The 72,089-nt window shown below is 35.5% G+C and overlaps 6 protein-coding genes across 6 annotated transcripts; 2 read left to right on the forward strand and 4 right to left on the reverse strand.

Annotated features, from left to right (window-relative positions):
* Positions 1 to 20,300: 20,300 nt before the first annotated feature.
* Positions 20,301 to 21,233, reverse strand: LOC124088816 (olfactory receptor 10D3-like). The gene has a single exon (XM_046438594.1). The coding sequence runs from the start codon at positions 21,231 to 21,233 to the stop codon at positions 20,301 to 20,303; it is 933 nt and encodes a 310-aa protein (XP_046294550.1).
* Positions 21,234 to 28,643: 7,410 nt separating this feature from the next.
* LOC124088817 (olfactory receptor 10D3-like) lies at positions 28,644 to 29,576 on the reverse strand. Its single transcript, XM_046438595.1, has one exon. It carries the CDS (start codon positions 29,574 to 29,576, stop codon positions 28,644 to 28,646), a length of 933 nt encoding a protein of 310 aa, XP_046294551.1.
* A 10,462-nt stretch (positions 29,577 to 40,038) lies between these two features.
* Positions 40,039 to 40,974, forward strand: LOC124088928 (olfactory receptor 10G7). The gene has a single exon (XM_046438752.1). It carries the CDS (start codon positions 40,039 to 40,041, stop codon positions 40,972 to 40,974), a length of 936 nt encoding a protein of 311 aa, XP_046294708.1.
* A 7,946-nt stretch (positions 40,975 to 48,920) lies between these two features.
* On the reverse strand, positions 48,921 to 49,397 carry LOC124088818 (olfactory receptor 10G4-like). Its single transcript, XM_046438596.1, has one exon. It carries the CDS (start codon positions 49,395 to 49,397, stop codon positions 48,921 to 48,923), a length of 477 nt encoding a protein of 158 aa, XP_046294552.1.
* A 5,330-nt stretch (positions 49,398 to 54,727) lies between these two features.
* LOC124088907 (olfactory receptor 10G9) lies at positions 54,728 to 55,663 on the reverse strand. The gene has a single exon (XM_046438713.1). It carries the CDS (start codon positions 55,661 to 55,663, stop codon positions 54,728 to 54,730), a length of 936 nt encoding a protein of 311 aa, XP_046294669.1.
* Positions 55,664 to 68,479: 12,816 nt separating this feature from the next.
* On the forward strand, positions 68,480 to 69,445 carry LOC124088908 (olfactory receptor 10G6). Its single transcript, XM_046438714.1, has one exon. It carries the CDS (start codon positions 68,510 to 68,512, stop codon positions 69,443 to 69,445), a length of 936 nt encoding a protein of 311 aa, XP_046294670.1. The 5' UTR covers positions 68,480 to 68,509.
* Positions 69,446 to 72,089: the final 2,644 nt, after the last annotated feature.

Below are 72,089 nucleotides of genomic sequence, written 5' to 3' on the forward strand. Positions count from 1 at the left end.
AAAAAATTTACATCATGATCAAGCATGGTCGGTTTCCGGAATGTACATTTGTTTTAACATGTAGAGCTCACAAATATTAACAAATGAAAATAGGAAATCTATGTGATCATCTCCACAGATGCAGAAAATGGAGTTGACAGATTGTAAAGTTCATGCCTTTTAAAAAATATCATCTGACTAGGAGTAAAAAGGAGATTGTTCTCAATTTATTAAAGGGCAAAACACCCACCACTAACACCATATTTAATAGTAGCAACCTAGATATTTTCCCTCTAGGATCAAGAACCAGTGTCTTCTCTCACTGTTCCTGTTATACAACATTGAACAATATTGAACAACGGTTTCTGTGCAGGGCCATCAAGTGAGGAGAAGGAAAAGTAACAGGCAGCTAGGTTACGAAGGAGAAGTAAACTCTGTTTGCATCCAACATCTCTGTATAAAATATGATGGGATATCTAAAAAACCTATAAGAACTAATAAGTAATTTTATTATAATTACTTTTATTATAATTATTTTAAAATTAAAATTACAGTTAGAGGCTGTAAAGTTGACCTATGAAAATCAATTGTACTTCTATACTCTAACAAGAAATAATTGGAAGCTGAAATTTATAAACTTCTACTTAAGATGGAATAGAAACAGGAAATATTTAATGACAAATCTAATAAAATATGCCAGACCTGAACTCTGAAATTATACAACATTGCTGAGAGAAACAAAAAAGATATAAGGTACTCATGGGCCAGACATAACATTGTTGTCAATTCTCCCATAATCCATAGATTCAATGCAAATCTAATCAAATGGTAGAAGGCATCTTTTTCAGAAATTAACAAGTTGATTCTAACATTAACATGTAATGCAAAGGACTTTGAAGAACATAAATTATTATTTAAAACATGATGTAGGAAGAGCTCTTCACTGGCAGAGCAGGCCCAGTGGTAACCATAGTTTCTAAGTATAAGTGCATAGAGTTCCATCCTTCTCTAATCTTTGTTAGAGCATCAACAGGAATCACCAGGAGAGGTGCGGACCCAGCTGGGCCTTTTCCGTGTGCAGAGACAGCCTCAAATTTTTGCTGACAGTAGTTCTGACTTTTTCGTCACATTAAATAGCATTGGGTTTTAGGAAAATAAAACCAAATTAGATGGATCATTCCTTTCTTATTCCTGAAGAGGGTAAAACTCACCAAATGCCACTATTCACCTCCTCTTGTTGAAAAAAAGTACTGAACAAGTTGTGCAGCTCTCCTAGAGATCTAAATTATCCCTGAACAGCAAATAGATGGATGGCAATAGCATTTTTTGCCAATATGGCAAAAGAGGAAATAAAATTACTGGGTATTTACTTTTGGAAAATAAAAGACAAAATTAGAATATTATAAATACAATATACAATTTTATACTTAGATAGCCCAGGAGAATCAAATGGAAGTTAATAACTTTTATAGAGGTATGTGAAAGAGGTTTTAAATTACCACAAATTAATGGCATATATTTAATAAAGATATCTTGAAATATATTAGGCATAATATATTCATAAATAATTAGCTTAATTGCAAACAGTTATTTAAATCCTTTCAAGGTGGTATTTTGATTTGCACAGTCTAACTGAACACGGAAACTTCACCCCTTGGTGAGTACAAATCCAAAGAGCATGACTCAGAAATAAAAGAGTGAAGAAAGATTTATTATTTGCACCAAGTAAGGAAACCACAAGGGATGACTCCTGAAGTAGTGACTCTCTAGATAGGCAAGGAGATTTTATCGGAGATACTCTCACATACTTTCATTTGTGAGAGAAATAAGCTCTGGAGACCTAAATATACAACATGATGATTGTAATTAATGATAATGTATTATATATTCGACCTTGGATAAATGTGTAGACTCCAAGGAAGCAAAAAAGTTTCTTGAGGTGATTTACATCTTAATTAGCTTGATTATGATAATCATTTCAAAGTAAATATGTATATCAAACCAAGGATTTGTCAATCATATGTCAATAATGCTAGAAAAATAAATAAAATTATCATATAGATGGCCAGGATCACATTGAAATCATTTGTAAACAGAATGATTCTCACAAGCCAGCTATCTAGATGGGTGTCATAGGTTTGAATTTTAAAACATTTATTAACAATTTATTACAAATGCTGATGATTCAAGCCACTTGTTCAAGTCATTTTTACTTCTATTTAACTCATTTAATCCTCATAACAGTATTCTGAGAACATGGCTATATTCTCAGATCTTTTCCCAGAGAAATTTCACATTATTGCACAGGAAAACTTATCATTTTAAAATAATGACTGTGGTTAAAGGGAGAAGAAAATAAATTGGTCTAACATAAGGCACTCAGTATATTTATGCTTTCAGGAAATAAAAATGTATGTGTATTTGCCAAGAGCACAGCTGACCACTGGCATAGCTTCCCTCCAGCATCTTCATTGTGGTGATGAATCGGTCTGGTTGTGTCCCAATAGTACCATCTGCCGGCCAAAGTTGGGAACTTCACTTTGATGCGCAGTCCCAACACAGGATTACACAACCAATGCTTCAAGAAATAGAAATAATTGTCCCCATCAAAATCAGAAATCGCAAGACTCCTGGCAACATTTTTAAGCAATGATTATCTCCTTCTAAATAATTATTCCTACAATGGTACAGTTTTTAGATTGTAAATGATCCTTAAAAATCACAAAGTTCAACCTCTTCAGTTTATGAGTTAGAAACCAAGGTCTTTGAATGGCCTGTGCCCAGTCACACGTCGTATTTCAGGAGGACAACTTCCACTAAAGCCTGGGTGCTTTGCTGGTTGTTAGAAAAGTGCTTTGTACCTTATGTCTATGGGTAAAAGACGTTTCTGATCCTTCCAATTTCCTCATCAGAGGCCCTGGTGAAAGAACACTATTATTACTTTCCTCTACTTACACTATTTCAGAGTTACCAGAAAGATTCTGTCATGCTGGGGGCTCTACATATTTTTTCCTGAGGATTAAGTTTTCATTTCAAACTGTGAGTTTTTGTTATCAACAAAAGAATAAAAACTAACAGAAGTGAGGATGTGTATGTGTGCACATACACACATGTTCACAAGTACAAAAGATGCTCTGCTTGGAATCAGAAATTCTCTTGAAATGAGAATTAAATTTCTAAATTGAAACCCTACACAAATAGCATTATTATAAAATAGTCATTTTCTTTTCTTTTTTTATTCTAACAAGAGCATTCTAAAACCTTAAACAGAGATCTCAACAACTAAATTGAGTTTGAAAAAGACTCAATTTTAAAATAATTTGGAGAGAATTTTCTACATCCTCATCACAAAGAAATAAAATTGGAAATGATAGATATGCTAATTGCCCTAATTGTATAATTATACAATTTATACCTATTTAGATTATACTGTACTTCATAAACGTGTAATTATTATATATCAATTCAAAATGAAACAGAATAACTAAACTTTTGTATAATTAAGTAGATTCAGTTAGGGTTTTTTTGGTCTACAACACAAGTTCCCTGGTGTTTAAATATACATGTGTGTTCGTGAATATGTTAACTGTGGCACAAACTAAGTGAATGATCTGATTTCTGTTTCCTAGATTGAAGAGAAATACAAATAAAGATGAAGTACAGTGGCTTCTATCACTGGGGGAAACAAAGAGTGGATAAATTTTGATAATCTGTTACCTGGAAGTCTCTTCCTTCGATCTTTGAGCATAGCACATAATCCACTTGGGATGTATCTTAAGTTTATTAAGTGAGGGAGCAGAATTAAGTGGAGAGAAAAGGGTGCATAGGGGAAGATACAGCAGGTAGAATGAAATAATTCCAGAACATTTTTTATTCCCTGACATAGTTGATGTCATTTCTGCAAGGTTTTAATCAGGACAATTGTCTTTTTCTGTTATTCAAAGTCAGGCAGGTATATAATCCTGTCCCAATGCAGAATAGTGCTTTCTATGACCTAATGAAATTGATCTATTGCTCAGCTTTCCATTATTCCTACTAATCCTTCATTACGTAATTTCCTCATCTTTAAATAAGATATGTTTTCTTCACAAACTAATGACTCTCCAAATTTTGATTTTGTTCATCTGGGAAAGAATAAGTCCAAAAGTTAGACCCATACATGTGGTTCTTCATACCTCCTCCCTTTCAATCTCTGATACTCTCTCTCATTTCATGCTAACTGCTCACCTCTGTGTCCTCCATACTAGGGATCCATACCTCATTTCCCCCTGCCATCATCCTTGATCCTCATTTCCCTTATCTTCCGACAGAACATTGGATGACTCCATTGTACTCTCAAAGCAAGATGGACAATCTGACCTTTATCCTGTAGCCCCATCACCACTCTGGATGATGGAACCAGCATCAAGGAATAGGAGAAAAAAAGGCACTCCACAAAACTTCAGGTGGTATCTATGACACAAAGCTAAATGTGGAGGTGAGAACCACATATTTTTAGTTCTAGCACTAGAAATGCCACCCTGGAATGGGAGAATGTCATCAGACAAGGTTTTCGTTACTCTCACCATTGCACGTAAGATTTAAGACACCAATCTATTCACTGAAAGAAAGGTGTGAATGGGTATGTTGAGAAATTATACTTATTAAATAACTGAGTTTTTCATTTTTCTAGTTGTTTTAATTAGTTATACATGACATTAGAATGCATTTATGCACTTTGATATATCATGCATAGATGGGATATAATTTCTCATTTTTTCTGAATGTACATGTTGTAGAATCATATTGGTCATGCAGTTACATATATACATAAAGTAATAATGTCTGTTTCATTCTACTATCTTTTCCATCCCCACATCCCCTCCCTTTCCCTCCCTTCATTTCCTCTACCTAATCTAAGGTAATGCTGTTCTTTTCTAGTGCTCCCCACCTTATTGTGAATTAGCAACTTCATATTAGAGAAAAGTTTGGACTTTGATTTTTGAGGATTGGCTTATTTTGCTTAATATGATATTCTCCAACTCCATCTATTTACTGGCAAATGCCATAATTTCATTCTTCTTTAAAGCTGAATAATATTACATTTAATATATGTACCACATTTTCTTTATCCCTTCAACTATTAAAGGACACTTAGGTTGGTTCCATAGTTTAACTATTGTGAGTTGAGCTTCTATAAACATTGATGATGGCTGCCTTTCTGTAGTATACTGATTTTAAGTCCTTTGGATATAAACTGAAGAGTGGGATAACAGGGTCAAATGGTGGTTCCATTCCCAGTTTTCTGAGGAATCTCCTTGCTGCTTTCCATAGTGGTTGCGCCAATTTGCATTCCCTCCAGCAATGTATGAATGTACCTTTTTCCCCACATTCTTACCAACATTTATTGTTACCTGTATTCTTGATGATTGCCATTCTGACAGGAATGAGATGAAATCTTAGTGTAGTTTTGATTTGCATTTCTCTAATTGCTAGATATGTTGAACACTTTTTCATATATTTGTTGATCAATTGTATTTCTTCCTCTATGAAGTGTCTGTTCAGTTCCTTAGTCCATTTATTGATTGGGTTATTTGTTTATTTGGCAGTAAGGGTTTTTTTTGAGTTCTTTATATATCCTAGAGATTAATGTTTTATTGAAGTTGCATGTGGTAAAGATTTTCTCCCAATCTGTAGGCTCTCTTCTCACATTATTGTTTGTTTCCTTGGCTGAGAAGAAGCTTTTTAATTTGAGTCCAACCCATTTATTGATTCTTGATTGTACTTCTAGAACTTTAGGAGGATGGTTAAGGAAGCTAGATCCTAGGCTGATATGGTAAAGATTTGGGCCTACTTCTCTTTCTATTAGGTGCAGGATCTTTGTTCTAGTGCCTAAGTCTTTGATCCACTTTGAGTTCATTTTTTGTGCAGGGTGAGAGAGGTTTAATTTAATTTTGCTATATATGTATTTGCAGTTTTGCCAGCACCATTTGTTGAATAGGCTATCTTTTCTCCAGTGAATGTTTTTAGCACCTTTGTCTAGAATGAGATAACCGTATTTATGTGGGTTTGTCTCTGTGTTCTCTATTCTGTGCCATTGGTCTACAAGTTTATTTTGGTGCCAATTCCATGCTGATTTTGTTACTATACTTTTATAGTATAGTTGATGTTCTTGTATCGTAAGGCCTCCTGCTTCACTTTTCTTGCCAAGGATTGCTTTAGCTATTCTGGGTCTCTTTTTATCCAAATAAATTTTATGATTGCCTTTTCTATTTCTATGAAGAATGTCATTGGGATATTAACAGAAATTGCATTAAATCTGTATAATGGTTTTGGTAGTATAGCTATTTTGACAATATTAATTCTGCCTATCCAGGAACATGGGAGAAATTAGCATCTTCTGAGGTTTTCAATTTCTTTCTTTAGTGTTCTATAGTTTTCATAGTGGAAGTCTTTCACCTCTTTTGTTAGATTGGTTCCCAATTATTTTATTTATTTGTTTGTTTGCTTGTTTGTTTAGAGACTATTGTGTATAGGGTAGTTTTCCTAATTTCTCTTTCAGTGGATTCATCATTGATGTATAGGAATGCATTTGATTTATGAGTGTTAATTTTATATCCTGCTACTTTCCTGAATTCACTTATTCTAGAAGTTTTCTGGTAGAACTTTTTGGATCTTCTAGATATAGAATCATATCATCAGCAAATAGTGATAGTTTGAGTTCTCATTTACCTATTTTACCTTTAATTTTTTCTTTTGTCTAATTGCTCTGGATACAGTTTCAAGGATTATGTTGAATAGAAGTGGTGAAAGAAGATATCCTTGTCTTTTTCCAGTTTTTAGAGGGAATGTTTTCAATTTTTCTTCATTTAGAATGATGCCAGCCTTGGGTTTAGAATATATGGCTTTTACCATGTTGAGGTATGTTCCTACTATCCCTAGTTTTTCTAGTGTTTTGAACATGAAGGTGTGATTATTTTGTCAAATGCTTTTTCTGCATCTATTGAGATGATCATATGATTTTTATTTTTAAGTCTATTAATATGATGAATCACATTTATTGATTTCCATATGTTGAACCAACCCTGCATCCCTGGGATTAACTCCACTTGATCATGCTGCACAATCTTTTTAATATGTTTTTGTATGCAAATTACCAACTTTTATTGAGAATTTTTTATCTATGTTCATCAGGGATCAATATCTGTAGTTTTCTTTCCTTGATTTCCTTGTCTTTGTCTGGTTTTGGTATCAGGGTGATATTTGTCTCAGAGAATGAGTTTGGAAGGGTTCCCTCCTTTTCTATTTCATGAAATACTTTAAAAGTATTAATTAATTCTTCTTTGGAAGTCTTGTAGAACTCAGCTGAAAATCCATCTGGTTCTGGGCTTTTCTTGATTGGTAGGTTTTGATGGCATTTTGTGTTTCATTACTTGAAATTGGTCTATTTAAATCATGTATGACATCTTCATTCAATTCAGGTAGGTAAAATATCTCTAGAAATTTGTCAATGTCTTCAATATTTTCTATTTTATTGGAATATAAATTTTCAAAATATATTTTAATTACCTTCTTTATTCACACATGTCCATTGTGATATTTTCTTCTTCATTTTGAATTTTAGTAATTTGAGTTTTCTCTTTTTCTCTTTGTTAACATGGCCAGGGTGTTATCTATTTTATTTATTCTTTCAAAGAACCAAATTTTTGTTTTGTCAATTTTTTCAATTGTTTCTTTTGTTTTGATTTCATTGACTTCAGCTCTGATTTTAATTATTTCCTGTCTTCTACTGCTCTTGGTGTAAACTTGTTCTTGTTTTTCTAGGGCTTTGCAATGTATTGTTAGGTCATTTATTTGTTGACTTTTAATCTTTTAATGAATGGACTCAATACAAGAAACTTTCCTCTTAGTACTGCCTTCATAGAATCCCAGAGATTTTGACATATTGTATCAGTGTTCTTATTTATCTCTAAGAATTTTCTTATTTCATCCTTGATTCCTTCCACTATCCAGTCATCATTCAATAATGTATTATTTAGTCTCCATTTGTTACAATAGCTTGTATTTTTTATTTTATCCTTTATTTCTAATTTCATTCCATTGTGGTCTGATAAAATAGAATGTGGGGTATTATCTCTGTTTGTTTGTTTGTTTTTGTATTTACTAAGATTTGGTTTGTGGCATAAATATGGTCTAAAAGAAGGAGCCATGTCCTGCTGAGAAGAAAGTATATTTACTTGTTGATGAATTAAATATTCTATATATGTCTGATAAGTCTAAATCATTGACTAAATTATTTGGTTCTATAGTTTTCTTATTTAGTTTTTGTTTGGAAGATTTGTCCAGTAGTGAGAGAGAAAGTATGTTAAATTCACCCAGTATTATTGTATTATGATCTATTTGACTCTTGAAATTGAGAAGGGTTTGTTTGATGTACATAGATGTTCCATTGTTTGGGGCATAAATATTTATAACTGTTATGTCCTGCCTATATATACTTCCCTTAAGAAGTATGAAATGCCATTATTTGTCTTTTCTGATTAATTTTGGTTTAAAGTCTACTTTATCTGAGATGAGAATGGAAACCCCTGCTTGTTTACACAATCCATATGAGTAATAAGTTTTTTCCCATCCTTTCACCTTCAGCCTGTGGATGCCTTTGCCCATGAGGTGAGTCTCTTGAAGAAAGTATATTGTTAGGTCTTGCTTTTTAATCCAATCTGCTAATCTAGATCTTTTGATTGATAAGTTTATGCCATTAACTTTCAATGTTATTATTGAGATATGATTTGTATTTCCTGTCATTGTGATTTATTTCTGGGTTTTTATTTGTCTTAGTTTCTCTTTGATTGAATATTCATTTAGTGTAGATCCTCCCTTTGCTTGTTTTCACTTTTTTTTAACTTCATCCTCATGGAATATTTTGTTGAGAATGGTCTGTATTGTAGGCTTTCTAGTTGTGAATTCTTTTAATTTTTTGTTTCTCATGGAAGGTTTTAATTTCATATTCAAATCTGGAACTTAATTTTGCTGGATATAAAATTCTTAGTTGGCATTCATTTTCTTTCAGAGCTTGAAATATATTATTCCAGAAACTTCTAGTTTTGAGGGTCTGGATTGAGAAATTAGTTGAGATCTGAATTGGTTTCCCCCTATACATAATTTGATTTTTTTTCTCTCACAGCCTTTAAGATTTTATCTTTATTCTGTGTGTTAGTCATTCTCATTACAATGTGTTTTGATGTGGGTCTGCTATAATTTTGTGTATTTGGGGTCCTATAAGCCTCTTATATTTGATTTTCCATTCCATTCTTTAATTTTGGGAACTTTTCTGCAATTATATCATTAAAAAGATTGTGCATTCCTTTTGTTTGTATCTCTGCTTTTTCATCTATTCCAAAAGCTCTTAAATTTAGTCTGTTTATTTTATCCCATAATTCTTGGATGTTCTAATTATGGTTTCTTATCATCTTTTCCACATGATCAACTCTACTTTCAAAATTATATATTTTATCTTCATTGTCTGAGGTTCTGTCTTCGAAGTGGTCTAGTCCGTTGATGATGCTTTCTATTTAATTTATAACCGGGCTTAATGATTTCTTTATTTCAAGGATTTCTGCTTGTTTTTTTTTTTTTTCACAATCTCTAACTCTTTATTGATGTGATCTTTCACTTTCTGTATTTTTCTTTGATTATACTCCCTACCCTTTACTTACAGATCCATTGAATTATGTACATTCTGAAATCTTTCTTGGACATTTCTTCTATTGTGTTACTAGTGGCTTCTGTTGCTGAAGCATCTTAGTTTGTTTGAGGTGAATATTCATTTAGTGTAGATCCTCCCTTTGCTTGTTTTCACTTTTTTTTTTAACTTCATCCTCATGGAATATTTTGTTGAGAATGGTCTTTTATTCCCTTGTCTTTTCATGTTGTTCATGTGTTTTCCCATCTAGAAGTATGGATCTAGAAGTATGGATCTAAGGCAGCACAAATTCGACCCTGTAGGCCTATAGTGTCCCTGAAGGTTTACATTGCTTCACTTTTAATGGTGAGACCAATATCAACAGCACTTAGTGTAAACAAAATATAACCTTAAACCTAATAGCTCCCACTAAGGTATCTATTGCTTTCTTACATTAAACCAAAATGATGAGTTCAATAACTATATATAGTATAAAAAGAGAATTTGTTGAACCAGTTTACAATTTCAAATGGCAGACAAGAGAACAGAGGTAGCATAGCATGCAATGTTCACGAGGGAGGAAGAGAGAAGTTAGAAGCAATAATTCACAGGAAGAATGAAAGAGGAGCCAATAGAGATTGGCTGTTGGTTGGAGAAAAGTTGGAAAGAAAATCTAAGAAAACAGACAAGAGAGAGGAAGAATATGAACAAAGAGAAAAAAACTAAAGACATTTAATACAACAAATATTTAAAACACCATTCATATATCATTGTCCTCCATACACTGATGCATAAAAACATCCTGTTCCAAATATGGTGCAGATGTTAGTGAATCAAAAAATAAAGTGAATCTCGCTGGAAAGTCAAACAGCTTCCGTCAGTGTTCAAAAGTTTCTCAGTCTTGTCTATGAGGTCTCTTGGGATCACCAGACCCAATCAGCCCTCACCTAAGCTGTTAAATATTGTAGTAACACTAGATGATAAAGTAATGAACCAGAAAGAAGTTGTGAAGTAATTAAAACAATTTAATCATGCAGTTTAAACTGGTTTTAATATGTTGGTATATTGTAAGTCTGGTTTAGGTATTGGCAATATGTGGACAATGACACAAGTTGACCATATATTAAGACACAAGATTCCTAAATCAATTACAAATTGTACAATACATCATCCCATTTTCCAACAAGGAAAAAATGACTAATTTTTGGTCATTTTTCACTTACAAGGAAACAACCTTAAAATTAACTTCTCATGAGAAACAACAGAGACGGTAAGATGGAATAACTATCCAAGTAAGATAAATGTGAATATAATATTAATATCAATATTTTAATTTTAATATGATGATTATTAATATTATTAATAATTATAATATAATAAGTAAAATAATAAACAATAAATGTAAATGAATAATCAACCAAGACCTTAAATGCAACAAAGTTATTTTTAAAACATAAAGGTAAAAGACATTCTCAGATAAACAAAACAAACAAAAACAGGTAAAAATTGCTTCTAGCCAATCCACCTTACAAGAAAAAATAAATGAAGTTGTTTAAGGCTGAAAAAAAGTGATTATATACAATAATCTGAATTCACATTAAAAAGAAGCACAGAAAACAAATTATGTAATTATAAAAGACCATTTAAATGCATATTTTCTCACTTTTCTTAACCAATTTAAAAGCAATTGCCTCTATCTAGTACTAGGGAACATGAAACGTGAAGAAATGTAATATGTTTAACAATAAAAACTAAAAGGAGGCCTGTAAAAACAGAACAGTATTGGATGATAATTCAAATACACAGAGAGATAAAGAGAAATAGAAATGATAAGAAGTATTATAAAAAAGTATATTAATTTAAAAGACATAATATTGCATAAATTAATTATTATAGCAATGTATTTTTTATTTGTGACAGGCACACATATGTAAAAGGTAAAACAAAAATATTTCAAAAGTGAAAAAGAGCTACATAGCTGTGAAGAAGCTTTTGTAATTTGATGCTATTCCATTTATTGATTTTTGTTGTTGTTGTTCTATTTCTTTCTTTAGGAATCTTGTTAAGAAAGTTAGTTCCTGGCTGATATATTGGAATGTTGGGCCTACATTTTCTTCTAGCAGGTACAGGGTTTCTGGGCTAATTCCTAGGTCTTTGATCAACTTTGAATTGAGTTTTGTGCTTGGTGAGAGACAGGGGTTAAATTTTATTCTACTACATATGAATTTCCAAGTTTCTCAGCACCATTTGTTGAAAAGACCATTTTTTCTCCAATGTAAGGGAAACAAATCAAGAGTATAAAAAAGAGCCTACAGAATGGGTAAAAATCTTTGCCACCTGATCCTCAGATAGGTCATTCATTTCCAGGATATATAAAGTAATTAAAAAACTTATTACAAAAAAATCAATAAATGGGAAAAGCAACTGAACAGATACTTCTCAAAAGAAAGAATACAAATGGTCAACAAATGCAGAAAAAAAAATTCAACAGCTCTAGCAATTAGAGAAATGCAAACTAAAACTACACTGATATTCCATCTTGCTCTAGTCAATAAGTCAATTATCAAGAATACAAACAACAATAATTGTTGGCAAGGATATGGGGGGAAAGTACATTCATACATTGTTGGTGGGACTACAAAGTAGAGCAACCACTCTTGAGGGCAGTATAGAGACTCCTAAAACAACTAGAAATGGAACCACAATTTGACCCAGCTATTCCACTCTTCAGTACAAATCCAAAGAATTTAAAGTCAGCATACTGCAGTGATACAGCCACATTGTTTATAGCAGAACAATTCACAATAGCTAAGCTGTGGAGGCAACATAGGTGCCCTGTGGTGAGATAAAATCTCAGTGTTATTTTAATTTGCATTTCTCTAACTACTATAGATGTTGAACATTTTTTCATATATTTGTTGACCGATCATATTTCTTCTTCTGTGAAGTGCCTGTTCAGTCCCTTTGTCCATTTATTAACTGGGTTATTTGTGTTTTGTTGTTATTGTTGTTGTTTTGACAAAACCACAAATAACCCAATTAAATTTTGCTTTTGGTGTTAATTTTTTTTATTTCTTTATATATTCTGGAGATTAACACTCCCTCTGAGGAGCAGGTGGCAAAAATTTTCTACCATTCGGTCAGCTCACTCTTTACCTTCTTGATTGTTTTCTTTGCTGTGAAGAAGCTTTTGATTTTCCACTCATGGAGCTATCCCTTGCTTCAGATACCTGAGATTTCCCTGTGATCCTGTGCAGGGAGGTCTGAGTTTAAAGAAAGAGCTGGGGATTAGGAAAGAAACACACAAAGCACACCCCTGCCACTGTCTTCCACAGTTACTGCTACGATTCTCCATTAGGACTTGTACAACTGGTTATATTCAAATCTTTTCATTGCCTGAAAACTCTTCTTTTTATATTCCCTTAAGACTGCGATGGATGTTTATTTCAGTACATTTTCATTATTCTGATGGGTTCAATGTATAGTTCAAGGGGCTCTCTGCATAGAGAATAAAACACTGCACACAAAGGTGGATTAGCAGGTCTGTGAGCACACAACCACCATATAAGTACATAGACCTTATGAAAATGTTTTGTAGAAACTCCCTTGGAAATAATACAAAAGGCACAAAATGACAACTATAGCAAGATCTAGAAGTCCTAAAAATGTTATTATAACCGTTGTCTTTCATAAGGCCATAAGGAATACAAGAGAGATCTTCTCTATGGCTTTAAATTAATAATTACTGCATACTATAGACCTCTTCTCAAACCAAACTATTGAAGGCTCTTTTGTCCTTGTTAGATGTTACTTTTATTTTAAGTGGAAAAAAATGGAGCTTAGAAAGTTCAAATAATTGCCAAACTTACTCCAAAAACCAATCATAGAAATTAGATTTGAATTTCAGTCTCTCTGTACTTAAAAAACATGCTCAGTTCTAACTGAATGGAGTAAATATATATAATTTACATGCCATAAACCCATGCATTTTAAGTATACAACTCAAGGCAGAGTATATATTCACCGAGGTACAGATATCACCAAATACAATTTTAAAACATTTCCTTCCACTAAGAATTACTTCAAGTTCATTTATAATCCTGCTTATTTCTTACACCATATCTAGGTAATTGCTAGTCTATTTCCCATTCCTATATATTTACCTTTGTTTGGCATTTATTTTAAGTGGTTTGTAAAATATGTTTTCTTTTTATCTGGCTTTTTTCACTGAGCAAAATGATTTGTTGCATATATAGCACTAGAATTTTCCTTAATTGTTGTTGAATAGTTTTCCAGTATATGGATATTTCTATTTCCTGTACCATGAGCTAAGGCTATAGTTTCATTTCTGGTGTTTATAGTCCTCTAAAAATTTTTGTACAAATTTAGAAATGTTTTAAAGATTTCAAAATCATCACCATTATCAACTAATCAAAAGTAAATAAGTGTGGTTGTTGACACCTATTAAATGGCTCCATGTGTAAGTTGTGGAAAATAACATATTAATATGATTTTAATTATCTATTTCAGTTCAATTTCTCATTTTCTTTCTTGAGTCACTATGAAAAGCATTTCAGAGTTAAGGAAAATCAGGCCAACCCTAAATTTATGTATAATTAGTGATGTTCCTCAATCATCTCTTTTCAGTTGCCCTTGTTATAAATTGAGTGTTTTACTTTGTACGTATGTAATTCTGGAAATTAATTCTGTTAAGGGTTACTCATAATTACTATCCTTATAAATCATACACACACACACACACACACACACACACACACACACACTGTTAGGAAATGATACAAGCAACAGTAAGTCTGCATATGCCATCTTATTTCAATTTCCCTGAATTGCTGTTCTTAGCACAATCCCAAGACACACTAAAGTAAAAAGTAGTATAACTGTCCCAAATTGCACCATCATTAATTGTACAAATATCCATGACAGAAATATCATATTGGTCAGACAGAAAAATTCAATCCTTTTCCCAAGGCACTCACTCTCAAGACAGACATATATAGCTTTTATACAAGAATTGATAAGGGGGCTGAGGATATAGCTCAGTTGGTAGAGGGCTTGCCTTGCATGTACAAGGCCCTGGGTTCAATCCCCAATCCCCCCCTCCAAAAAAAAAAAAAAAGAATTGATGTATATGTCATTTGTGTAACACAAATATTGAAACTAATACATAAATTCACAAGAGGAATTGGAATACCATAGTCACTACTATTTTAATCAGCTTTTTCATCACTATGGCCAAAGAGCTTACAAGAACAACTTAAAAAAGGAGGAAAGGTTCATTTTGATTCAAGGATTCAGAGGTTCAGTCCATGTTCAGCCAACTCCTTTGCTGCATGCATATCAGTGATGAGACAGGACATTAGAGCAGAAGGACATGGCAGAGGAAAGCCACTCAAGATGTGGCAACAAGAAAGCAGAGAAAGAACTCCTCCACTCACCAGGGGCAAAATATGAACTCCAAAGGCTTGCCCCCAGTGACCTAGGTCCTCCATTCACACCTACCTGCCTTCAGTTACCACCCAGGTAGTCCATATCAGTGGATTAACCCACTGGTTAGGTTATATCTCTCATACTTTAATCATCTCACCCTGAACATTATTGTTTTGTCTCATGCCTGACTTTTCGGAAGACACTTCATATAAATCATAACAACTAGAATGCATGCATTAGTGAACCAGCTATACTTTCATAAATAGAAAAATTTTACCTTCAAAGCAACATACTTTCTTGGGAGGCTGATTAGTGAATGTAAAGCTAATGCAGAGTGAGCTGGATGATTGTAATCAAGAACTCTCCTTCTGCAATAATTTAGACTTTCTTTGCCATGTTAGTTTACCTGCCAATACCTTGAAATATCCTTGAAAATTGGTATTTTCTCTCCCCTGCACACACAAGATAAAATTCATTTTTACTTTTCAAGAGTTTTATCAAGATAAAATTCATAGACCATAAAATTCACTTGCTTTAAATATAAACTTAATCATTTAGTACATATTTAGAATTATGAAACATTCCCCAAATCCAAACCATTTCCATCGTCCTCCAAATTTCTTGTAGCCCACTTGTAATCAGTTCTCACTCCAACTCCCCAACAGAGCATTGATTGACTTTTGATCAGAATACACTTGTCTTTTCTATGCATTTTACTTAAATGGAATTGTATAATATATTGCCAGTTAAATCTGAATTTTTCAATTACCACAATTTTTCTGAGATTCTTCCATACCATGATATCTAAAAATAATTTGTCCTTTTATTGTAAATAATATTCCACTGTATGACAATACTGCATCTTGTTTATTTCTTCGTCAGATGACAGACATTTTGGGATGTTTCCTGTTTTTTGATATTACCTGTTCCTGTGAATATTCACATATGAATCTTTATTTATATCTACGTTTTTTTGTCAATGGCCAAAGATTGTAAGTTATTTCTTATGACTCAGATTAAGTGATTATATCTTGTTTCTGGCATTAATGATAAGCCTCATAAGATCAAACTATGTTGTAGAATGACTTCTTTAGACGTGTAATCTCACCACCTATCTATTCTCACTACTCACTGTCCTAAAGGGTGTTGTTTCCTCCCGGTCCATTTTGTCAGACTAATGTAGACCTTCATATATCAGTGCACATAGACAACCATGTATAGTTTTATTCCAGACATTAGTTGTTTCAATGGGAATAGAAAGAAGTACTTCAATTTTAACAATCACTGAGTTGAAATTTGGGGTCCTCCACATCTTTGGTGTTTTGATATGTAACATTCATAGATATAGATGGATCCCGGATGCCCACCTTGCTAACTAACAGTAGGACTATCATGTTACTGGGTTGTAACTGATCTGCCTGTTACAGCCACCATTGAGCTACATCACCCACATTGTGATACAAGGAAAAAAGGAAATATAAACTGAAATCTCTGAGAGGGATTCAAGACACTGGAATAAAATGAAATCAAATGCATTCACTAAGGGACAGATTTAAAAAAACCTTGGCTTCAAAGTAAAACACAAGCTTCAATTTAGTAATTATGTAACTTATTTATTAGTAATTAAAATTCTATTTTGATGTAGTCTGACCCCTTTTGGTTTATCTCAGTCATTTCCGAGGGAAATGTTTGACATGGGAGGGAAATGTTTGATCTCCTCAAACATCGGAAAGTCAAGAATAGTACTCACAGATTAAAAAAATCAAGTTGTGAACATTTTAGGAAAAAAATGAGTGAGTTTATATTAGAATTTATGAGTACTTTTGAGTAAGAGTGAGTCAACTTAATGGGCCACATGTGTGACTGCATTGGAATACCGTAGAGGATCATAGCTGAGGAGGTCAGAGCTGAAGGGAGTCTCCAGCTCAACAGAGGCAGCTGAGATCAACCCATTCCTTTAGAGCTTTATTACAGCAAAGTGTTAGTAAAGATAATGGAAATCCTTTTCTTAGTCTTGATCCACAGACAGTTGCTGCTAACTCATTCACTGGGTTAAATAGTGATAACATTTCTGAAATTCAGAGCAGATTTGGGGAGGTACTTACAATGCAAAAAAAAAACATTGTATAAAGTGAATTAGAGCAATGAAGAGGTATTCTGCATAAGTTTATGTCAGAAAGATTGTGGGAGAGTTGAAAAGATAGGTTATTCATTAAAGTACTGCCATATTACTTGCTAAAATAATAAATTCATCACAATGACGTCCCTGTCTGTAGAGAATCCTCCTTTCCTAGAAAGCAAAAACATTCAACAATGGGTCATTGTGATATACTAAGCTGTTCAAAGTATTTTAACAACATTTCCATCGGGCTTTATTTCTGAAGGTGCCATTTCATTCATTTCCAGTGCTCAAGTTAGCCAAGTTTGACATTACAGGAGCTGAAATGGAATAATCTTTGTGATATTTCTCATTTCCAGGCAGACACTTCGGATTACTTTTTTGATCAGTTTTCTAGGAGTCTTCCTTCCTTGTCCTTGGCACTTTAAACACAGGTTTTTACAGTCCCTTCTTCTACCTTTATTGAAATACTCTATCTCCATCACATAGCGACTATTTGTTCCAGGTCAGTCATCTCCACTATGTCTTATACTTCACAAATGCAGAGATCATAATGATCTTATTCAATATTATATTCTCTTAGGCTAGTATCGTGCTTTATAGATAGTAAACTAACAATGAATATTTTATGTTGCTCTAAAGGCTGCCCTTTTGACTTGTGTTCTAGGCTAGTCATTGATTAAATGGTTCAATAAGATTATTTATGAATTATATAACAATCCAAAATGATGATGTGAGAATTGTCACAATTTCTTTATTCTTTACTGCCAAAATGATTAATTTCAGCAATACAAATTACTAACTGATTAAAAAAATCATTGTGGAATGGGATGTTCAGAGAAGATATTATTGAGATGGTAGAGGATGAACAAAAATATAACATAAAAGGCATGATTTTCACAAAGGAAGAGTGGATTAGAGCGTACCTTTTCAAATCAAGAAAGTCATGCAGAACATGCTTTAGAATAAGAAATATTCAAAAGGAGAAAGTACAGTTCCATTAAGGAGCACTTTTAAATAAGGCAGAACTACATCTGTGGTGCTTGAAAATGGGTCTATGGATTTGGGGGCACTCCCTTAAAAGACTGGAGCCTAATTTCTCCCTCTACCAAATTCGGACTATATGTAGTCAATCCCTTCTAACAACGAAAAATAAAAGCAAGGGTGCTGGTACATATCTTTGGAGACAAGATCATAACAGTTTCTAGAGGCTCCTGCTGAGACCCTCCCTTAGCTCACTCACTGTGAGGGAAGCAGCCCCATTGTGTGAGGATACAGAGAGGTCCCCACAGTGGGGAGGAACTGAGGCCTCTTACTAATATCCGGGTACAAAACAGCTGCCTTTCAAGGAGATCCTGTGTCAGATGACTACTTCCATGGATGACAGAGTGACTGCAAAACCAAGAGAAATCCCCTGTTAAGGCCACCCAACTAGGCTACTCCTGTACTATTGACCATCAGATACAGTAAAAGAAAATATATTATTTTTTTCTGAGCTACCATATATTAGAGGAATTCATTGCATTATAATAGATATCTAATACAACACCCAATGTAAATGATGCAGAGGATCCAAGAACTTTCAAATAAGGTATATAACATTGACCTTGAAAGATAATGTGGTGACATTAGCAACTGTGGTAGTAAATCAAGTGATTGCATATACAAGTTTGATTTATTTCACAGACAGATAGGCAGTACTCCCCTACATACCTTTCCCCTTTAGTCTTTATTTGGACTATTAGAGAGACATTCTACCCAGATCCCATCTGATACCACTTGGATAGTTTTAAGTTAAATTATGAATCAATGACTCACTGAATGAATGAATATTACCACGGAGTGAAAAAGCAGGAGGTATTATTTTCCAGTAATTGTCTATTTCTGTGAATGTTACTCAGACTGCTTCCCTACTTTCCCCTAGAACATTACTACTATTGATATGCAATGCTAAACCAATTTGTGCCTTCACATGCACCTTCCTTTTCTCACATATGAAAATGAGGACAATAATAATAGGTAATAACACAAACGTGGTTCAGTCTGCATTACTTAACATATACAAAATATTCAGAACTGTAAGTCACATATAGGCAGCTGTCATTCTATAGAATTCTTGATTTTTTCAATTCTTCTTATAAAGCAGTATACTACAGGAAAGGGTAGGGGTTAGATAAAGGTTCAGACAGCCTATTTTCACAGTTTTCATACATAAAAGAAACATGCTACCTGTTAGGATTCAGTGAATTAACTTAGACAATACATGCAAAGTGCATTGACCATTATCACATACATAACAAACAGAACTAAAATTTTAGCACGTTTTCTAGGTGTTTGAGTGGATGACTCCAAATAGATGGGTTTATATCTTGAAAAGAATTTGATTAAATATAAAAATATAAGTGTTTAAATATTCCAAAAATAAATATATTATAAATAATATTAATATTCATTTTAATTAATTTTATTGATTAAATTGTTTCAATTAATTTCATTAATTAAATTAATTTATTTATTTTAATTAATTTTAGATATATTCAATGTTTAGGAAAGAAAAAGTACCTCAGTGGATAGAAATTACTGGCTCAAAAAGTCTACAAATTTACAAACTTCATTCTCACATTCATAATTCATTCTCGAATTCTAAACCACAGTTCAATGATCACCTTCTCAATTGAGATTTCTCCAGAGCTGAAGATAAAAAGCTATAAATTAAATTCTTTTGTAAAAGAAAGGCATAGTAAAAGCCCAAAGAAGTTACAATATGAATATCAACTATAATTACCAAACTGCACAATACTACTCTTAAATTTCGCTCTTAAATGTCAACTCCAATTTTTAGCTTTACTATACAAAATATATAAACTAGAAAATATACTTTTATGACAAGTAGAAAAAGGGGAAATGCTGGTTTAATCTCAAAATACTTTGTAAAAGTTGTATAAACAACTTCTCCTAAATGACTACTAAGACTCCCAAGAAAAAGGACAGCGTGACTTTGCCCAACTCACTGTTTGGTAACAAGCCAGATACAAAAGGAGTGGCTCTTTGAAGTTTTTCAAAAAAATTTCAAAAAAGAACTATTCGCAGACCTTACAGCAGAGAAGGGTGAGCCATTTGAGTTACCATCTTCCTCAGGGCCACTTTGACATCCTTGTTTCTCAAAGAATAAATCAAAGGATTGAGGGAAGGAGTGATGACATTGTTTAACACCTGAACAACAGAATCTAGCCAGAGGATGGAAGCAGGTCTGAGATAGACAAGAATCACAGGTCCATAGACCAAGAGGATGGAGGTCAGGTGGGCACTGCAGGTGGAGAAGGCTCTGCGCCTGCCTTCAGAGGAACGGATTTTCAATATAGAGAGAACAATGCGGGTGTAAGAAAGGAGGATAAGAAGAAAACACACCAGGGCAACCACACCTATGTTGGTGAAACTCACCATCTGTGCTAGAGAAGTGTCTGCACAGGCCAGGGACAGCACCACTGGAATGTCACAGAAAAAGCTGTCCACCTCATTGGGCCCACAGTAGGGCAACTTAAAGATGAGAAACGTGAGGATGCTCCCATGCACACAGCCCCCCAGCCATGTGCACACTGTCAGGCTGGTGCACACCCTCTGGTTCATGATGACAGTGTAGCGCATGGGATGACAAATGGCCACAAAGCGGTCATAGGCCATCACTGTGTACAGGAAACACTCAGTGCCACCCAGAGTGTGGTAGAAGAAGACCTGGGAGGCACAGCCCTGGTAAGAGATGGTGTGGCTTCGCCCCGCCAGGGAGACCATCATCTTGGGGGAGTTCACAGAAGGGAAGAAGATGTCAAACACTGACAGGTTTCCCAGGAAGAAGTACATGGGGGTGTGCAGGCTGGATGAAGCCAGAATGGTGACAAAGATGAGCAGGTTCCCCAGCAAGGCAAAGAGATAGAAGGCCAGAAACAGGACAAAGATCATGTTCTCCAGCCCTTCAGTGTGAGGAAGTCCCAACAGGATGAACTCCTTCACAGAGGTGTAGTTGTTCATGCTTGGGCACCAGGGAGGCCTGGAAGCAAAGCAATAATCATGATCTAAGACCTGGAGGATCTGAGAACACCTTCCCACAGAGCGATTTCTCCCTCAGGCAGTGGCTGCCAGCAAGAAGGCTGAGGAGGAAAAGAGAACACCAATAAATCTTGACTTGTATTTAAAGTATGTGTCAAATTTGACCACAGCTTTTTCACATGTTAAATGAAAAAATAATATTAATCTTCATAATCAGCAATTATATTATAGTAATCAAGTCTTATCACCAGTTTAATTTAGGTTCTTCCAATCTGCTTTGTCATCAAACACACATTTCAGAGTCACCTACCTTCCCCCCAAAAGAGGGAGCCTTTTAGTATCAAATTGTTGTAAACAGGTCAACTACCCAAATAGAAAAATCTGAACCTAAACAGAAATTATATACACCTTGCTACTCATGTTTACTCTCAACAGTACTCTTGATTGTCTTCATCATTTGTATTCAAGAGAAGCACATACAGATCACATTTATATTCTGTTCACACATATACTGAAAGAGGATCGAATCTGGAGGAAGGTATTGCATATGTCATATAAATAACCACAGCACCACAGTAGACATTCCTCATGAGATTTTTCTCTGTAATACAAACAATTGCAAATTTTAATACTCTTAGTACTATTTAGCTTTGTTAATTAATATCTATACCAGATACTCCTAAGAAACAAGTTGAATGTTATTCTCAAGTTACAATTTCTTCATTTTTTTAGATTCCATTTTATTCAAATTATCAATATGTTGCCACAAAATAAAACTAATTTTCCTCTGTTATGACAATACTTGTTCATCAAAAATAAAAAGATAAATATGAGCATATTATTTTACAGACTACAACTCTGTACCTTTCTGGCATCATTTCATTTTGATAAGGGTAAAGTTTGATGTCACAAATAAAATTCTCAGTAAATCCAATGAATGGCAAGGATGAAGATGTGGAGGAAGCTGGAGCTCCGCAGACCACTGCTGTGCTCAGTCTAACAGCCAGGTCCTGTGCCGGCTGGTCCTGATCTACCTGTTGGAATAGACTGAGTCCTATCAAAGATAACAACTAGATGTGAAAAGACTCTTTTCCAGCCCAAATGCTACTCAAAATTCAACTGTGGGACTTAGCAAGCTATTCAATTTCATACACTTTGTTTTCTATATTTCTGATAAAATTAAGAATGAATAAAATAAAGAGCCATTCTTTGGAAAGCCCACTTTAGAGTTACAGAAAATTGATGCCTCACCCTAATCTGATTACCCCCCCTGCATCAGGGGACTTGAGCAAATTAGCCTCCCTGAGCCTCATTTGTTCAAAAGAAAAAAATGATTATTTTCTGCCTCAGAGAATATTTGTGAGAATTGAAATAAGGAAGATGTAATGCTTCACTTAGTCGTTTGCACTAAGTAGTAAATGTATAATAAACGTACTTTAATAATTAAGCTTTGTGCACGTAGGACTGAGGTAAAAGTGATAATGTAATAGTAAATGCATTGCTGGTGCCATTAAGATATAATTACAAATGGATTTTGAAGGGTCCTTAGAGTTTTTAAAAATATTTTATTCATTTATTTATTTTTTAAACTAACACCTAAAAACAGTATATTCTTATTAGATTCTAATGTTTTCCAAAGCAGAGAAAGACACATAGGGCAAGAAAATGTTATTTTCTTGAGATTCAAAACATTGTGCTATGTAAATAAATTGGCAGAATCAAAAGAACATTTTGTGACCTAAAATGTGTAAATATTTCCTTTAATCCAAACCCCTATGTTTCTGGCTCAGTAACTCATACTGCTAAGTGGTACAGGTGTCTGGTCCAAACCTGACTCAGACAAAGTGCAAGTATCACAAATTATCTTAGATACACTCAAATTCTCCCCACATGTCCTGTGCAGTCAGTATTTAACACCACACCTCCATGCACAGCTGTCTTCAAGGATGGATCTCACAACGGTCCAAGGAAAAAATTACTAAGAACAGGCTTCACCTCATCGTGCAGAGAGTCATTTAGAAATTGAATTTCTACCACAGAAGATTTAAAGTAGAACTCACAGGATCATTTCTCAGAGAAATAGAAGACATAATCGTTCTCCTGCAAAAAGAGTTAACTATATGTCTTCTTCAACTCTAAGTATTAAAATTTATATGATTAGATTTCATAAATTTTTCAAGTTTTCCCATCACCACACTCACTGAGTTTTGCATTCTATCACCTAGTCCTTAATAAGACAATGGAAATTTGCCCAACTATTAAAGGAAGTTCTCATGTAAATGAGATGTGTAGTAGAGCGGCAATAATTTCTAATTTTACTGAAAGTTAGGATTTCTGAGCAAAGAAACTATTTCCTTCCATGTTACCTACTTCCCCCTACAAGCCATTCTGTGCACACACGTGCACGTGCACAAATACACGCAGACATACCCCTTCCCCTCCGTGGCTTCCTCGGTGTTGGCTCACTACTAGATCACTGAACTCTGTGACAAGTAAGACTCTCTTCAGGCCCAGGAGTCTCTTCCTTGCATGAGTTGAGCAGGTGAAGAGACCAGGACACACAGCACCTCAGGAGGATGAAGGAGAGCAGAGAGCAGTGTAAGAATAAGATGAGTAGAAGCAGGCAGAGCTTCATACCTACCAGCTGATGGAAAGCACTTATGATGTGGGTAGAGAAAGTTTGTCCTAAACCTATAGCAAGAAGAATGAGTTCCTAAAGCCTGAACTCTATTTTGCATATTGCATGGTATAGAGCCAAGGTTTTGTACTTTATCCTCTTGAAAGCAAAGCATACATTTTATACTCAGCTGGTATTAGTCTGGCCCTTAAATTCTGAATTCATAATGACTTTGAACTCAAAAATATTAATAGACTTGGATTCTTTTGAAACAATATCCCCAGTGGCCCAATCCCCAGACTCAAGAATCATTAATGAGCAAAGGGAATAATCATAAGCTTTTGTTTCTTCCTTGTCCCATTCTCTTCCTCAATATTTTATAATCTGACATGTTGATTATTGAAGTATTAGAGATGTCTGTCTGTAACCTTCTAGTTTTGTGAAATGTTATCTGTCACCCTATAGTGCAATAGGACATCAGAACTTCTTGAGCCTATCTATGATTTAGGACTTTTAAACTTCCCCTAGTAAAAATGGTTGTTATTAACAAGAGTAAAAGTAATAAATGCTGACAGGATTTGGAGTAAAGGGAACCTTTTCATACTATTGGCAGGAGTGTGAGTTAGTTCAATCACTGTGAAAAATAGCATGGATTTTTTTCCAAAATAATTGAAAATAGAATTACCATAGGATTGAGAAATACTGCCACTTGGAATATATTCAAAGAAATGAAGTTAGTGAGTCAAAGAGATATCTACCATTGCAGCATTATTCCCGGTAGACAAGAAACAGAAACAATCTAAATGTCCATTAACTGATGAAAGCATAAAGAAAATGTCTTACATGATTTATCCACACAAAAAAATGGAATGAAGATCTATCATTTGCAACAACATGATTGGAACAGGAGATCACTATGTTACTGAAATAAGACAGACACAGGAAGACAAGTACCATATGATCCCACTCCTATTTTGGACCTAAAATAGTCGATCTCATGGAAGTTGAAAGTAGAGTGATGGTTACCAGAGGACAGGAAGAGTAGACAGGAGGTAAAATGCTAATCAGTGGGTACTAAGTTACAGTTATACAGGAATAAGAAGTTCTGTTGTACTTTTGTCCTATTGGGTGATTGATTTTAGATTACAATTCTATGCTGTCCATTTCATAAAGCTAGAAGAAAAAATTTGAAAGTTTTCACCATAAAGAAATGATAAATGAGAAGATAGGTATGTTTAACCTGATTAAACTTTATACAAAATATACTGAACATTTTCTGGTACCCGTTAATATGTACAATTCATTATGCTTTTATGCAGAAGTTTAAAAACAAGTTGAAAAAAATTAAAAATAAAATTTAGTCAGAGTGCAAAAGGGTATATGAAGAGGTCTGTGAGCAAACTATTTTTCCTGGCTGCCCCCAAAACAAGCATAGACCTATTAAAAATGTTGTGGCTAACCCTGCTTTCAAAATAATGCAAAAGCAAAAAAGTGGCCTTTTAATGAGGTTTAAGTAAAATTAAAGATATTCTTACAAATGCTTCATTTTTAAAATTTATTTTAGTTAGTTATACATGACAGTAGAATGTATTTTTACACCTTGGTATATCATACATAGATGGGCTATGCTTTTTCATTTTTCTGATTGTACATGTTGTAGAATCCCGTTTGTCATGCCAGAAGGAATACGTATTCCTCTCCATGGTTTTGAATTAACAACTGCTGCATAACAAGAATCTTTCTTCCTCTAAAATCTTATGCAGGGTGTTCAAGGCTCTTTTATTTTATCTCTGCATCCTCATTAGATGTGACTTTTCTTTAAAATAAAAATATAGGGTTTAGAAAGCTCCAATAATTGCCAAAGTTTACTCCAATAGTTAATCATAGAACTTGGACTTGAATTTCAGTCTGTCTACACTTACAAGTACTTGATTCTAACTAAATGGAATATATGTTTTGAGTCCCAATTTTGAAAAAAGAAAAACATCTTGAGTCATATGTTTATATTCATTTTTCTGTTCTTTAACTTTGTTTTCAAAAGGCAGAGAGTCGCCAGGCATGATGGCACATGCGTATAGTCTCAGGGATTCAAGAGGCTAAGGCAAAAGGAGGATTGCAAGTTTGAGGCCACCCTCAGAGACTTAGTGAGGCCCTAAGCAACCTTGTGAGACTCTGTCTCAAAATAAAAAGGACTGGAGATGTTGCTCAGTGGTTAGGCACCCCTGTGTTTGATGCCCAATACCAAAAAAAAAAAAAAAGGAAAAAATGGGTTATTAGAACAGCTTTAATTTTTTTTTTGACCAGCAACGATGGTTTTGAACAACTTTATTGAAATATAAATCACACGTTGTAAAATGGTGTTTCCATCCCTACTTTTCCAAGGATTCTTCATATTGCTTTCCATATTCATAGAATCTGCCTCTTAGAGAGTAGAATGAAATGATTAGAGTGAAAGAAGTAGGGGGAGGGAAGAGTGAATGGTAAAGAGAGATGTTATGTTATATGCATGTACAAATATGCCACAATGAAACCCACTGTTCTGCATAATTAATATGTAGCAATAAGTATATATTTTTAAATCTACCTTTTGGATCTTTGTGATTTAATCAATAAAAGGAAAGTACTTAAACACTGTCATATACTTGTTAATAGTTTTCAATGTTCACTCTTATTCTAAGTGTTTGGATAAATCTAAATCAATGGGTCTCTGCCTTGAAATGAATTTGATTCAATTTAGAAATGCAGCTGTTGGGCTGGGGTTGTGGCTCAGCAGTAGAGCACTTGCCTAGCATGTGTGAGGCCCTGGGTTTGATCCTCAGCACCACATAAAAATAAATAAATAAATAAAGGTATTGTGTACAACTACAACTAAAAAATAAATATTAAAAAATACCTTGCATTTAAAAAAATAAATATAGCTGTTGCATTAATCCAAAAATAAGCAATAATTTTTTTAGTGTTTAATTTCAATTAATCGCACACATATAAGATTTTTTGAGAAATAGAGTACCTACAAATATAGAGATCTCTTTGTGAAAGTCTTTCCTCTACAAATTTATAAAATCTATTTTTCCAGTTTATAAAATAGAATGATGGACCAGCTTCTTTTCTTAGTTTTTCTTCACATTTTTATTGGTTCATTATAGTTGTACAAATAATAATGAGGTTTGTTGTTACATATTTGTACATACACACAATATAATTGGCCAATGTCTCTTGCCAGCAATCCCCCCCCCCCTTTTCTTCTCCCCACTCCCTGGTACCTTACCTCTATTCTACTGATTTCCCTTTTTCTGAATATGATCATCCTCTATCCTTTCTTTCCTTTTTCTTCTCTAGCTTCCACATATGAGAGAAAACATATGACCCTTAACTCTCTGAATTTGGTTTATTTCACTTAACATAATAGTCTTTAAGTTTCATCCATTATTCTGCAAATTACACACTTTCATTTTTCTTTATGGCTGAATAAAACTTCATTGTGTATATATAACATATTTTCTTTATTTATTCATCTGTTGATGAATACCTAGGCTGATTCCATAGTTTGGCTTTTGTGCATTGTGCTGCTGTAAACATGGGTATGCACATATCACTATAGTATGCTGATTTCAGGTCTTTGGGATAAATACCAAGGAGTGGTTTATCTGGGCCATATGGTGGTTCCATAACTAGTCTTTTGAAGAACATGCATACTGATTGATCAGATTTTTTTTTTCTGAGAAATGATGAACCAGATCCAACATCAGACTTATCTCATAGGCAAAAGTAATAATAATAATGCTCCAAATTAAATTATATTGTAGCCAGAAGATATGACTAAAGTCAAAAAGGTTGCAAATTGAGTGTTTTCAGGGGACAAAAGTTAAACAGCTTAGAGCATGTAAAATAGAGTCAAGGGAACTTGTTAAATCAACTCCCAGATGTATCCATGACTGAACTTTTGAACAGAGCTGTCTGTACGAACCACCTGGGTTCATGCTGACCTGGTGAGCAGGGTAAACTGTAACTCCTGAAATGAAATACATGTCCTGACACTGTGTGAAACATTCCCCTTGCTTCTTGAGACTCCCAATGCCCCATATTCAATGATGCTCGATTTGGTATCTTTCTATTTAAATCATAAGAGCCCCCCAAAAACAAAACTCTTGTTTTTCTTGATGAGGTGGTTTTTATTACAAACTGATATTTACCAAACTGTGCAATCATACTTTTAAATTCATTCCTATAGACTCTAAAATATACCTTTATTGAAAGGCCAGAGTGAAAATGATTTCATGCATGCATGAGGATGTTGGGATGAACCCAATGACTATATATAACTATAAAGCTCTAACAAAAAAAATCACGAAGAAATAAAAAAGAAAGGCCAGAGTGATGCTATAGTAAAATAAAATAAGGAACAGATTTTGAAACGAAAGAAGAAAGGAAGAAGAGGGCAATGCTAGAATAAGACAGTCCATGATCCATAAAATTATTATAGCCATAATATAAATGGTCTGAAAAGAGTTCCAACGAGCACAGACCTGGTGGAACAGAAAATATATGTTGTTTTGGCAAATTAAAAAAGGAGAAAATCCTGAGTTAATCAGAAAATTTTCTTTGAAAGGGGAAATCTATATCTCTGCCACCAATTCTCTACTGTATGGTATTTTTGATTCCTAATAAATGAGGAATACCTTTTCTCAGCTCACTATTTTTGGCAATGATTCTGATATAAGGGAACTGAACCAGAAGAAAATCCCCAAAGAATTTCAGAGAACTATTCTGTTACCTTATAACACAGAAGGGTGGATCACATGAAATAACACTTTCCTCAGGGCCATTTTCACATCCTTGTTTCTCAAAGAATAAATCAAAGGATTGAGGGAAGGGGTGACAATACTGTTTAACACCTGAACAACAGAATCTAGCCAGAGGATGGAAGCAGGTCTGAGATAGACAAGAAACACAGGTCCATAGAACAAGAGGATGGAGGTCAGGTGGGCACTGCAGGTGGAGAAGGCTCTGCGCCTGCCTTCAGAGGAACGGATTTTCAGTATAGAGAGAACAATGCGCATGTAAGAAAGGAGGATAAGAAGAAAACACACCAGGGCAACCACACCTATGTTGGTGAAACTCACCATCTGTGCTAGAGAAGTGTCTGCACAGGCCAGGGACAGCACCACTGGAATGTCACAGAAAAAGCTGTCCACCTCATTGGGCCCACAGTAGGGCAACTTAAAGATGAGAAACGTGAGGATGCTCCCATGCACACAGCCCCCCAGCCATGTGCACACTGTCAGGCTGATGCACACCCACTGGTTCATGATGACAGTGTAGCGCATGGGGTGACAAATGGCCACAAAGCGGTCGTAGGCCATCACTGTGTACAGGAAACACTCAGTGCCACCCAGAGTGTGGTAGAAAAAGACCTGGGAGGCACAGCCCTGGTAAGAGATGGTGTGGCTTCGCCCTGCCAGGGAGACCATCATCTTGGGGGAGTTCACAGAAGGGAAGAAGATGTCAAACACTGACAGGTTTCCCAGGAAGAAGTACATGGGGGTGTGCAGGCTGGATGAAGCCAGAATGGTGACAAAGATGAGCAGGTTCCCCAGCAAGGCAAAGAGATAGAAGGCCAGAAACAGGACAAAGATCATGTTCTCCAGCCCTTCAGTGTGAGGAAGTCCCAACAGGATGAACTCCTTCACAGAGGTGTAGTTGTTCATGCTTGGGCACCAGGGAGGCCTGGAAGCAAAGCAATAATCATGACCTAAGACATGGAGGATCTGAGAACACCTTCCCACAGAGGGATTTCTCCCCCAGGCAGTGGCTGCCACCAAGGCTGAGGAGGGAAAGAGATCAGTAATTAATCTGGACTTAAATTAAGTAATGTGTTAAATTGGTCTTGGAGTGATTTTTTTTTCCAAGTTAAGTGAGATAAGAGAATGATTTATACTTGGCAAATGACTTACAGTGATCTAATAAAGACTTATTGCCAACTGAATTTACATTGTCTGGTTCATAATCAAATACATTTGCATATTTCAAAGAGGATCCTTATCCTCTACCATCTTCAAGAAAAGTTTATTACAGGTACAATATCATTTTGGTATCAGCCAAGTCATAGCTTGTTTGTAAATAGACCAACTACCTAAATATATACACAGAAAAAAAATAAATAGAAATTGCATATAATTATTTGCTTATTTTTACTTCAATAATACTCTACTTTCTCTTTCATTTATATTCAACTGATAAGAATATGATCTATATCCAAAACTTACTCACACATACAAAACTAGGTAGAGCCTAGAAGGTGCAGCATAGGTGATATAAATAACTACAGCATCCCACCGGAAATTCTGTTCTCAGCTCACTTTTATTTCTGTACTACAGAACTCAGGAATGCAAATTTCAATAGTATTAATAATATTTATCTTCATTAACTAATATCAGAACTAAATAAACCTAAGATACAATCTGAATTACCTTTTCTGAAACCCAAATTTCTCATTCTCTTTTTTACATCTCATTTGCATCTTAACTCCCATGTATCACTACAAGATATGCCTAATTTTCCTTTACTCTGAGCAAGGTTTGTGAACACAAAATAATCTTATAAATCTATTCATATTGCTTCTCTGTTACCCTGTCCTGCATTACTTTAATTTTGGCAAGGATAAAGTCTAATACTGTTAATAATATCTCAATATAATCTCACACAAATTATTTTCTATTTGCCTAGCAGAAGTATATAGATGAATAAAATAATGAAAATCTCACTCTGGAGTTATATAAAATGATTTCTAACCTGACCTGATTTTACCATTTACTACTTTACTTCTATGCCTTGAGCAAATTACTTAACCTCTCTGATCCTTATCCACTCAAAAGAAAAATACAATATTTCCTGTCTCATAGTGTCTTTGTGAGGCATCAATAAAACAATGAATACTTTGCATAGCATTTGGCACTTAGTTGCAAACACTTAATAAAACTGCAATCAAGTAATCCTTGTGCATAAGACTGAGAAAAGTGTGATAATGTAGTAATAACAAAATCATTACAGTTGTATATAATTAGAAATGGACTCTGAAGGATTTATAGGATTTTAAAAAGAAGAAAATGTTGTTCTTCAGAATCTAAAAATGTGTTTTATAAATAAATTGACAGAATTAAATGAAGATATTGTAGTTTAGACATGTGTGTAATCTCCCTTTAATCAGATCCTCTCTATTTCCAAGCTCAGCAACCAGATTTGCTGTGATAAATGGCACAGGTGTCTGGTTCAAACCTGCACCAGGCTAACTGTAAATATCCCAAATTGCCTTGATACACTCAAAATTCTCCTTGCATGTCCTCTACAGGGAGTATTTCATACCACACCTCCGTACACACCTGTCCTCAAGAAAGAATCTTACATCAGCCAAGAGAAAAATATCTAAACACACTCTTCACCTCATCATGAAAAGAGTAATTTGGAAACACTCAATTTCTGCCACAGAAGATTTTAAGTAAAATGTACAGGATCACCTCTCAGGGAAACCAATGGAGTCATCCTTCTGCAGAGAGGGCAAACTAGATTTGTCTCTAATATTAAACCCTAGCATTTTATATTTTGAAAAAAATTTTGAATTCTTTACCATCACTACACTCATTGATTTTTGCATTATCCTTTTGTCATTATGAAATGAAAATATATACCGTCTGTTAAAGAAAGTTGTCATAATGATAAAATGAATAGATGTTGAGTGAGAATGATTAGTAATGTTTATCTTAACTGCAAAATAGGATTCCTGAACACATAACCTATGTCCTTCCATGTCACCCACCTTCCCCTACCAACCATTCTTCACACACACACACACACACACACACACACACACACACACTTCCTGCTCCATGGCTTCCTCTGTGCTGACTCGCTACTGGTTCTCTGAACTCCACAACAGGTAAGAGTCTCCTCAGGCCCACGAGTCTCCTCCTTGCCTGGGTTGAGCAGGTGAAATGACAGGCACTGAGTGCACCTCAGGAGGATGGACTCCTCCTGAGTCCACAACAAGAGCAGTGTAAACAGAAAAAAACGAATAGAAGCAGGTGGAGCTTCAGACACCTACCAGCTGATGGAAAACAGTGTGATGTGGGTAGAGAGGGTTTTTCCTAAAGTTTCTAGGCCAGAAAAATGTGTTCCTAAAGGCTGAACTCTATTTTGCTTAAGATGCCATGGTGTAGAGCCAAGATTTTGTGCTTTATCCTCTTGAATCCAAGATGTACATTCCGCCCTCAGCCCTAGTATTAATTTGGTTCTTAAATTCTGAATTTATAACGACTTTGAGTCATAATGGACAATATCCCCAATGGCTCAGTCCTCCAAAGCAGGAAACACGAAGGAGCAAAGGGAGTAATTAGAGACTTTCATCTCTGGTTTCACTTATTTCCTTATCTCTGGTTCACTCTCTACCTCATTATTTTATAATTTGATGTATTAATTAAGGAAGTAGCTTGAAAATGTATAATATCTTTGATTAACAGTCAAAAAAAGGAACAGAAACACCATATTTCTTCTACCTCTAGAAATACCATAACATTTATGATTACTATAGTTTTGAAGATTTTTGTCTAATAACTTTGCTATCAGCAATACTTATCAGGATAGATTTTACTGGTAGTATTTATTACCACATTTTGAAATAACACAGTTTTTTCCCAAAAAAAATTGACAACCAACCATTTTAATATGCATTTTTGATTACTCCTCAGGTTAAATATAATTACAAATTTCTATTTATTATTTTTCCTTATAACAACTAAAACCACGTGGTACTGATTGTAAGGTAAGACAAATAGACAAATGGAAGAGAATAGAGAGCACTAAAACACAGCTGTTGGGTATATGAAAAACTGATTTAAGTCAAAGGTGGAATGAACAGCCATAGAAATTTTTTTTCAATTAATTTCAATGGACAGCTGTATCAACAAGGAAAAAAATAGAACTAATTTCTTACCAAATATCATACATAGGATTAAAGTCAATTTGTAGGGTATTATAAATTTGAATCTCTAAGAAAAACAATTTTGCATTTTTATTAGAGTTTTATAGTTCTAGATGATAGCTGTGTTCCTCTTGAAAAAATCATACATACATAAAATTCAATTTCAGTTCATGATCTCCCCTTTTTCTCTTCCTTTATCCCTTTTCTTTCCCATTCTCCTTCCTCTACTTTGCTTGACTTCCTTTCACTCATCTATTTATTTATACTTGGTTGGTTCATTTTACTTATACATAAAGGTAAAATTCCCTGTGGTATATCTACATATGCACATAACATATTTTTTTTAGAATTCATTCCACATTGCCTACCTAACCTTTCCCATCTCTCTACTCTGCCTCTTGATCTCCTTCTTCTACTGATCTTCCCTATATCTTGATGACATCCTGTCCTTCCCTCCTCCTTTCCTTTATTTTACCCTAGTTTCCACATAAAAGAAAAAAAAATCAATTTTTGAGTTTCTGAGTCTGGCTTATTTCACTTAGCACAATGTTCTCCATTCCTGTCCATTTATAATTAAATGCCATGATTTCATTCTTCTTTATGACTGAGTAGTATGTCAAGTATGTATATACCACATTTTCTTGATCCATTTATGATGGGCATTAGGGTTGACCCTATGAATTAGCTATTGTGAATTATGTTGCTATAAACATTGTGGTAGCTGTATTGCTATAATATGTTGATTTTCATTCATTTAGGAAAATATCAAGGAGCAGGATAGCTGTGTCATATGATGGCTCCATATCTAGTCTTATGAGGAATCTCCATACTGCTTTCAGAGTAGTTATACTAGTCTGCAGTCCCACAAACAATATACAAGTGTACCATTTTCCCCTTGCCAGCATTTATTAATATTTGTATTCTTGACCATTATCATTCTGACTAAAGTAAGATGAAATTTTAAAGCAGCTTTGATTTACATTTCCCTGATTTCAATAAATGGTAATCATTTTTTATATAGTCATTGGCCATTTGTATTTTTTCTTTGGGGAAGTTTCTGTTTAGTTCTTTTACTCATTTATTTATTGGATTAGTTGTTATTTTGGTGTTAATTTTTTCAAGTTTTTTAAAGCACTTTGACTATTAATCCCTTGTCAGCAGAGTAGCTGGCAAAGATTTTCTCCCATTCTAGAGTCTCTTTAGCTGTACCCTTAGTTGTTTCCTTTGCTGTACAGAAGCTTTTAAATTTGATGGCACCCCACTTATTGATTGTTGGTTTTCTTTATTACAATTTGAGGGACTTTTAAGGATATTGGTGGTCACACCAGGATGATGGAATGCTGACCCTGTTTTCTTAGAGCAATTGCAACGTTTCTGGTCTAATTCCTAAGTCTTTGATCCATTCTGATTTGATTTTTGTGCAGGGTGAGAGACAAGTATCTAGTTTCATTCTTCTACAAATAGCTGTGCAGTTTCCCCAGTACCATTCACTAAAGACTGTCTTTTCTCCAAAAAATATTTTTGGCCCTTTTGTCAAGTGTCAGAGGGTTTTAGGTATGTGGGTATGTGTCTGTCTTCTATTCATTGACCCTGGTCTTCAGGTCTATTTTGATGCCAATACTATGCTGTTTTTGATACTACAGCCCTAGCATGATTTCAGATCAGGTATTGTTTTGCCCCTGCATCACTTTTCATGTTCAGTATTGTTTTGGCTATTCTGGGTCTCTTTTGCTTCCAAATGAATTGAAGGATTACTTTTTCTAACTCTGTAAAGAATAATATTGGAGCTGGGCATGATGACACACTACTATAATCCCAGCAAGGAGACTGAGGGAGAAAGATCACAAGTTCAAGCCACCTTCAGCAAATTAGTGAGGCTGTAATCAACTTAGCAAGACCCTGTCTCTAAATAAATAAATAAATAAATAAATAGGGCTGAGGATGTGGTTCAGTGGTTAAACACCCCTGGGTCAATCCCCAGTACCAAAAAAAGAAAATAAGAATGGTACTGATAATTGATATTTTTGATGGGAAATGCATTAAATCTGTATAGAATTTTTGGTAGTATTGTCATTTTGAGAATATTAATTCTACCTATCAAAGAACATGGGAGGTCTTTCCATCTTCTAAGGTCTTCTTCAATTTCTTTCTTCAGAATTATATTATTTTCATTATGGAGCTCTTTTTACCTCCTTGGTCATATTAACTCCCAAATGGTTTTGTTGGTGGTGGTAGTGGTGGTGGTTTTTGTTTGTTTGTTTTATTAGGTTATTGTGAATGAGATAGTTTTCCTGATTTCTTCCTCAACTGAACCACTGTGGGAGTATAGGAAAGCCATTAATTTATGGATGTTGATCTTGTTATATGTTACTTTGCTGAACTTATTTTAAGCTCTAGAAGTCTTTTGATGGGGTTATTAGAGTTTTGGGGATCTTCTACATATAGATTCATGTCATCTGCAAACAGAGATCGTTTGATGACTTCTTTTCCTATTTGTATTCCCTTGATTCTTTTCTCCCACCTAATCATTCTGGTTAATGTTTTCAGGACTATATGTAATATGGTACAATGAACTGCCTTGTCTTATTCTTGACTGCAAAGGAAATGCTTTTTCTCTTTTCAGTATGATTTTGGCTTTTGCTTTGTCATAAATAACATTTATGATGTTGAGGTAAATGTCTTCCATCCCTAGCTTCTCCAGTATTTTTAACATGAATATGTGTTGGATTTCATCAAAGGCCTTTTCTGTATCTGTTGAGATAATCATGTGATTCTTGTCCTTAATTCCATTTAAATGTTGAATTATATTTATTGATTTGCACATGTTGAATCAACCTTGCTTCCCTTGAATGAAACCCAATGAATCATTGTGTATTATCTTCTTGATGTGCTTTTGAATGTGGTCTGACAATATTTTATTAAGAATTTTTGCCCCTACGTTCCTCAAGGATATTAGTCTATAGTTTTCCTTCTTATATGGAGCTTTGTCTAGTTTTAGTATCTGGGTTACACTGACTTCATAGAATGCATTTGAAAGTCTTCCTTCCAATTTCATGGAATGATTTGAGAAAGACTGCTGTTAGTTCTTCTGTAAAGATCCAGTAGAACTCTACTCCTTTCTATTATTATGATTATGATTTTATCATTATTATTATTTTATTAGTGCATTATAATTATACACAAGAGGGATTCATTGTGGTGTATTCATACATGGACACAACATAGTTTGGTAGATTTTATTCTTCAGTACTTTCCCAAGCCCTCTCCTCCTCCCTCCCTCCTAATTCCCTTCCTTATCTTTTCTTTCTTATCATTTCTTTCTTATTCTTGAAGAAGGTAAAACTTAATAGTCACTACTGACTTCTTGATAGAAAAAGCCACAAGTTATTCAATACTCATAAGAGATCCAGTTAATATTTTAACAACAAATATTTGGGCAGCAATAGTATTTTCTTCCACAGCAATAAGAGAAGAAATTAATGGGTATTTAATTTGGAAAATACAAAATTAACATTTCATAAAGGTAACACATAATTTCATACCTTATAATCCAAGACAGTAAAATGGAAGTTAATAGCATTCATAAATGTATTTAATAGAAGATAGATATTTAAATTAACCAAAATTAATAACATGTATTCATAAAGAGATTTTAAAACATTAACCAGAGCTAAATCTCAAATAATTATTAAAATAGCATTTAAAGGAAGTATGATGATATTACATGGATTAAATATGTTTTAATTTAAATGAACACTCAATGTCAGAAAATAGGATGCTGTGATACGTTAATTTGAAACTGGCAGAAATATTAATTCAGAGGACCTCATTTATTCAAAATCCATTCTGTAATGAGCTTTATTCTCCATATACATATGAAAGCATATATGTTAGTATAAAAGGCACACAAAACTGCAATTTTCCTTTTCTAAAATTGACAGTTCTTTGTGCTTCTGACACATCAGATCAGTTTTTCTTGTTTTCACAAACCCTTTTACAATAGCAAAAACACACATTACTTCAGAAGAAGATATGAAGAGATATATGAAGAGATATATTCCTTCTCTCTTTTTAGTCAGAATAATTAGTCAGTATAAGGCAAGATTTAAAAAAAAAAACTTACAAAGAAAATGTAAGCATGCTCTAAGGTGAGTGGATTGAATGTATTAAGACTGGAGTCAAACAACAACAAGTGCTGGAGAGGATGTGGGGAAAAGGGTACTCTTGTACATTGCTGGTGGGACTGCAAACTGGTGCGGCCAATTTGGAAAGCAGTATGGAGACTCCTGGGAAAGCTGGGAATGGAACCACCATTTGACCCAGCTATTGCCCTTCTCGGACTATTCCCTGAAGACCTTAAAAGAGCGTACTACAGGGATACTGCTACATCGATGTTCATAGCAGCACAATTCACAATCGCTAGACTGTGGAACCAACCCAGAAGCCCTTCAATAGATGAATGGATAAAAAAAATGTGGCATTTATACACAATGGAATATTATACAGCACTAAAAAAATGACAAAATCATGGAATTTGCAGGGAAATGGATGGCACTAGAGCAGATTATGCTTAGTGAAGCTAGCCAATCCCTAAAAAACAAATACCAAATGTCTTCTTTGATATAATGAGAGCAACTAAGAACAAAGCAGGGAGGAAGAGCAGGAGGAAAAGATTAACATTAAACAGATACATGAGGTGGGAGGGAAAGGGAGAGAAAAGGGAAATTGCATGGTAATGGAGGGAGATCCTCATTGTTATACAAAATTACGTATAAGAGGTTGTGAAGGGAATGGGAAAATAAACAAGGAGAGAAATGAATTACAGTAGATGGGGTAGAGAGAGAAGATGGGAGGGGAGGGGAGGGGAGATAGTAGAGGATAGGAAAGGTAGCAGAATACAACAGTTACTAATAGGGCATTATGTAAAAATGTAGATGTGTAACCGACGTGATTCTGCAATCTGTATTTGGGGTAAAATTGGGAGTTCAAAACCCACTTGAATCAAATGTATGAAATATGATATGTCAAGAGCTTTGTAATGTTTTGAACAACCAATAAAAAAAAAAGGCTGGAGTCAGAGAAAAGGAAAGCTCTGACCAGACAAGATGACAACATCACTTCTTAGCCTGGAACTTGCAGAGTGCAAGCCTGCCAAGCTCCACAGGGAGGAAGTTTAATTAGTAAGATGTTTATCTCAGAGGGAATAGTGCTCTGATTATCCCTGGAGCACAGCAGATCCACAGCAGATCTTTTTGTGATGGCCTATAATCCCCAGAAAGATAAAGATGCATCAGAGAGACTATGAACCTCACCAGAGAATTGTCCCTTTGGGAAACACAGTGGTATTTTCTACTCTTGAAATCAAAGGAGACATCAGGAAAAAAAGTTAATCATTCCCTGCAGAAGAAGTCTTCAACCTAGAGTGTCATGCTTATTTATTTTGGAAATTAATTTTTGGCTACATAGAATGACTTAAGTTACAATGCCCCACAATGTAGAAACACTATCTCCATCAGTGAGGAATCTAGGGCCAAGGCAGTACCTCCTGAGATATCAAACATATTTTAAGCTCTATTAACTCTAAAAAAGAGTTTGTTTCTGTAATGTTTTCTTCTGTTTTCAACTATTCAAGGAAAAAAATAATACTGCTCATCAAAGACTAAGAATTCTTTAAGCTTTGGATTCTGCCTTTTGATACAAAGCTTAGTCATAAAATTGGTAAGTAACAAAAAATGCAAAATCTCAGTATTTTTCATTGCTGAGCATTTTAGGGGTGATTACAATGTATTTGTGCTCACAGTTTTGATTTGCTTCATTCTTCTGTAGCTTTGGGTTAGATTCCCTTAGTCATGAGCTAGTTAACATTTGCATGGTCTTATAAAGGACTCAAAATGCTTTAAAACCATAAATGAATGAAATGCTTTCTCCATAAACCTTGATATTATGACGAAGCATCCAACTCAATTCCAGCGAGTTTTGCAATAGAAAAGTGAGTTTCTTTCAGAGACCCCAAAATGAAAATTGTTACAGATATGAATCTATATGACAGAAGCATCTTGGAATTTAGTGAAGCAGTGTTCCTTCAACCAGATTTTCTTATATTTCTTCACAGTTTTTTCTTACTTTTCTCCTTAAAAAATAATTCCAAGGACTTCCAGTCTTCTCACTTAAGGAAAAAATATTGAGTCTGAGATCTGGAGTAATAGAAATCTTAGAAACAGTAAGAGTAATTTCAGACTGTATACTTAATCTCTACTTTAGAGGCACAATTTTTGTTTCAAAAAAAAGTATATTATTTAATTCAGTCCTGAAAACTCCAACACCAGAGACACAGTTTAGTATCACTTTACTACTTAATTAGATCTAATTTTTCTTGCATATGTCAAAATAACTTATATGATGATTTGATCATGCATTAGCAGAAGTGTGGGCAATTATTTCATATCCTAAAGGGAGAAGTAATAAAAAATACAAATGGAAAAAAATAAAAATAGGAATGGTTAAAAGGTAAGAGGAGTTGAGAAAAGAAATGATACTCTATCAATCATTGCATTAGTTTAGTTTCACATTTTTCATATGACCAGGGTGACATGGTCTAGATGGGACAAAGGAATGGAAGGAGCTTACCAGAAATGCTGGGCCACTGCTGTTACCCTGCCTCCTCATTCCAACTGCTGCTGAGCAGATGTAGAAAAACGGTTTTCCCTCGCTATCTAGGATGTACATTACTTTATAGATTGTACTAAAATAGAAATTCTCTGATGATCAGAGAACTGAATGTTTGAAGGTGTGTATGTGCATATGAGTGTGTGTATATGCATATGCAATTGTGTGTGTGTCTCCCTATGTGTTAGAAAAAGGGAGACAGAAATATTTGAATATATCAGATAGAAATTACACTGAATATATCTTTTCAAATTCTATAGAAAATAAAAATATTTGCTCAACTTTTGAAATTTAATTGATTTCATATGAATTCACACTTTTTTTCCATATATGGCTGAGTTTGGTATTGAAATATGGATGAATCCATTTCTCCTGAGAACCTGCCTTCAAAGTGAAGGGGCTGCATAAAATATAGATGACAATTGAACCACAGAGAAAGGAGCTCCCATATTTCACACAAAATATGCTCTCCATGAATACTAGGTTTGCCTTCCGATGTACAAGGTCACAGTCCTACATATGAGAAGAAATGTTAAATGTGAGCCTTGTGACAACGTTCTTCCTCACGGGACTTCCCCATGCTCCAGCGCTGGACACCATGCTCTTTGGCATCTTCCTGGTCATTTACATTCTCACTGTGCTGGGGAACCTCCTCATCCTGCTGGTGATCAGGGTGGATTCCCACCTCCACACCCCCATGTACTACTTCCTCACCAACCTGTCCTTCATTGACATATGGTTCTCCACTGTCACAGTGCCCAAAATGCTGATGACCCTGGCCACCCCAGGCGGTGGGGCCATCTCCTTCCATAGCTGTGTGGCCCAGCTCTATTCCTTCCACTTCCTGGGGAGCACCGAGTGTTTCCTCTACACTGTCATGTCCTATGATCGCTACCTGGCCATCAGTTACCCGCTCAGGTACTCCAGCATGATGAGGGGGAGAGTGTGTGCCCTCCTGGCCGCGGGCACCTGGCTCAGTGGCTCCTTGCACTCTGCGGTCCAGACCACCCTGACGTTCCGCTTGCCCTACTGTGGGTCCAACCAGGTCCAGCATTACTTCTGTGATGCTCCACCCATCCTCAAGCTGGCCTGTGCGGACACCTCAGCCAATGAGATGGTCATCTTTGTGAACATTGGGGTGGTGGCCTCGGGCTGCTTTCTGCTGATAGTGCTGTCCTATGTGTCCATTGTCTGCTCCATCCTGAGGATCCGCACCTCAGAGGGCAGACACAGAGCCTTTCAGACCTGCGCCTCCCACTGCATCGTGGTCCTTTGTTTTTTCGGCCCTGGTCTTTTCATCTACCTGAGACCTGGCTCCAAAGATGCTTTGGACGGAATTGTGGCTGTCTTCTACACTGTGCTGACACCTCTTCTCAACCCTGTTGTGTACACCCTGAGGAACAAGGAGGTGAAGAAAGCTCTGTCAAAGCTGAAAAATGGATCAGTGTTTATTCATAATAAATAATCAAGTAAGGCCCAAATGCATGAACATAACACTTGGAAGAAGAATTTCTGATATCTAATCTTAATTTTTAAGGAATACTAATAAATTTTCTATTTTTTCTTGTGTAATGTATGTGAGTCCCAGTTAAAACACCCATCAAATGATGACAATCTAAGAAGGATAAATTTTCCATGAAGTAAATCATTAAATCATTGCTTAATTTTCCATAAAGTAAATCATTAGAAAGGGAGTTTATTTTTACCATGTAATTATTTTGCAGAATTGCTATGTAGTATAATATTATTATATTTCATTTTATCTCATTTAAGTAAATGCTTTAAAGTCTTTCTATTCATATTTTAAACTTCCTATATTGAAAAAAATCATTCTTAATATTTATAATTGACCATATACAATAGTGTATATATGATGTAATTTTTGCTTTAGAAAATACTAGACAAGAGGTGCAGTGGCACACACCTGTAATCCCAGCAGCTCTCAGGAGGCTGAGTCTGGAGGATCAGGAGTTCAAAGCCAGACTCAGCAACAGCAAGGCACTAAGCAACTCAGTGAGACCCTGTGTCTAAATAAAATACAAAATAGGATTGGGGATTTTGTTCAGTAGTTGAGTGCCCCTGAGTTCAATCCCTGGTACTTCCCAAAAAAGAAAATACCAGGCAAGTGGAGCATAGAGGCACATACGTGTAATCCTTGCAGCTCGGCATGGTGGGGCAGGAGAATTGCAAGTTTAAAGCCAGCCTCAGCAACTTAGTGAGACACTAAGCAACTCAGCAGAACCCTGTCTCTAAATAAAATATACGTTTAAAAAAAAAAAAGCTGAGGATGTAGGTCAGTGGTTGAGTGTCCCTGGGTTCAATTCCTGGTACTAAAAGAAAAAAAATACTGAACAAACAATGTTTGATTCCCACAAAGAATGTCTTTATTCACTTTTTTAAGCTAATGAAAAACTGTTTAATGTTTTACTTTGGCTTCCAAGATTTTTGAGAGTGAACATTCATCCATTTATGCACCATATGCATTGCATATATTGTACTAGTCATAGACAACAACTATTGAGATTTTTCTTTAATATTTATATAACTCCTGATATTTTATCTTAAATGAAATGTGTCTATTTCAATAATCTTAAAATTATTTTTGAAAAAAAAGGAACAAATATCAAACATACTAAAAGTGAGTAAATAAATACTAAAAACTATACAATCAAAAATATTGACAGCATACCTCAATTTATATGAAATTACAAGGCAATACTCCCCATGTAATTATACTATGTCTATAAATCACGTTTGCTTGACTTTAAGTATAAAATAGACTTTAGATAATATTTGGGGAGATGACATTTGTGTAATGAACCTCACAGTCCTTCAAATATATGCATATATTGAAAATGTAAATCAATTTGTCTATAAATAAATGCTTTATTTAAATGTCACATGTACCCTATTAATGCAATACACTCCAACTTTCCCTAGCAGACCAAGAAGAGAAAGTTGGTAAGCTAGTACTGAAGAGCATCTCTCACATTCCTTGGATTTATACCAGGTGCATCTCAGAGATGTTTGAGCAAGAACACACCCACTGTGCCAGCTTTCCATAACTGCATCTACATAAGTTGTGAAGTTGTGATGAAAAAAATAATACTGACTGTAGTAGCTTGACCTACATATTATGAAACAGTTATATATATACAAGGCTAATAAATGGTTTTTATTCCAGTAAAACAGATTGGCAAGAACCTACTATATAATCCAATTTGTTTTGCAAAGGAGAAAACTGATAGGCAGCTAAGTCAAAATCACTTAGGCATTGGACTCACGTTGTTTTTCCTCTAATCACTGGTAAATCACACTATTTTATGTAATTTATAATTAACAAAGTATTCTGGGACATTTATTGGGTAGTAAGGCACATGATAAACATTAGATACACAAAAGAGCAGCAAAATCTGTATTCACCAAGGCCAGTGCAGGGTACATTGTAGTAAGTGCCCAAAGAGATTCATTATATTTTGTACATTGAAATTATGCTGGCAGTTTCACATGTTATAATAACATGTATTTCACAATGCCATGTTGAAGTTAATTTAAATTTTTAATGATAATAATCTAATATAAATATCCATGTTATTTTTTCATTGAAAAGCTTACGAAGACAATGGTAGGAATACATAAATTTACAAAAATTACTATAGAGTTCTTGCCTACTTTACCCAGTTTCCTCCAATGGTAAAAAATTGTAAAATCACAACTTTATTTATTGATTGATATTAACATAATCCACAGATCTCATTCAGAGAGGAAATTTAAAATAACTATGATTAACGTTAAGAACTCTAATAGAAAAAAATAAGGCAACATGAAAGAACAGATGAGTATTAACATATATGGAAACTTGATATTATAATCAAAAGGAGATGCTACAATCAAAAACCATACAAAACCAGTGTAGTGTCATACACCTGTAATTCCAGCTTCTCAGGAGACAGAAGCAGGAGGATCACAAGTTCAAGATGAACCTTGGTAACTTAGCAAGACCTTTTCTCAAAAATAAAAAATGCTGAGGATGTGGCTTAGTCATAGAGTGCACTGTTTTCAGTCCCTAGTACTGAAAACAAAGCAAAACAAATAACTCACTATAATGAAAAAGAAGAGCGGCCTCGTAGACTTGAAATCTATCCAATTCATCAACAATTAACTCTCAGATAAGTTTAAAGTCATGGCAGCTGGGTAGGAGTAGACCTATAATAGTAAAGAATCCTTATGGTCTACCAGGAACATTTTTGAACACAAGAGATGGCACACCAGCCATCCCAGCATCACAAACTTTATTTTTTCAACACAAATAGAACTCCTTTGTTCTTAAAACATAAATGGAATTTTAGTTACATAAAATGTATAAGAACACAAAATTACCAAAACATTTAAACATTTACCCATAACAATTTTTTTGTATTTCTTAAAAAATATATATACAAATGCAGAATGAAAACCAAATAATTCATAACACACTTCATGGCCAACAAATGAACAAATATTCAGAACTTTATTATCTTCCTTGAAAAAAAAATGTTCTTTAGAAGTTTTTATTTATTTTTTATTCTTTATGCTCTATGACAGTAGAGCATATTTGAAACAGCATGATACAGTGACTCAGCCACATCAATATTTATAGCAACTCAATTCACAATAGCTAAGCTGTGGAACTAACCTAGGTACCCTTCAACAGATGAACAGGTAAAGAAATGTGGTACATATATACAATGGAATATTACTCAGCCATAAAAATAATGATTGCCAGAAAAATGGATGGATCTGGACACAATTATGCTAAGCTAAATAAGCCTGCATTGCACTCTTAATGCTGAGTGAACTCTGTATGGGCTCTGTCAGTAAAGTCTGATGACAATGCATCAGCCTTCCTGTTATGGTGGTTTCCTTCTGTGTTGACTCTTGAAGTTTTGCCCGCTGTGAATGTTCGCGCACACTTCACTAATACTTTGGAATACTCTAGACCTGTTAGAGGAATAACAAAGCCTCAAGTTTTGCTCATTAATATTTCATTTCAGAAGACTCTCTGTCTTCTCTTTAGATGCTATCATCAGGATGTCTGACCACACCAGATGGTAATTGTCCAAATCTCAATAATATTTTCAAAATTTCATTGGGCTTTGCACTGCTTCTGACAATTGTGAATGAATTGGACACATAATATGACAGTGAACCATTAGGGCCTCACAGATGTTCTTTTTGGTCTAATAGTCATGCAACCAGGTTGCTTTTGGTAGTATGGTTATCGAAAATCAGAAAATAAGTACCATAATATAAAAATGTTTTTCCAAAGATAACTTTAAAAAGGGGAATAGTAACACTCATTTTGAAAGGTTCTATTCTAAAAAGGATAAGGACAAGATATACTTTGTTTCAACAATTTTGCCCATTGTAAGGAAAGCTGAGTCCCACTGTAAATGTTTGAATCAACATTTTAATGTTGTTTTAAGCAGTTCACTTAATGCTCTCTTCCCCCAGCAACAGGGGCAAAGTAGAAAGTCACCTTCTTTTGTAGCTGGTTGGGTGAAGATCCTGACCAATATGTATGCATAGTCTGAACCCTGAGATTATTAAGAAATAAAAACAAAAGTAAAATGCTTGGTTTTTGTTTTCTTATGCCTGAATTTTCTCATAAGAGTTAAAAAATTCAAAATATAGTGCTATTGCCCTGGGAAACGAGCTCTATAAATTTCCAACATATCCTAAAACACATGAACTATATAGTATTCGTATTCTACATGTGAAATATTGTAAATTATATCATTGGAGCTTGCCTTTGTTTTTTTATGTGTAATTCTATTCACTTTCAATTGTTGATTCACTTCACCTAGTCTGTATTGGATATTGTAGGGTTTAGTATGGTACCTCACATATACTTTATAACACTTTAAAATCCATCTATTTATTTCTCTACACCTATGAAACATAAATATTGTCTTAAAGTTCTATGTCTTCCATGCATGAAGTTTGGTAATCAATTTATTAAAATGGTAGAGTTATTGCATTGATTAATTATTGACAATAGGACTGATCTGACAAAGTATCATCCTATAAACATCACTATAAACATCACCCTGTTCCTTCAGGATTTGAGCCAGATTCTTCATTCCTTATAATTTAAATACCTTTTTTAAAAATTTTTCCCTTTTGAAAATAGTACAGGTAGTTCTGAGAGCATAATAATGACATAATGAAGTATTTACGATGAGGTTGTCCTAATTATTATTTGATAATGAAAGGATTCCTTGCTGAACCAAGAAAATCGTAGCTTATTTTCTTTATTCTCCAGAGCTGTTGTTAATGTTTTGTGTCATCCTACCTGCCCCGTCTTTTTCTGCTTATCTCTTCTCTTCTCAACCACTCATTAATCACAGCTTGAGGGAGCCAACTGCATGAAGAAGACATGGCTGAGGAAGGAACACAGGCAGAGCCTTAGACTTTCTTTCATTAGGCTAGTCATATAGTCATGGTGCTTATGGGAAGTAGCAGAGCTGAAGAAGAGGAAAACTACTGTTAATCTGTAAGATCAGACAGAGTTTGATGAAATAGCCTTATATCCAAAGGCAAGTCTCTAAAAAATGTAAAATTATGGGCTCAAACCAAGAAAATAAAAAATAGTTTTTTAAGAATCCACATTGATATGTAAAATGCAGGTGACTGAACAAAAATATGTGCTTTGTTAATTTAGTGGTTATTCAGATCCATTAATATAAGCCTGACCCGCAAACACAGAAAGTTCCCACAATTATATGAAAATAACTTGAAGTTTAACATTATGTGCTTTGTTGCCAGATAGTCTGGGATTAGAACTTGACTATATTTCTCAAGAGTTGCATGAATTTATATAACAACACCAGTTTCATAGCATTTCTACTTCATAAGAGTAGATTAAGATAATATTTGTAAAGTGTGTGACCAATTGCAAACTCAATAATGTTTATTGTTTTGTTTCTGAATAATTTAACTTAGTGTGATTTTATTGCTTCATGTATTTTATTATAGATAAATTCTTGAAAAAAATAATAAACATGAGAATATCAAATTTACCAAAGTAACTTATTGGCTAGAGGAAAGACTACCTTGTCAACGACGGTGATAATTGCTAAAGTAATGTATAATTAGTAATTTAAAAAAATACATTTTATCATCCTCAAAAATACTATATAACACTGGCAACCAAAGTAAAAATAAATAAATTATGTATGTTAAACAAATTTCTCCACAGCAAAGGAAACACCAAAAATGAAAAAGCAATCTACGAAATGGGAGAAAAATCTTTACAAATTATATACCCTATAAAAGGTTAAGATCCAAAATATATAAGGAACTCATATAAATCAGTAGCAATAAAAAGGATAAGTGGGCAAAATCTTTAAACAGATATTTTTTCCAGAGAAGACATGCAAATTGCCAACAGGCATATGAAAAACTGTTCCAATACCACTGATCATCAGGGAAGTGAAAATCAAAACTATACTGAAATATCATCTCATAGCTATAATGGTGGCTATGATAAAAAGCCTAAAGTCTAGTCCATAACATAGAGATGTCCACAAGTATGGACTTTGTGTATGCTGGCTATGTAACTATGCATTATGTTTTGGGGGTAATGTATTGGTTCCAGGTCTTATTTTTTTAACTATGATATGTGAGAAATACAGTATTTAGCCTTACATGTAAAACCAAGAAAGGCAACTGAAGCAGGCAGAGCTGGAGGAGGCTATAGAACAGAAGAGAAAGTTACAAGCAGTGACTTCACACAATAATACCATAGCCTATGAATGTGGCCCAAAGTCTATGCACCCCAACAGCTCCTTGACAAACAGGAAGTGGAGGAAGGGGTCAGCCTGACCAACAGGGACAGAAATCTCTCTGTTAAAAAAAATAGTAACTTGATAAAGAAGCAAGAGCTGTGTACTTGTCAGAATGCATTCACCACAACAAGACTTTCTAGACACAGGAGAACAAAGGGAAGCATGAACAACGAGAGGAATATTTCTTTAACTGAATAGGAGACAGTAAAATCAGGGCCACATTTGGAAAGACTGTTTACCCATAGTACTCAGCCAATCAGGAACTTGAGGAGGGACCTTGCACTCTAGGACATAAAATGCTGATTGGATCTGATCAGGGTATGCCTGCTTCCCCTATACACCCGATCTTGCAAGACCATCATTAAAGTAAAACCTTGCTTTTTGCTATACCTTGTGTCTCTTAGTCCATTCTTTGCATTTGGACAGATGAATGTGTTTCTCCCATACTAGAAATATGTTGAAATGATACAATAACAATTATCTGATTATATTTTTCTCTTTTCTACTTTTTAAATTAAAAAATCACCCTTGACTGCTCCATGTAATGAGGGTCATCCCTGTTGCAGAGCAGGCAGAACTTTGTCAAATTTCCAAGACTCTTAAGTGGCAACAGAAGGAAACATGTGAACTACACGATCAGTCACCACAATCTAAAGCAAAAGGATCCTTACCTACGTAAAATGTGAACATCTTATAAGGTATAATAGGATTTTACTGGTCATATTATGTGAGGGAGGCTAGAAGATCTGCTGTTTTATTCATCCTGATCCCATCACCAACCTAAAATTTCTGCAGGTCTCTTTCAAGGTGAAAACTTATTCTCAGTTCATCCAGGTGGCACTGGTTATAGAGGTTGCTAAGAAGAAGATCGATACTTTCCTATGTGAAAACAATCAACTTGACCAAAAAGTGCTAGTAAAGAAGATTAGCCACTTTAGGACCTCATATTTTACACACTTACACAAACATACAGTGGCTAAAAGAGTTCAGAAGACATTTGCATAATTTCAGCCAAAAATAAATGACCTCTGCTATTTATTTCAGTCCTTGAGCATTACCCCAATAACTGTAAAAATCCAAAGTTTGTATGCAAAAAAATAACCCCACAAAAAAGTGCATATTATCAATTAAGATACATGAATAATTCCCTGGTTAGGATCTGAGATGCAAATAGAAAATTTACTTTTGAAAGACTAATAGCAAACAAATGAATCTAGACTTCAGAATATCCAGTATTAATAATAAAAAAAAAATCTTATTCTGATGTTTAGAATTCCTTTAAAAATCTGTGAAAAAAAATATTCATGAGTAGCTGGTTTCCAACATTGTTTAAAACTGAGACCTACACATGCAATAAATGTTTTGTGGAAAAATAAATTATATATTGCTAATTTTGAAAATATGAAAGGTCTATTTTGTAGCATTTACTGGCTCTGAGAATAGGCCACTTTGTCCTTCAGCTTCAACAGAGCTTTCTTCACCTCCTTGTTCCTCAGGGTGTACACAACAGGGTTAAGAAGAGGTGTTAGCACAGTGTAGAAAACAGCCACAACCCCATCCATGACGTCCCTGGAGCCAGGTCTCAGGTAGATGAAAACACAAGGCACAAAGAAACAAAAGTGCCCGCGGCCAGGAGGGCACACACTCTCCCCCTCATCATGCTGGAGTACCTGAGCGGGTAACTGATGGCCAGGTAGCGATCATAGGACATGACAGTGTAGAGGAAACACTCGGTGCTCCCCAGGAAGTGGAAGGAATAGAGCTGGGCCACACAGCTATGGAAGGAGATGGCCCCACCACCCGGGGTGGCCAGGGTCATCAGCATTTTGGGCACTGTGACAGTGGAGAACCACATGTCAATGAAGGACAGGTTGGTGAGGAAGTAGTACATGGGGGTGTGGAGGTGGGAATCCACCCTGATCACCAGCAGGATGAGGAGGTTCCCCAGCACAGTGAGAATGTAAATGACCAGGAAGAGGCCAAAGAGCATGGTGTCCAGCGCTGGAGCATGGGGAAGTCCCGTGAGGAAGAACGTTGTCACAAGGCTCCTGTTTGACATTTCTTACTCTTAGTCACTCTCCCTGTGGACATATGAAGAGAATCCAGCCTTTAGCATTTCATTGAGAACTGAGAATCCATTCTCCATGTGGCACTTGTATCATCCATTATAAGGAATTCCAGAGTTGTACTCAATTTTGCTTGTTGTAAATCTTTGGTAATGTGTTGGGATGGTCTACCATCTCTCTGTCACACAGAAGTGTGTGTGTGTGTGTGTGCGCGCACACACACACACATGCAGAAAAAAGAAAGAGAAAGTCATTATATTACCTTTGTATTGGTATGCTAGTCTGAGCTCTATTACTGTAAATTTCTATTACTCTAAATCTTAAAAAGAGAAAAGGGTTATTTTTCTCACATTTGGAAGTTTCAGTCTATGATTCATTGGTCCAATTATTTTTGACCCTTTGGCAAGACAGCCCATCATAGAACCAGCCCTTGACAAGATCATTCACCTCATGGCCAGGACACAAAATAGAAAGGACAGTGGCCTCCTATTAGGCCCTACCCCTTTAAGCTCCCACCATTTCCCAATAGTGCCCCAGGATGGGATCAAGCCTTTAATACAGTCTCCTTTGTGGGATACTTATCCCAACTATAGCAATTAATATGTAATAAGTTACCACAAATTTAGTGAGTTGAAACATACAAATTTATTTCCCACTCTTTACGTGGGTGACATCAACTAGGGCTCAAGTTCTCATCAAGCTTGAATCAAGGTTTGAACTGGAGATGTAATCTTATATGAGGCATGGGATTCTGTTACAAGCCTATTGAGGTTGTTGGCAGAATTTACTTCCTTACACTTTATGAATGATATCACACTTCCCTTGATGGTTGTTGACAGAGTATATCATGTTAGACATTTAGAGGCCACTTTGTTCTAGGATGGCCCTGCCACTTGCCCTACTCCCAGCATGGCAGGGACTTCTTTAAAGCCAGCAGGAGACCCTATCTCTGCTTTAATATGACAAAGTGTTATGTGATAGAATATAATCAATGGAGCATACTCCCATCACATTCATAAATGTCACACACACACTCAAAGAAAGGCTACTATAAAAAAAAAACAATATGTACTAACTGACATATATCTTGGAGAATATTTGGAATTCTACCTACTACATTCTATTTTTTTCTCCAGAATTCATGAGTAAAATTGGAGAACCAAGAATTTAATTATGGGTAACATTGAATGTTTCATATGTCTACAATAAATTTAAATCGAGTATCTTCATATGTTATCTGACATATGAAGTTATTAAATAAGAAGTTATTAAATAATATGATACATTAAAAAGTACTCAGTATAGTGCTTGACATGTCAAAATTGCTTAATAAGTGAATTGGGTCATCGAGCGTGGGCCCTCTGAAAATACTGCAGAATTGTTTCTGAGCTTAGAATAAGTTAATTATCTCTGTGTTTCCAGAGTCTTCTCAATTTTAAAGATAGCTCTTCAGGAAGTTTTTATATTTGGTACTGTTACTAGAGCCTTAATACTACCTGCTTATACCAGGACTTCTCTTTTGTCTCTCAGAGGAAACAAAAAAGTCAGTCAACCACTGTAGTGGGATCTGCCACAACGTTCCATAGACTCAGAAAATACGAAGCCCTGTAGTTGACCGACCCCTTGCCTCTCTTCCACTTAAGCATCCCTTATGAGGATCTAATAACATAAACCTCATATGTGCCCTCCCAGCCACAATAAATGGGTATAGAAGAAATTTCTGTCATGTAACCTTTTATCCTCAATATCTAAATATTTTCTTATATCAATTTTGTTAGGGAAAAAATTTTGCTCCATATCCATTTCTTTTATTCCCTATATTCACGGAAACAGACAAGGCTGTCATAGGAGAAGACAATTCTACCCAGTCTCTTTCCTCTTCAACATTTACCACCTGAGACAGGAAAAAAAAGAATCAATACAAGCAGAGGACATCTAACACATCAGTTTGATGTCAAGAAAAGTTGGGATTCTGTACAACTGAAATTTAGGCAGAGGTGGTTTACACTTAATACAAATTATGGCCTCCTATCAATTATGACAATATTATTTCTTATTACTAATTCATAAAAAATGTATTTACAATAGTATAATACTAATATCATTAAAATAAAGATAGTTACTAATTCTTCTGTAGTAGAGTACCATAAAACCAGTTCACCATTAGAGAGAATATATAATGTGCTCTTAGCAAAAATGTTTTCATTCACCAGGAAATATAGCTTAAATAACTTGCAAGCTGTTTGTTTTTTTTTTTAAATACAAGAATAAGTAGCAGAGACAGAATTATTGTAATCACCAAAACCAAACTCAACAATGAGGAAATTTCTACTGAACCAACATGACTTAATCGCCAGGATAACTTCATTTTCAGATTTGATGAAACATAAAAGTGTTCATCAGATGAAGTCCAAGGTAGGCTGAGGGCCAAGACACAAGGAAGCAATCTCAGCCTGGGCTGTGGGGAAGGAGGGACCAAAATTTGACTTTCTTGTCTTCTGTAACAACGCAATAGCTACTTAGAGCCACCCAATTGCTGTGCCAATCCATTCATCTATCTTTCTATCTTTTATCAAGAAAGACTAGATCACTAAAATGAGGGTGAAGTCTAGCAATGTCCAGGTAACATCTCAGTGCATGAAATGTGAAGGTAAACAAGGGATGGAAATCAGGGGAAGTAAGTGAAAGCTCCATTTGTAAGAACTCACCCCATAGGACATGGCTCATTGCAGTTGTCAAACTTGCCTGAGTTTCTCCTACAGTTTTCCCCTCTCTACATTCCCCTCTCCACATGCACAGCCTCTACTTTGCAAACTGTCATTCCAAGAACACATGCACTATGTTGAGAAAGATGGGTCCATTTTTAACCAAACCAAACCACTGAAGTGCAGAGAATGCAAACCAACCAGGCTAAATGGCAAACATGAACTTGACCTGGAGTCTCAGGGGACAGGATTACTTGTGGGTTTCCAGGTTCCCTTGATGAGCACAAAACAACAGGAAGAGCACAATGAAAGTTTTTTCATAGGCTGCACAACTCCCTACCTGTTTCTTATTTGCACTCTCCTGGGATAGTTCAAGTCTGCCTGGAACTTATTTTTATACCTCAGAGTAGGGAAATGAGACTTACCTGTCCCTCACCAGTGATGAAGAGATACTCACAATGGCTTCCTCTCAATTAAAATTGTTCAGAGTCCCTATGAGCTTTACTTGTTAGCACTCTCCTGGTGGATGTTACTCTTTCCCACCATCTTTCTATACAGAGCTACAAGATGCAAATTCCCAACTTAGTTGTTGTTGTTGTTTAGGGTCTCACACTCCCTTTTCCCAAAGAAATACCTAAAATACAGAATGATTTCCAATTGTGTAGGTAATAGATTTTATTGATGTCATTCATTGCTTTTACAAGCATTAATGAACACTTATATTACAAAATTATATCCTCTTTTATGAATTAATACTTCAGGAATTTTATTTACTATCTTTCTTTTGAGGTAATAGTTTTATTTATTTGTCTGATCTCTTATAAATTTAGGATATTAATTCATGTTTTATTGCAATGTAAAATATGGCTTTAATATTTCTTTGCTGAAGTACTTTTTGTTTGTTTATATACATGCATATATATTTTTAATGCCGGAAATTTTTTCAATTGTTTCTAATATGGTTTCTGATCTTGATATTTCACTTTAAAAAGATATTTTCTTACATAAAAGGTCTATTAATTTTCAGCTATGTAATATTTTAATGGTTTAGATAATTTCCCCCCTCATTTAAATCTTCAGTACCCTTGGAGTTAGTTTTACTTCTGATGTGATATAAGATTTTAATTGTATATATAACTTGGGATAATAGCTGTAGTTGCTTAATTATTGTCATGATTTTAGAAATTTAATTTAAATTCTCAAATGATATTCCCAATTGTTTTCTTTTTTCATATTTTCTCTGTATGTACTAATTTTTATATGGTGATCAACAAAAACAAAAAATCCTCTAAAACTTGTAATGCAATATTGGGCCAAGATTCATTTTTTCTTTGCATAATATCTCAAAACCCAAATATCTCAAAATAACTTATTGAAGAAGTCCGCCTTTCTCTACTGTGCACAAGATAGCTTCCTCATATGAATATTTATCTGTCTATATCTTTATTCTCTCTTCTGTCACATTTTTACTGGTCTAGAATCATGAAAATGCAATTGTCTCTGAATAACTATAGAGCCATAGTGAGTTTTTATATCTAGTTTATGAATCACTCCATTTTGTGTTGTTTCTTCAAGATTATCATGACCAAACCTTGTCTACACATACTTTAGGATACACACATCTGTATCAATAGAATAAAATGCTGGAATTTTATGTGGAATTTTAGTGGATCTATAGAACAGTTTGAGGAGAACTGAAATTTTAAAATACTGAGTCCCAAATCTATTAGCACATTATACTTCTCCACTTCTTCAGCAGTTTTTGTATTTTTCTCAAAACGTGTTTTGTTAATTCTATTGTCAGAGTCTTACTTACATTTATATCCTGATAAAGGTTTCTTAACCTCAGTATTGTTTATCTTTCAGGAAAGAAAAGTGTTTTTCTGGAGTAACCTTGTGCACTGCGAAATAAACTAATTAATTCCCTGACTTCTGAATACCAGGTGCCAGTACCTATGACATTCATAAATACCTCCATGACTTGACAAATGATCCTGGTGAGGCAATATTGCCTGTCTTGGAAGCCATGGCTCTAGATGTAGAATAGATATCTAACTGCCAGAAATGATAATTTCTTACATCATTTTACAGTTACAGATCATACACTATTGTTGCTGTATATAAATCCATATATGAATATTCAACATCTTAGTTTTATTTCAATTTTGGATGAGTACTTAGTTTCTTATTATTTTTTATTTAGTTCTGGGTGGACACAATTACTTTATTTTTATTTATTTATTCTTATGTGGTGCCGAGGATTGAACCCAGTGCCTCATCCGCACTAGTCAAGCACTCTAACTATGAGCTACAACCCCAACCCCTTGGTTTCCTATTTTTGCCTACTAAATATATTATTTCCATAAATCATATTTTTAATAAAGATAAAAATATATACATACATACATAGCAATAAGGAATTATCCTTAGGAAACATAACTTAACATATTGTAAGCCTTCATTTTGAGTGTATATTTGGAGTCTTATAAAAAGAGACAAACACAAAGCAGGGAAGACTTAAAAAGATTTGAACAGCTATAGCCACAGAAAAACATGATCTTTTACAACTAAAGTAGAGTAGTGATTTTGAAAAAGTGAATGTTTTTACTTCGTAGCATTTACTGGCTCTGAGAATAGGCCACTTTGTCCTTCAGCTTCAACAGAGCTTTCTTCACCTCCTTGTTCCTCAGGGTGTACACAACAGGGTTAAGAAGAGGTGTTAGCACAGTGTAGAAAACAGCCACAACCCCATCCATGACGTCCCTGGAGCCAGGTCTCAGGTAGATGAAAACACAAGGCACAAAGAAACAAAGGACCACGATGCAGTGGGAGGCGCAGGTCTGAAAGGCTCTGTGTCTGCCCTCTGAGGTGCGGATCCTCAGGATGGAGCAGACAATGGACACATAGGACAGCACTATCAGCAGAAAGCAGCCCGAGGCCACCACCCCAATGTTCACAAAGATGACCATTTCAATGGCTGAGGTGTCCGCACAGGCCAGCTTGAGGATGGGTGGAGCATCACAGAAGTAATGCTGGACCTGGTTGGACCCACAGTAGGGCAAGCGGAACGTCAGGGTGGTCTGGACCGCAGAGTGCAAGGAGCCACTGAGCCAGGTGCCCGCGGCCAGGAGGGCACACACTCTCCCCCTCATCATGCTGGAGTACCTGAGCGGGTAACTGATGGCCAGGTAGCGATCATAGGACATGACAGTGTAGAGGAAACACTCGGTGCTCCCCAGGAAGTGGAAGGAATAGAGCTGGGCCACACAGCTATGGAAGGAGATGGCCCCACCGCCTGGGGTGGCCAGGGTCATCAGCATTTTGGGCACTGTGATAGTGGAGAACCACATGTCAATGAAGGACAGGTTGGTGAGGAAGTAGTACATGGGGGTATGGAGGTGGGAATCCACCCTGATCACCAGCAGGATGAGGAGGTTCCCCAGCACAGTGAGAATGTAAATGACCAGGAAGATGCCAAAGAGCATGGTGTCCAGTGCTGGAGCATGGGGAAGTCCCGTGAGGAAGAACGTTGTCACAAGGCTCCTGTTTGACATTTCTTACTCTTAGTCACTCTCCCAGTGGACACATGAAGAGCATCCAGCCTTTAGCATTTCATTGAGAACTGAGAATCCGTTCTCCATGTGGGAATTGCACAATCCATCTTGAAATATTCCGGAGTTCCAGTGAACTTTGTTTGTGGTAAAGCTTTGGTAATTGTGTTGGGATGATCTATCATCTCTGTCACATCCATGTGCATACATACAGATACACACAAATACATAAGAAGAAGAAAAGAGAAAAATCATTCTATTAGATTTCTTTTGATGAATTATAAATTAATTACAGCCCACTAATGACATAAATCATATAAATTTATTTTTTTACCGTTTGCTAGTCATGTCATTTAGTGATGGATCTCATGGTCTCCAGGTATCAACTAGGATGCAATCTCCTGTGAGGCTCAGGATCCTATTCCCAGCTTTTTAAAGTAATTGTCATAATTTAAGTCTTTGCAGTTTAGGACGTGGTCTAGATTTTTTTGATGGTTTCAGCAGGGCACAGCAATTTAGGCTTCTAAAAGCCACCCCAGGTTCTAAGAGGTCTTAGCCACCTGGCCTTCTCAAATTATTGCAGCACCTTCTCCAAAGCCAGAAGGAGAATCACTCTCTTGTTGCTATGTCATTGTGTCATTTATTGATCACAGTCCATCACGTGACACACTGTAGTAGCAACAGACAATGTTCCTATGTTAGACATGCCATCATATTCAGAAGCTTGTGGCTCATTCAAAGATAGGTGATTAAACAGGGAGAGTACCCCAGGCAGAATGTCTTGCAAGTGGTTTGGATTCTAACTAGCAGGTTCTGTTTTCTCTCCAAGTTTCATGGGGAAATAGAGACAAAGACTACTAATAAACCCAGACAATGCTGTCATACAAGAAGACAACTCTACCAAGTCTATTTTTTGTATTTAACACCTGAGACAGAAAAAGCAAAATCTATGTGAGCAGAGGGAGTCTACATCAGCTGGATGTCAAGAAAAAGTGTTATTTTTTTACAACTAATGCAGAAATTGTTTTTTTTTTTTTGCTTAATACAAAACATTGTCTAGAGTTTATGATAGTTACTAATTCTTTTGAGTCAAACCTAATAAACTAGTTTCCGTTACGTAGAAACCGGATCTGCTCTTAGCAGAGATGAGATAAAATGTATTCTGTCTCCAAGGAACATAGCTTAAGCAACATGAAAGCTATTTTTTTTAAATATGGTATAAATAGTGGAAACAGAACTATTATAACCACCAACATGAATGTCAGGACTTCAACAGTGAAGAAAAATGTGTAACTCTGAAATATTTACTGAATCAACATGACTTAATCACCAGGATAACTTCATTTTCAGATTTGATGAAACATGCAAATGTTCATCAGATGAAGTCCAAGGTAGGCTGAGGGCCAAGACACAAGAAAGCAATCTCAGCCTGGGCTGTGGGGGAGGAGGGACCAAAATTTGACTTTCTTGTCTTCTGTAACAACGCAATAGCTACTTAGAGCCACCCAATTGCTGTGCCAATCCATTCATCTATCTTTCTATCTTTTATCAAGAAAGACTAGATCACTAAAATGAGGGTGAAGTCTAGCAATATCCAAGTAACATCTCAGTGCATGAAATGTGAAGATAAACAAGGGATGGAAATCAGGGGAAGTAAGTGAAAGCTCCATTTATAAGAACTCACCCCACAGGACATGGCTCATTGCAGTTGTCAAACTTGCATGAGTTTCTCCTACAGTTTTCCCCTCTCTACATTCCCCTCTCCACATGCACAGCCTCTACTTTGCAAGCTGTCACTCCAAAAACACATGCACTGTGTTGAGAAAGATGGGTCCATTTCTAACCAAACCAAACCACTGAAGTGCAGAGAATGCAAACCAACCAGGCTAAATGGCAAAGAATGAATTTGACCTGTAGTCTCAGGGGACAAGATTACTTGTGGGTTTCCAGGTTCCCTTGATGAGCACAGAACAGGAAGAGCCAATGAAAGCTTTTTCATAGGCTGCACATCTCCCTACCTGTTTCTTATTTGCACTCTCCTGGGATAGTTCAAGTCTGCCTGGAACTAATTTTAAACCTCAGAGGAGGGAAGTGGGACTTACCTGTCCCTCACCAGTGATGAAGAGATACTCACAATGGCTTCCTCTCAATTAAAATTGTGGAGAACCCCTATGTTACTCTTTCCCATCATCTTTCTATACAGAGCTACAAGATGCAAATTCCCAGCTTTGTTGTTGTTGTTTAGAGTCTCACACTCCCTTTTCCCAAAGAAGCATCTATAGATACATAATGATTTCCCAACTGTATAAAAATAATCATATTTTAGTGCTCTCATAATTTTTATTGCTTTTTCAAATGTTAATGAACACTTATATTACAAAACTATATCTTCTTTTGTGAATTAACTTTCAGGAATTTTTTTCATTTTTTTCTGTTGAGCTAATAGCCTTTTATTGCTTTGTCTGAACATTTACAACTTAAATTATTAATTAATTTCTTCTGTAAGGTAAAATATGTTTTCAAATTTAAATTTCTTTGCTTCTGTTGCTTTTTTATGATCTAGGAAATTTTATCAACCTATTCCTGTACTGTTTTTGACATTGGTATTTTGCTTAAGTTTTTTCTTACACCAAATATTTATTAGTCTTCATTCAAATAATATCTAGTTTTTTGAGTATTTTTCCTTTACTTCATTTGGAATTAATTTTACTTTAGGTATGACATACGGATATTTTAGATATGACATCAGGATTTTTTGCCTCATTTAGTAAATATTTTTTGTAGAAATTTGGTATAAGTTTACAACTATTATAATTTCTTTTTTTAAAGAGAGAGAGAGAGAGAATTTTTAATATTTATTTATTTAATTTTTTTTAGTTTTCAGCGGACACAACATCTTTGTTTGTATGTGGTGCTGAGGATTGAACCCGGGCCACACGTACGCCAGGCGAGCGCGCTACCGCTTGAGCCACATCCCCAGCCCTATAATTTCTTTATAATAATTTGCTTTTGTACTCTATTACTTCATGATCAAAGAATATTAGCTACAAATTTTATCTTTTAAAATATAATAATTTCAATCCAATGTATCATGTCTATGTTTAGACTCTTGTGTTGTTTGGTTCTCATGAATTTTTGTTTACTTAATATTATAAAGACTGCCACGTTTATATCCTCAGTCCATGTATATTTAATTTTTTGATGTATACTTGTGAAATAGCTATACTTGTGAAATAGCATCAGGATTATTTTTTCATCTGAGTATTCAAATAAATGAAAATAATTTATTGAAGAAAACTCTCTTTTTTTACTGTAGGTCATCTTTGTTGAATGACTGTGTTTCAGTTTATTTATGCTTTATTCTCTTCCATTTTTCTATTTGTTTAGCATGATACAAATACTACACTCTAAATGACTATAGCTCCAAAGTCAATTTTCACATCTGATGTTAAGAGTCTTCCAGTTTTGTTATATTTCTTCAAGAACTACTTTGACCATTTGGGGGACCTATTCCAAATCAAGACAGTATGCACTATTTAGTCCACATATCTAGGAAAGGAGTTTTCCACCTCAGCACTATTAACCTTTTGGACAAAAATAGGCCTTGTCATAAAGGTCAGTTCTGTGCATTGTGGGAGTTCCTCAGTATCCCTGACCTACAGTCAGTAGATTCCAATTCCTGTGACCTCAACTATATCTCCAGATATTGCCAAATTACCCCTATAAGGCAAAATTGTTCCTAATCAAAATCCTCTGGTCTATATAATTAATAGATGCTTTACTTCTTCTATTAAACCTTAACAAACATAAATCGGTGGGTCCAAATGATAACCTAAATCATTTTACATGTAGTTGTAGAGCTTCTGTTATAATTTCTGTACAGCATTTCATTGTGTGAATTTGCAACAATTTATTTTCACTCAGTGGTTAGACATTTAAAATTTTTCAACTTTTGTCTATTAAAATTAGTGTTGCAATAAATTTCTGGAATACATGTTTTTGAATATAGGTGCAGATATAAACACTGTATATTTATGAAATTTCACTTGGCAAGCATATAGTGTATATTATTTATATTTTCTTTTGGATGCACATTTAGATTTGTATACACACACAATTCTGTCAGATACATATGGACACACATACCCCCAGGAGTGGAATTTCTATATGATAAGCATCATTAAGCAGATACCTGCAATCACCTTTTCACCTGATATGACCTCAACTTCAGAACAATCCTACTGCCACTACCTTCTATTACATTTCTCTTCTGGCAGGTTTCTAGAGATCTTGAATCTCCTTCCACAATTCTGATCCCTTGACAGTGCCTTCATCCATTTCCACAAACCCAGACAAACCCCTTTCATCTCCCAGAATATTTTACCCTCTGGTCCTCTTCACTGTATCATCCTCCTTCAAATTCTGAGACTCCTTTCAATCTCATAAATCTCACATATCCTTCCCCTCCCTCCCCCTTCTTATTTTTTTTTTCATTTTTCTTTCCTTCCATTATTGGCAGCCCAACCAGGGAGCCTGCTTGGATTCCTGATAACCAGATGCCTTCCCACTTGAGAAAAAAAGCAAAAAAAGGAAAACTGAATTTTATGTAGTTCAATTAAACTGGGGAGAAACAAAATGAGATTGCTTATCTGCTAGTCCCAAGAAATGGATACAATTAACACAAACTAAAGGCAGGTTTATACATATACAAATTCAGTTATGCTTAAGCAGAAAATACGTCAGTCCTAATTTCTTTGGTTCTGTCCTCAAGATGAAGAACGTTAGGATGCAGAAAAGCAACTATCAGGAAGTTGCTTTTTAATTTAAAAGGTAGTCTGTTTCACTTCCTTCCTTCTTTCCTTTCATCCTTTTTTCCCTTCCTTCTTTTTTCTCTTTAATTATTCTACTTCAAACACATTTACTACTTGCTTATTATTATATGCCAGACACTGCTCTAGGTATGCTGTGTACCAATTTCACTTCACCTACCAGTTTTTGTGCTGAAGCCCCAAGGTCTCTGGTGCTAGAGCTGGCTATAGAATTGCCTTTTTATTTTTAAAGAGAAAATTCTTGTAAATTTATTGTCATGCTGCTGTGAAGTCCCACACATGTGCTTTTAAATACTATGCACCATTATCTCCCCAGCCTGAGAAAAACAAATTAAGCCTCAACCTCCCTGTTTCTTTCTTTTTTATTCTCTAGTTATACATGATAGCAGAATGAATTTCATTTCATTGTACACACATGAAGCACAACTTTTCATTTCTCTGGATGTACACGATGCAGTCGCACAATTTGTGCAATCATACATGTACCTAGTGTAATGATGTCCATCTCATTCCACCATCTTGCCTACCCTCATGCCCCCTCCCCTTTGCCCAATCCAAAGTTCCTCCATTCTTCCTATGCTTCCTCACCCTATTATGGATCAGCACCACTTACCAGAGAGAACACTGGGCCTGAGTTTTTTGGGAATTGGCTTACTTGGCTTAGCATGATATTCTCCACCTCCATCCGTTTAACCCTCTTTTCTACACACACATCAGATAAAGCACTAATTTCCAGGATATATAAAGAACTCAAAAAAACTTAACACCAAAAAGACACAAATAAATCAGTCAATAAATGGACTAAGGAACTGAACAGACACCTCTCAGAAGAAGGCACATAATAAATCAACAAATATATGAAAAAAAAGTCCAACATTTCTAGCAATTAGATAAATGAAAATAAAAACTACTCTCAGATTTCATCTCACTCCAGTCAGAATGGCAATTATCAAGAATACAAGCAACAATAACTGTTGGCAAGGGTGTGGGGGAAAAGACACACTCATATATTGTTGGTGGCACTACAAATTGGTGCAACTGTGATAGTAGGAGCAAATGTGACTCCATTTTGTTTTATGACTTCATCCTGTAAAACAACCATGCCAAGTAGAAGAGTCATGACTGGGGCAAGATGTTCTTTTCCTTTTGCTATAGAAACCTTTAAGAACTGGAACTACCTAATGGGGCATTGTTTCTGTAAGTAGGGTAACGGGGCTCTGTTTCTGTAACTGGGGTGACTGGGCTAACTGTGATTGGTTAGGCTTCCCTCCACTTGACTGCACTGTCCCGCTTCTGTAACCTGGCTTGCTTGCATTGGCTAGACCCCCGAACATCCCTTTTGCAATTTTCAGTCTTATTAGGAGTGCCCTTGCAATTGTTCGGGGCTGATCAGGGGAACAGCTTTATGTTCTGGTCAGCCGCCACTGGTGTGCTTCAATAAGGCTTGATTCGATTATATGTGAGTGGTCTGGAAGTCAGTTTATGAAACCCTGGGACAAAGCTTTAACTGTAACACAACCATTATGGAAAGGAGTATAGAGATTCCTCAGAAAACTTGGAATGGAATCACCACTTGGCCCAGCTACACCCCTCCTTGGTCTATACCCAAAGGATTTAAAATCAGTATACTATAGTGATGCAGCCACATCAATATTTATAGCAGCTCAATTCACAGTAGCTTAACTGTAGAACCAACTTAGATGCCCTTCAATGGATGAACGGATAAAGAAATTATATATATATACAAAAAAATAGAATATTACTCAACATTAAAAGAGAATAGAATTACCTCTCCTACAGAATCCCCACACCCCTCCCCAAAGGAGAAACTAACAAATATTTTTGTCAGATTGCAGAGAATGTTACGACCCTTCACAGGAATTAAAAAGTCCACTGTTATAAGCAAAGGGATTAATTGAATGTTGGATATCAGTTGAAGGTGGTCTCTTCTAATCTACTCCTCCCACTCAAGTGTTGAGAGAGCTGGTAAACTGGATCTGCCCTCCCCCAAAACTTGGCGTTTGCTGCTTTAATTTTTTTTCTCTTGCTTTTCCCCATAACACACCCTCTACCCTTCACCCTTCTGCTTCAAATGTGGAAGATAAGATAGCATCACTCTGGGAGAAATTTTCCCACCCCCTTCCATGTACCCATTCACATAGAAAATCAAATTGAGAGTAAAGGGAGGTCTAGAGTGAAAAACAACCACTTAGTGTCCCTAACATAGATTATAGTTCTTTCTTAAATTCCTAAGGCCAAGGATCCAAACTGGAATTTAGAAGCAAAGTCCTGTTTTAACCAAGAATTTCTTTGCCTCATATTATTCTTTGGAAATATATGTTCCCATCAGGGATATCACAAAACAAAAAATACTCTATAATGGGAGGATTAAGTATTTACAGTCTTAAATTTCTTTTGTTTCCCTTTGTGTATTTAGAATTATTCACTAGCAAAACCCTAAATCTGATTTACTCACTATCATTAGGAAATACAGAATAGCTTGGAAATTATGGCCATGCAATAGGAAAATGTACTAATAAATACAAATCAAAAATACTTCTTACTGACTTTACATGATTCTATCAATGAAAAGTGGCTCATTCAAAAAATAGATCATATTTCTGGAAGCAACCTAGATGCCGTTCCACAGATAAATGGATAAAGAAACTGTGGTACATATACACAATGGAATATTACTCAGCATTAAAAGAGAATAAAATTATGGCATTTGCAGGTAAATGGATGGAGTTGGAGACTATCATGCTAAACAAAATAAGACAATCTCAAAAACCAGGAGCTGAATGTTTTCTCTGATAAGTGGATGCTAATCCATATGGCAGTGGGGGGATGGCAAGGGGGATATGGAATAAGTGGAGAAACTTTGAATAGGGCAAAGGGGGGGGAGGGGGCAAAAGGGTAGGAAAGATGGTGGAATGAAATGGACATCATTACCCTAGGTACATGTATGATTACACAAATGGTGTGACTCTACTTCATGCACAACCAAAGAAGTGAGAAATTCTGCTCCATTTGTATACAATGAATTGAAGAGCTTTCTACAGTCATATATAACTGATTTGAACTAATAAATAAATAAATAAGTATGATGTCCAAGTTCTGGCAGAAGGTATTGGCAGAATAATGGTCAAGGTGCCCATTCTGATGATGAGAGTCCAGAATTCCCAACCCTGCAGCATTGCCACTTGAGACTTAGTCTGGCTGAGAAAGGCCATGGAATTCAGAATTATGAATACTCACAGATCCAGAGGAGAAAATTGGTAATGGATCAAGCACAGAAGATGAGAGGAGATCTTGGCAGCCAGGCAAAGCTCAGAGGAATCTGGCAATAAGTAGTGATTAAGAAAGTCTATGAAATTGCTGATTGACCATTACAGAGGTCCACCATGGAAGCTTGATTAATATCATACAAATGGTGGGTAGATGAATAGAAATTCAATTCCAGATCTTTTTGTCTCAAATCAAAATTCTTTGTGTTGTAACATATGGCCTACAGCCTAAAGAAGAAATAAAGATATCATCAATTAAAATGCAAAAAAAGAATAGACCATATTTCACAATATAATCCTTAAAAAATTGCACACCAATATGCTTCTTTAAAATATTGTGCAATATTGATTGATAAGAACTATTTTAACAAATATTTATTGAGCAATGATTTGCCCAGCACTAGTTTAGGAATATTAAGTTCCTCTATTCCAGGAACTGGATGAATCCATACCATTTACCTACATGATTTAAGTGACAGTTTACCCACTAATTAAGCAGAATGACTTTCACCATTCGCAAAGTCCTTATTCTCTTTAGAACTCCGTTGTTTCCAGTGTAAAATGAGGGTATGCTCTGGGTCATTTCTATAGAGGTCCATCCAGCTCTAATCTAAGTATGTTTGACTTTTAAGGGATTGCCACAGTTATAATGTTCCTACTTTCACTTCCTATTTGTACATGGATGAGCTGATGTTTCTGCCAAAAATAGTGTATCTATTCTAAAGTGATGCTCTGGTAATTTGCTTCAAGTTAAATGAGAAGGTACATTTTTAAGTAAAAATATGTATTCATGAAGCATCTTTAGCTTGAAAGTTCTTTCAAATACAAAGTGTATCTTAATGGGATAAATGAGTAAAGTGTAATTATCACTGATTTATAGGTAAGAAAACTTAATTCCCAAGAACCAGAGGAAGCATCACGATTCTTAATTGAGTATTCGAGCTTAGAAGGATCCAGTGCTATAAGGACACTGCTAGCAACTAAGCAAACTTCCTGCATCAGCCATAGTGCAGGGTTTGCTGTTAACAAAGCCCAGTGCGACTTAATACCGTGCAGTAAGTTAATTGCCCCCAAAGGGTAAAGCAGAAGTAGTGTCAGCCCCCTAGTCCCCCACCCCATGGGGTCTATAGGAAAGAAGATGCTACTTGCCAGAAAACAAGAATCTGGAGGTCAAAGCCTAGGGACCCCACTGCCAATAGTTTCACAAGGCTATAAAAGGCAGGGGTGAGCCTAAAAGAACACAGAAATAACACAGTGACACAGCAAGAAGAGGCACATCAGGAGAACACCAGCAACCTGCTGAGCTCAAAATTGGGCCTCCATAAGGAACAGCAAAGAGCAAGAAGAGGAAACAGGAAATGGCCTCAGTGCAGATTCACACCCAGAGAGTTGTCACTGGGAGAGAAGGCTACAAAAGAGATGTAGAGGTATAGTAATGGAGATTTTTCTGAGGTATATATTTATTAAATGTTAGAGATGTTGAGAGCAAAGAATGCAGCTGAGATCTCCTAATGGCATTGTGTTTGACAGGAAAGAAGTCTGACGTCTGCTTTCCAAAAGCCAATATATATCTTGGAGTTGCCTGGACCAGATGGGTTTCAAGGTCAACCTCAAGCCTATTGGGTTTGAAAAGGCCAGATGTGCAAATTGCTTCTTTTCCCATTACATAGATCAGTATATATGATATGTGGATAATATAATGTGATACTGGCTAAAATGTATACACCAAATTGCTGAAGCTGTTTTAGTTGATAGTAGATAATTTGGGGTATTTTTCTGTCTTCCCAGGGGTAAAAATATTATTTCTCTGTATACAGAATAATAAATTATAAATGTAAATAAAAATGGAGAATTCAAGGCAGCAGAGAAATAAGAAAAAAAGAAATTGTGGTATGAAATAGAATTTGGAATAAAAGGAAAATTGATTTTCATTATAGAAGAACAAAATTTTTTATATGAATTGGTATAGATAGAGAAGAGACTGGTATTTCTTTATTGGTGAGAGTCTACGCCTATCCCTCCACTCACTTTTAAATAAAAAATTGAAAGCAGAAATTTTGAGAGAGTTGTACAAAAAAAATATAGCAAGTATAAGTAGTAATGTACTAGTACTGGAATTCATATGATTTTAGACCTCAGATTACAATATCTAACTGATATATCTTTGATATTGTCTGCCTAGGTCATAGGGATATCCACACAGAGGGAAACTCATTTGTTCAATACTATTTGAGGATCTTTATGTGAAAAGAATGCCATAAAATTGGAATTAAAAGGAAAAGAAAACAGTCCTCTAGGAACTCACACCCTAATGGGAAAAGTAGGCACAGCACACACGTGTAAGTTGAAACTTGCTTATGATAAGCCTGTCACAAACACGAATCCTCAGTACCATGGAAAAATTACATTTTATCATGTACAAACATGTAGAAAAGAACATAATCAATGTAGGGATTGGTTCCATGTACTTTTCAGACAGAAAAAAGTACATGGAGCTTTTGGAACCCATGCCCCATGGACAGGGGCAGAATATTGTATTTAATTTGGGAGAAAGAAGGAAAGGCCACACACACAGAGCTTCCCAAACCAGAAAGTAAAATCTCACAAACTTAAAATCAGTTAATAGAGAAATGTCTGTTCTGTTGTTTTCCTTGGGTTCGATCTATGATTTGCATACCAGAGAGCTAGCTTATGTATTATTTATTTCCTAAGAACACAAGAGTTCAAATTAAATTTCCTAATCTAAATGTGCCCAATGTGAAAATGTAGAATATACATTGAAATTAATATATTCACAATCTCTGAAGTTTTAACTAAAATAAATCTATTTTCAAAAGTTCTATATAAAAATGCTCATCCTATTTAAAATCCTTTAGGATAGTGAAACAGTATAAAATTCCAGCCCCAAAGCACCTGATTGTATTTTCATTATTTCTGAATTAGTTCAGTACATTTCTCCATCCACTATCCATCTGTTCATCTGCCTGTCTATCCATACAGTAGAGAGGAATATATTGTATCTTAATACCATAGCTTCTAAAGTCTTACTGGGCTAAAAATAAAAGCCCTCCTACTTATACTTGAAAATGCCAATTCCCCTTTTTGATTTGTATCTACAATTGTATGTGGAACCCTGATAGTGGCCTCTATTTCATAGGATTGTTATAAGGATTAAATAAATTCATTCTCATAATTCACAGTAGTACTCAATAAACATTAAATACAATTTTCTATCAAATATGTGTTGCAGTCCTATATTGTCAGGCAAATTTAGTCTTCACATGGGTGCCTCAGTTCTGAAATGAACCTGGGTCTTCCAGTGAGTTGCTCCGTGATAGATCAAAGCCCTTAAATTTGAAGCTGTACCACAAAGATCCTCTTTTCCTAGGACTAGTAGTGAACAGCATCAACCTCAATGACAGCAAAAAATCAGGGAAGTGTCTGAAGAGTGTCAGAGCCCTGCACAGTGAGGTGTCATGTGGGGTATTCTTCCTAATGCCATCTTCTCTACTCCAATATTTGCTCTCATGGTCACTTTATAAACTGGGGGCAAACATCCAAATGGCATATACCTTTCACAGAGGCTCAGAGGCAACTCAGAATCACAGGCTTCAGAAGTGTGACATGAAACAGGACTTCCAGCTGGACTCCTAGTGGCCAATGGAAGTGTGGTGACAGCCATGTCCACCGACTAGCTACACTTTCTCTTCTACCTGAACCATAGATGCCCATGGATCTGTCATTTTACCATCACAGAGCCTACTTTTCCCAGTGACAAGTTGACTGGTAGGTTCTGAGTGATTTCTGGGACTCAGCACTTTTTGATAATCCTAAATAAGTGTTAAAACTGCATAGAAACTTAAAAAATATCTCAAAATGTAGCTATAAAACCCATTTTGAAACAGGAGGCAATGCTTAGTGATTTCCTAGATGCTTCCTTGATTATCAACTTACAATGGTACGGCATTGCCCAAGTAGAAGTCCAAACTTACTGGCATACCCTGTGGGAACAAAGTCTTCAAATCCAGTGTGACCTACTTCTGCAGTCTCTCAGAACTCTATTCCACAAACCAGGCTCTAATAAGACATGCATTTCCTATTTCCTTATACATCAGCCTCTTTAATCAGGAATGGCCTGATCCTCTGAAATCTAAAAAGTTTCTATTAATCATTCAGATGCCACTCAGCTGTTGCCTGCTCAGTAAAGTTTTACTTTCTTTTCCCCAAATGGTTATCATTCTTTGCATGATAATAATATACTTTAATAAAACATGAAAAATGGTCCCCTTCCTTCCTGTCTCTCTCTTTTGTTCTCTCTCCCCCTACCCTCTCTCTCAAAAGAGTCAAGACAAACAAAATTTGGGGGGCCATAACAGAAACTTAACAGAAAATTTGAAAAGTGAAATTGTGGATAATGAGGTACCACTGTACATATAGTCAGCTAGCTTTAACCTCAAAGACCATTCTCTGGAATCAAGTAAAGTCCCAGAATCAAGAGCTGGGGGAATGAGAGGAGAAAAAAATGATAAAAGAGCAAGAAAGCAAAAGGAAGAACAAGAGCCAGCAAGAGAGAGAGAGAGAGAGAGAGAGAGAGAGAGAGAGAGAGAGAGAGATTGAGATACTCGTGTGACTACTTGAAAATGACACAGTGTAGATGTGCTATGCTAAGAGATTTTATAGGAATAAAATCTTTCTTTCTGCTACTACTTTTGGCAGATGTGAATAGCAAAGAAATGCAAAGTGGAAACCAGACCTCTGTGCTGCACTTCATTTTGGTGGGCCTGTACCACCCACCGCAGCTGGGGGTATTGCTCTTCCTCACTTTCCTTGTCATCTACCTCCTCACCGTGTCTGGCAATGGGCTCATCATCCTCACTGTCTTGGTGGATGTCCGGCTCCACCGCCCCATGTACTGGTTTCTATGTCACCTCTCCTTCTTGGACATGACCATTTCCTCTGCTATTGTCCCCAAGATGCTGGCTGGCTTTCTCTTGGATAGTAGGGCAATCTCCTTTGGGGGCTGTGTAATCCAACTCTTTTCTTTCCATTTCCTGGGCTGCACTGAATGCTTCCTTTACACACTCATGGCTTATGACAGGTTCCTGGCCATTTGCAAATCTTTACACTATGCTACCATCATGACCCAGAGTGTCTGCAACTACCTGGCTTTTGGCACTTGGCTGGGAGGGACCATCCATTCACTTTTCCAAACAAGTTTCATATTCCGGCTACCCTTCTGTGGCCCAAACCGAGTTGACTGTTTCTTCTGTGACATCCCTGCCATGCTGCGTCTAGCCTGTGCTGACACCACCATCAATGAGCTGGTCACCTTTGTGGACATTGGCTTCCTGGCCCTCACATGCTTTATGCTCATTCTCACATCCTATGGCTACATTGTGGCTGCGATCCTGAGAATCCAGTCAGCAGATGGGCGTCGCAATGCCTTCTCCACCTGCGCAGCCCACCTCACTGTGGTCATTGTTTACTATGTGCCCTGCACCTTCATTTATCTGCGGCCTCGATCACAGGAACCCCTGGATGGGGTGGTAGCTGTCTTTTACACCGTCATCACTCCCCTGCTCAACCCCATCATCTACACCCTCCGCAACAAAGAGATGAAAGCAGCTTTACGGAGGCTGGGAGGCCTCAAGGAAGTGCAGCCTCACTGACCTCACCCTGCACAGATGTGGGGCAGATACAGAAATTCAAGGCAAGGATTGGACACCAAGTAATTGGGAAGATATAAGACAGAATGAGAAAGAAGGATTCACACAGAGAGTAAAGGCCTCTTAGGTAGGGAGGCTAAAGTTGGAAAATTCCACATTGTAACTGTTCTCAAATAGGACTTTCTATGTCTCCCTTCATTACCACTGAAAACTTTGTTAACAAAGGTATCAGCTTGAAGGAAAGATCCAAGATAAGAAAACTTCAACACAAAAGTTCCATCTCTGTGGCATCCATTTACATGTACATGATAGCTTCTAATCCCTGTGTTGATCCTAATAATCTCCATGCAAATCATTTGATTTGAACTTGACAACAATTCTGTGACATAGGTATCATTATTCTCATGAAACTGTGGAGAAATTGAAATTCAAGGAAGTAAGTTGATTTTCCAGATTTCCTTCTCTCTTCCTTTTAGCTTAACATAGGAGATAAACTTGTACTTCAACTTGAGGAAGCAATTTCACCTTAATATGAGGGAGTCTTTACATGTGCAATATGCCATAACCTGAATATATCTAATCTTCTAAGCTTGAACAAAGCTTCACTTTGATAAAAATGATATAGATATATCAAGGATAACCTTCCTTGCTCTGCAAATATAAACCAGGCCTTCCTGCACTTCCAGGGATGTTAATGAAGCAGATCTTCTAAGATGGTAGGCTAGTATATATGCTGGCATACTTCTGCATTTGTTACATAGTTTGGGGGTATGAGTGTAGGGTAGGGTGCCACAGGCCATGTATCTGGTTACAAGATAATCAAAATAATAATAATCAAACTCATCTGAAGTACACCTAGATATATTTCTTCTAAGAATGTTGTCAGCATCTTAGTGGTAGTCCTTCACTCTTAGGACACCCTAAGTGCTAGAGATGCTTCTGTTGATGTTGCAAAAGTTCATGGGCAAATACAGCCCAAGAGAATCAGTATCTTCTACAGACTCAGTTTCATTTGTTAAAAAATATAATAGAGAATTATTGATTGCTATGCACCAGAAACTTTCTAAGAAGAAATGTGTGTTATCAGGGAATTCCCTCTCTATCTGTTTTAACAACAGAAATGCAAGTTTAAACATAAAAATATGCAAGAAGAGTCAATTCAGTTCAACTTATCACAAATGAATTCAGTTTAAATCCAAAATAGTGACATTGTAGTCCATTCCAAATAAATTTCTAATCTTGAGAAAAATTCATTTACATAGGAAGCAAAGAGATAAAATACATGACCAAAAAATTAATAAGAAGCTGTTGATATAATTAAGTATCCAGTACATATTGTTCTGGAAAAGAAGAGATAAAGATATCACTAGGCCTGGAATTTATCAAGCTAGTTACTTGGAAAAATGTAAGATTGTAAATGTAAGAAATGTGAGGTTTGTAAGTCTTGTAAGACCTTCATAGGAAACAAGCACATAGAATTCTTCATATGATAACAAGACTATAATCTATAATGTTCTTTCATTTACTGTCTTTTTGGGAATTAATGTAAAGTTTATGTTAATTTAATGGACAAATTTTTTAAAAAAATTCAATCTTTGAAGTATTTTACAAAGTCAATTCTGAGACAGATATTAGTAAAACTTTTTGTTTTAAATATAAATATAAATTTGTCGGGCCTCTGGCAAGATAAAATCTTTTATAAAGGCAAAAGAATTAGAGTTGTCAACAGATCTTCAACGGAGCATACAAAGTGGCCAACACACAAAGCAAACCATCCATATAACAACATGTTTCACAAAATTCAGTGAAACAAAATGTGACTGAATAATTTTATATTCTGTCAATGAATCCTTCAGAGAAGAAGGCCACATGATAGCAATGTTCAACACATGAACTACTTAAGGAATTTTTTATTTATCAGCCTTCTGATGCAATCTACTAAAGAATGAACCTTAGTCAACCAAGTGATAACTGGGAGAACTTCAGCAAAAAGATAATGAATAGTTTAATTTACAAAAAATATACACCCAAGACTAAAACAATCATAGGAAGAAAATTAAAGATTAATTTACAAATGTTTTATGTTCTGATGAAGTGGAAATATTTCAAGTAAAAAATGAGAGAAATGAGCCAGGCGTGATAGCACACACCCATAATCCTTGAAACCCAGGAGGCTACATTATTGAACCACCAATCACAATATCCACATTTTAAACCTAAGGACAGTAGGAACAGAGAAATCAATCGTTATCCGTATCTTTCAGCTACTCAAATAAACATAGCTTCCTCTACTTATACTGTTCTATCTCAAAAGTGCTAATGAGAAAATAGAGAAATGTGTTTCTTTCTCTGTGTTCCCCATGGGGAGACAGGACACATAGATCACAAAAAAATTCCAAAGCAGAACATGATTAGGTAATTATTAATAATTATCAAGATTTCTGTTAGGCTTCAGGAATTAATAAATTAGTGTGAGGGAAAACATTTATAAGGGCTCCCTTAGGAATTAAGTTTCAAAATGAAACCTAGAGAATACATTTGGGGAGGTAGATATTAAAGCATTTCATTTATGTTTATCATGGAATGCTATGATGGGATCAGAGAGAGATTGTGGCATATAGAGGAGAAAATGAATGAACAAATAGCA

The sequence above is a fragment of the Marmota monax genome, unplaced genomic scaffold (assembly GCF_021218885.2).
Source record: "Marmota monax isolate L192 unplaced genomic scaffold, Marmota_monax_Labrador192_F-V1.1 WCK01_AAM20220418_F8-fsc00081, whole genome shotgun sequence".
NCBI classification, from domain to species: domain Eukaryota; kingdom Metazoa; phylum Chordata; class Mammalia; order Rodentia; family Sciuridae; genus Marmota; species Marmota monax.

What these genes read in the sequence shown, in the direction of transcription:
- LOC124088818 (XM_046438596.1), bottom strand. Translation starts at nt 49,397, where the DNA reads ATGTCAAACAGGAGCCTTGTGACAACGTTCTTCCTCACGGGACTTCCC.
- LOC124088816 (XM_046438594.1), bottom strand. Translation starts at nt 21,233, where the DNA reads ATGAACAACTACACCTCTGTGAAGGAGTTCATCCTGTTGGGACTTCCT.
- LOC124088817 (XM_046438595.1), bottom strand. Translation starts at nt 29,576, where the DNA reads ATGAACAACTACACCTCTGTGAAGGAGTTCATCCTGTTGGGACTTCCT.
- LOC124088928 (XM_046438752.1), top strand. Translation starts at nt 40,039, where the DNA reads ATGTTAAATGTGAGCCTTGTGACAACGTTCTTCCTCACGGGACTTCCC.
- LOC124088908 (XM_046438714.1), top strand. Translation starts at nt 68,510, where the DNA reads ATGCAAAGTGGAAACCAGACCTCTGTGCTGCACTTCATTTTGGTGGGC.
- LOC124088907 (XM_046438713.1), bottom strand. Translation starts at nt 55,663, where the DNA reads ATGTCAAACAGGAGCCTTGTGACAACGTTCTTCCTCACGGGACTTCCC.